Here is a 72089-nt window from a genome sequence, read left to right on the forward strand (position 1 = left end):
GTGTTTAGTAAGGCCATGTCACGAGAAAGAAGGTGAATGATGAGATGTTTTACTTGTGAGCAAGACAGCATGGCACACACCAGCTGCTCCACAGGGGAAACAGGAACGCTGGCTTAGATGAGAAAATTTAGAGAAGTGGAGAAATCACCTGGGGAAAATTATGTGCAATGGAGTCATGTTGAAATTTTTCACTGGAGCAATTGACCATGTCCATCCAACTGTGCAAAACCTTGCACAGTGACTAGGTGAAGATCTGTAGTTGTAAGTTTTGTGTGGCGGTTGGGATGGTGAAGCATATTTTATCAGCATGTAAGGTTGGTTTGTCACAAAGATAATATACATGGATACATAATCAGGTGCTTAGCATCTTTATTTGATAATAAATGCATAGAAGTTAACTTGAAGTTCAGTAGTGAAAAGAACAGAATTATTAGGTTTGCACGTGAGGGGCATAAACCACATAGTCGTAGACGGAATAAAGCGAGAGATTGTAAATTGGTAGTGGGTGTAGGTACAAATCTACAGATCCCATGGTGGAATGCTTTAATTATGCTGAGGCTGACAGGGTATTATAAAAGTCAGTGCATAGTTTATTTTTTACAGTTAACAGTTCCATTTGAGGATACAATGGGTGAAGGTTTTAAAAGGGAGAAGCTGAAACATACAGACTTGGTGGAGCTGAGAGAACATGGGTGGCCTTTAGGGGAGTGGACTGATGTGTCATGCCATTTTCATCTCTAGAATGGTAGGTCCTGCTGGAACTGGTGGCCCTGAGCATGTCAGTGGGGCTCGGTGTGACCTTATTTATCAGAGAGGCCAGTAGAGATCTTATGTATAGGGGGATGCCTAGTGGCATAGCAGGTAAAATCCATGTGGAACTGTTGGCACTGTATTCGGAGTCACAGTACCAGTGAGGCTGGATACTGCCTTAGTCACTGGAGAGGCCAGTGTGGATTTTAAAGTTGAAGAAATTATTGACTGCACATGGGAAGGGCAGTAGGTAAACACAATAAGATTAACTCAGCATGTGCTGTTGGTATAGTGTGTATATGTATGGGTCTATAGTAACCGGCGGCACTGAGCATGCACTAACCATGTCAGTGGGGCTGGATACAGCCTTCATCACCAGGGACACCAATGTAGTTTTGTGTCTAAAGAGGTTTTGCATGGCGTTGGTGAGTTTGGAAGGATGTGGGTCTGGGACGCCAGACCTCAGTTCTGAGTCTTCTGGAGGTGTTGTGGATTTCAGTGAAACCCTGACATAGTGAGGTGCCTACATAATGATCCCTGGTAAGAGCTTTCAAGGTAGTGGTAAACATTATGAATAAATGGATTGGGCTTTTTTGAGTCTCTAATAGTTTGGCCAGAGGAAGGTGGAGTAGTCAAAATTTGTACTCAAGGAAAAGTACTGTTTAAAATAATAATTGCCTAAGTAGAAGTAAAAGTAGTAATTTCAATTATTACATAAGTAAAAGTAAGAAATTATGTTAAAAAAATAAATCAAGTACCAAATTACTTCATCGTTACTCATTTCCTAACACCAGGCGACAAATTTTGGACTGGTTTGGTTGGAACCGGTAGACAGACTCCAGAGTTCCAGAGCGATCCGCAGGGCTAGGAGCGAGGACGGAAACAGGGGTGGGTATCCGGGAATAGCAACGGGAATAGCAACAGGGGAATGGAACGTTCAGTATACATCTGAGGAAAGCAATAATTTGCCAGGTAGACTGAGGAAATGGAAGGCTATAAAGGAAACAGATGAGATAAACAGGTTTTGCCTGTCAGTATTCAGGAGAGGGCGAACTAGGGGTGTGGTAAGACCCGGGCTGGGTGGAATCCGTCACAGTCAACATAAAGGGAGACTTCTCAGCATACAACAAGGTTAGCTATGGTGTCCCACAAGGATCTATTCTAGGGACTTTGCTTTTTTCTTTATATATGCTAACTCTAGGTGACATTCCACTGCTACGCTGATAATATTCAGCTATAAGTCTCAGCCAAACCAGAGTACATATATCAGCTTAGTGTTATTGATGAATGCATAAAGGACATCAGAGACTGGATGTTGAGGAACTTTCGCTCACTGAATCCTGACAAAACAGAGGTGCTTCTATTAGGCACATAGACAGCTAGGTCCTCAATCTTTAATTACTCAGTGAACCTCAATGGTCTCCCAATCACATCTTCTCTAACAGTTAAAGATCTTGGAGTAATTATGGGTTCCAGTCTCTCGTTCTAAGCTCATGTAAATAATACTTCTAGGACCACCTTTCTCCACCTCAGGAACATTGCAAAGATTAGGAACACACTCTCCTTACATGATGCAGAAAAGTTAGTTCATGCATTTTTCACTTCAAGATTAGACTACTGTAATGCATTACAACCCACCACATCTGCTTAGCTCAAAAGGTGTAGGTGCTTTACTACTATCAAGAGTAGGAAAATCTACCACAGGGGGAACAGCCTTTTCCTATAAATCTCCCACACTACAGAATAACCTTTCTGTAAATGTTTGAGACTCAGACACCATCTCAATATTTCAGGCTAGGCTGAAAACCTGTACAGTGAGACATTTTGTACATCTGTACAGTGAGACATTTTATTAACTACTTCCCATCTTAGGTAAGGGGGGTAGATCTGGGGGTCCATGGGCATTAAGAGTTATGGTAAACTGGGATGTTATGATGCTGTCACTTCACCTATCTTTTGTCCCTGAAGTTTGTTGACTGAGAGCAGTTAAGTTGACGCTGACTGTTACGGAATGCTCTCCGTGCATTCTCTGTGCAACGAGAGGGTCTTGATTATTTGTCGTGTTTGTATCCACGCCTGCACACACCTGCACCTGGTTAAGTCTCGTTATGTCTATGTATTTAAAGCCAGGCTGGTGTGTGCAGTATTGTCGGTCATTGTCCATGTTTGCCTTTGTTCAGGTTTGTGTTGCTAGTCCTACGTGTATTCATGTTAACTGTTTATGTTATGTGTGAGTGCCATCGTGGTAAGCATTATATGTTAACGAACGTCTGTCAAAGTGGAAGGAGTCTGTGTGCCCTGGCCCGCGCCCAGCAGCACCCAGGCCGTTACATGACAACTGTCAACTAAGCTGACATGTTGACACTGTGTCTGTTCCCCGAGCTAAGCAGAAATACAGAAAGCAAAGGAAAACATGCCTTAATAGCAAAATTAGTACTAAAGTAACTGATTCACAGAACACTACCTGCACCTTCCATCTAAAGGTGGGTTTACTAAATGTTAGATCCCTAACATCTAAAGCACTCATGATAAATGAACTCCTAACAGATCATAGATTTAATGTACTTTGTCTAACAGAAACCTGGATCAAGCCAAATGAGTACATAGCTTTAAGTGAAGCATGTCCTTCTGGCTACAGCTATGTATACCGCCCTCATATAACTGGCCATGGAGGCGACATTGCAGTTATTTATACTGATGCATTAGGTATAAACCAGAAAGCTGGTTATGATTTCAAGTACATTCAAGTAAATTATTTTTACTAGCATAAATAATGTAGTCAGCAATAAGGAGCCCACCCAAAACATAGACATGTTTTTCTTTGTTTTCTGCTTAGCTCGGGGAACAGACACAGTGTCAATATTATGAACCTTGGGTGACATCACGTAGCGACCAGCAGGTGGATGGTTTAGCTTCTTCTGCTGGCCTCCGCTCTGTATTGTCAAAGATTAACTAGGTCTGTCATAAGATTATGGCTTATGTTACAGGAAGGGAGAGCAGCGTCCTCCCTGGTAGGATGGATACCATCCCGCCCTAAAAGGCCAGGTGGGATAGAGTAGCCTTCGATGTCTAGTGGAAACAGTGGGGCTGTCATGGTGTTGTCATGAAACACAATTATTAATTAGACTCACCTGTTGACTATTCTTTCCCTTACTACCCTCCTATTTAAGATCCCCTCCCTCGTACTCTCTTCGCGAAATATTGCCACTCTCATGTTGTATGCCAAGCCTTCCTTTTGTGCGTTTGTCCTCCTGGTTGCCGAACTCTGCCTGTTTTATATAAGCCTTGTCTTCTGCCTGCCCACTGGTCTCCTTCCAGACTCTTGTCTCTTGTCTTTGACCTTGGACAGATCACCAGTCAAACCCTCTTACTCCACTTGTAATCCTCAAGGGGCTTAAACCTCGCTCTTTAGTTTTCACCTACACCGTAAACTAAATAAAACCTCTTGCAATTGGATCCTCTCCCTCGTGAGTCATTGCAAGTTTCCATTGTCGTTCAGAGGAAGATATGCCACCCAGCCCTTTGAGTTTTGTTTCCTCTCAAGGTTTCTTGCTCATGCTCTTGAGAGTTTTTTCTTACCACTGTCGTCCTTGGCTTGCTCACTGGGGGCTTGGACTCGGGCAATTGTAAAGCTGCTTTGTGACAACAGTTGTTGTAAAAAGCTGCCACAGTTGGCCCCTCCTAGTGTCGCTGTCATGTGTCTTTGTTTTGCTTCACTTCCTTGTTGTGGTTCTGTTCCTTAGTTCCATTTTCTCCACTCCTCATGGGTTGCATCTATGTCTTGTTAAATCTTATGAGTACATGTATTTAAAACCTGCCTTGTTGCCTGTGTGTTTACTGGTCATCGTGTTAAAGCCTAGCCTCATTGTGTTATTCCAGGCCTCTGTGTTATTCCTGGATGTTCGTATTCCAAGCCTTGTGTTTTCTTTGCCTGTTTGTATTTGTTTAGTGTTAGTTCTTATCATTGCTTGTGTGATTGTTATAGCCTGCATGACGTTTTTGTCAGTGTGTGTTTTGTTTCTTTTTGCTTATTATGTATTCCCGGACTCTACACATTGGCTCACTGACCCTGGACTGTACCAACTACTCTTATTCTAAATTTGCCCTTAATAAATTTTGCTCTTCTCAGCATATGCAGCCGCCTCGTGATTGCTCCACATTACAAAAGTGCTATATAAATAAATTTGACTTTGACTTGTCTTACTTCATGTCCTGCTCCTTGTTCTGTACCTGTTGCTTCTCCTGATTTAGTTCCTAGTTCTGTGTTCCTAGCTCTGTTTTTCCCTCTATCACTTTGTCTTCCAATCTCCAATAAAACTGTTTTAAGACAATTGTCAGAGGTTTTGTTTGAAAACTGGGTTTTCCCAAATAATGACCATCTGGGTGGCCATTCTCATTATATCAAATGTTGGGCTGATGTACCTCTAAAATGAGTTGCAAACAGATACAGAACACCGCCCCCCACACGCGCACACACACACACACACACACACACACACACACACACACACACACACACACACACACACACACACACACACACAGTGCTGACACACTCTACTGTCTTGTTCTGAAAATGAGGATGGATAAAGTGAGGGATGAGTAGATGATGGAAAGCAATTGTATTGAGTAGAGGTGGGGGTCCAGTTCAGGAAATCATTTACACCATTGTACATATTCTGTATTTCTGAGTAAATACTTCTCACACATACTCAGGAGCACAGAGTGAACATCTCTAGAAGGTCATACTTAAATGAGTGAATACTCGCCAGCACAGAGTGAACATCTCTAGAAGGTCATACTTAAATGAGTGAATACTCACCAGCACAGAGTGAACATCTCTAGAAGGTCATACTTAAATGAGTGAATACTCGCCAGCACAGAGTGAACATCTCTAGAAGGTCATACTTAAATGAGTGAATACTCGCCAGCACAGAGTGAACATTCCTAGAAGAGGAATGAGTGGTTCCTATGTAAAGCATAAATGGTGCCTGGTTTTGAATCTCATTTTAGTTGCCACTTTCCTATTTAAATGTTATATTTTAATACTATTCATATTATATTAATTACTAATTTACCAATTATTAACATATACTTATTTAAGCATTATTACAATATTATATTAGAGCAGTGAAACTTTGGAGACTATCACTAATAAACCTTTTTATAATAAATATCTATCTGTAAATCTTTATAATAAATACTTTAGAACAATCTTGGAAACTAAGACCACACTCATGCACACTGGCCCACTCCTACCCAATCCCACAAACCCTTTCTAACTACATCCTCCTTTCATGCAACCACACCATCTGACACCCCTACTAGTAAGGAAACCCTCGCAGTCCCCTTATGCCCGCACACAAAAAGCTCTCTCACAGAGTCATTCTCCTCTCTCAGGAAGCTGTGTCTCCTTTTCTTTACATCCCTCTGTTTTTTAATCACTGCAAACTGGGTTGGGAAGTAGAGATGGGAACAGAGTGGGAAGAAGGAGAAAGAGGAGAGAGGGGAGCGAGAGGAGAGAGGGGAGCACTTTTCCCTTTGTCATCAGGACTCCAGTGAAGGGGAGGGGGAGAAAGGAAGAAGAGGAGCGTTCACATATGAATCAGAGCAGAGCAGAGAGACACAGAGATACCCTGAACACCATCTACTTCTCTTCATCCCTTCTGTTTCTCTGACAGGAGTCAAGGTTCTCACTGAGGTAAGGATAAGTGTGTGTGCGTGTGTGTGTGTGTGTGTGTGTGTGTGTGTGTGTGTGTGTGTGTGTGTGTGTGTGCACGCACACACACGCACATGTTTGTGTTTGTGCCGGCAGAGCTGTATCATTGGCAAGTGTCAACACTGCTATGGTCGCTGTGGGCGTTATGTAAGCATGCTTGTTTTATTGTGATTTTCATCTTAGTTGAGCTGCTTCAAGAATGATAATCACACACTGCACATACACGCTCACTTACGCATAGACATACTCAGATACATTCGGAGACACAGAGGCTTCTAAATACTTCATAGTATGTGTGCCAAGGGGCAATGCTAAAGTACCAAAGACGAGAACAGAAAAGGAACAAATTTTGAGTATGTGAGATCAAGTGTAAATAAAGAGAGCAAGATAAAGAGAGAGAGAGAGAGAGAGAGAGAGAGAGAGAGAGAGAGAGAGAGAGAGAGAGAGAGAGAGAAGAAGGAGGGGAAGATTGGCAAAACGTAGAAAAGATATGAAGATTTAAGCTCATGTTCAGGCCACGATGCTCTGCAAGACCCAAAACATAATATGTACCAGCAGGAGCTTTTTTACCCTTCTTTCTTTCATTTCATTTTGCTTTTGCTTTTTTACATTTTACTTTTTTATTTCTCTAAAGAAAAACAAGGTCCCAGACTCTTATGGGGCATCTCAATTTCCATTATATACCATTTCCTTTTTCAGTCGTTTTCTTTCATTTTTCTCCTTTTCATCTCCAGCTCTGCTGTTCTCATGGGATCAGTCAGGACCCCTGCACTGTGGGTGTATCACATGACACCACAGCGAACAATTCCATCTACAAGCCCTCTGTACTCGTTCTTTAGGGTCGGGTAGAGAAAGACTGATAAAGAGAGGAGAGTGAGAGAGCAAGAAGAGAAAAAGACAAAGTGAGAGAGTCAGAGAGAAAGAATAAGACAGACAAAGCACACAACAACAACATCTATAGGAAGAGGCTCAGCGAACTAAATTAAACTAAACAAGCTGATAGAGATATAGAAGAGAACACAGCCAGGGTGAGAATCAAGCAAAGCAAAAGGATCATAACCTTCAAACTGTCAAGAAAAAAAGGACAGAATTAAATTACCCATAAACAGAAAGGGCATAAAATGTGAAAGTAAAGCCGGAGTCTGAGTTATTTATGCAGTGCTCTTAACTAGAAAATTAATTGCTGAAGAGATGTATGCATGACATATCCATGACTCCATGTCACAGAAACGTTTCCTTCCCCTTAACTGTACTCTCACTCATTCACTTTTCTGTTTCTTTTAAAAATAACACTAAAAGAAGAATAAGCAGAAATTCCAGCTTTGCTTAGTTAAAATAACTTTCTTCAATCCTATTTAACTCAGTAAGGCCGTAATGATGTCATAAATAACACTGTTGCCAAAAACAAACATGAGCATAAAAAGAACAATTTTATTATTTTTCTTGGTTGCCAAGACATTTATTCAAATTATTTCCCAAAATTATTTCTCCACTCAAAACCAAGTACTATCACGTCTATACCAAACTGAACTCTCCAATCAAATCCATATCTCACGTCTATACCAAACTAAACTCTCCAATCAAAACCATAATTTTACACCAAACTTTGTCTTCAGACCAACACCATTAAATACACATATACTACAAAATAGCAGTTATACACTGGTGAGATCAATTTACAATTCTGTCATAAAAATCTATTACTGCAATGAGAAATGGCATGTATGTATTCCCATCAACAACCTCTTTAAATGATGAACACAAAATAAAGACACAAAACACAGTTTAACATTTTTTATTTTTCACTGCACTTAAATAAACTGAAACTAAGTAAATACATAAATGGACCGTAAAAACGTATAATACAGTAAAAACATAGAATACAGTAAAATAATTTCCATGTATTTACCAACATAAAACCAATGACAAACAAAGTTTATATATAAAAAAAATAAATTGCATTTGTTCTGCCTCAGCATCCTAGGCAACACAAGCCCTGGCCAGAGAACACCAGCCCTGACCAGACAACATTAGCCCTGGCCAGAGAACACCAGCCCTGAGCAGACAACATTAGCCCTGGCCAGAGAACACCAGCCCTGAGCAGACAACATTAGCCCTGGCCAGAGAACACCAGCCCTGACCAGACAACATTAGCCCTGGCCAGAGAACATCAGCTCTGAGTAGACAACATTAGCCCTGGCCAGAGAACACCAGCCCTGAGCAGACAACATTAACCCTGTCCAGATAACACCAGCCCTGACCAGACAACATTAGCCCTGGCCAGAGAACACCAGCCCTGACCAGACAACATTAGCCCTGTCCAGAGAACATCAGCTCTGAGTAGACAACATTAGCCCTGGCCAGAGAACACCAGCCCTGAGCAGACAACATTAGCCCTGTCCAGAGAACACCAGCCCTGACCAGACAACATTAACCCTGTCCAGATAACACCAGCCCTGACCAGACAACATTAGCCCTGGCCAGAGAACACCAGCCCTGACCAGACAACATTAGCCCTGGCCAGAGAACACCAGCCCTGAGCAGACAACATTAGCCCTGGCCAGACAACATCAGCCCTGGCCAGAGAACATCAGCTCTGAGTAGACAACATTAGCCCTGTCCAGGCAGTGAGGGAAAACCCTTGTATGCCATATCCACTCCTGGCAGTCCTCAACCGTAATATCTAAACTAGCCTCCCCCATGGTCTGGAGGAGGTGAACATAGATCCAGGGGTTTTGGTCATAGACCTTCCACCGCCACCTCAAGGAAAACTTCTATATGGGGTTTAAAAAGGGAGAGAATGCAAATAGAAAGATATTATTAAATCTTGAGTTGTTCATGAACCAGCCACAAGCTAGAGAAGCCTGGTGGAAACTGACATTATCCCAAATGCCATTATATAGATTGTAGCACAGTATTGCTGTAACACACTTTTGTATTTAAATACTTGATATAGTATGACAAACGATACTTGCGCATATTCTAATCACTGATATCTGACTCTATCAGAGTTCTGCTCAAAGGGAACATGGTGGGCCTATCCCGTTACTCACATCTTATGTGGACATTATATGCAGGGATGTAAAAGGATGAGAAGACCATTGGGTGGCCATTTGAGTATATGCAGTGCCTTCAAAAGAAAAGGCGCAATGAGAGAGGCAGTCATAGTTCAAAACCAGCTACAAAAGCCTTATATCAGAGAGGAGGTGGGCGCCACATATTTATGGGAGTCGCATCAGCATCTGGGGTATCAAGAACACCTGGTGAAGAAATGTTAGCAATGGGCATATAACACTTGGGTCTAGCTTTATGGCCCCAAGAGGAAAAATTATCTTGGTTTTTTGTTGGCCCCTTGGGGGCTGTTTCTGTGTTACCGTTCCTATATTGCATAGCATCAACCCAATGGTGAATAATTTGCATACTTTCCTTCAGCTTTATGGTGTTGCTGTTTACAAGCGTTTGCCATTCTGTGCCATTAGGTCTTTGTACCAAATTGAGATGAAGGGGAAACCATTCAAATGTTAGGGTATACTTCTGTTCTGTTTTACAAATAGGCCTTTTAGTGTGGAAGCTTAAAATATGATATGTTATCCAGCAATTCAGTCAAACTTCTAAAAACATTTTGCACAAGAGCATGGTAGGATACTGCATAAAACATTAAGTATTGTACTGAGTAGAAAATGGACTTCACAGATTGCAGTTTAAACCTATTTCCCTGTGTTTGAATCAAATTTATTCTTTCCACTAAGTAATCTTTCCCTCATCCTATATGGATGGATATTTTTAATGCCCTTTACATCTCAAAACGTTTAAAAATTCATCCATACTTTCAGACAGTCATTAAAAAAAATAAAAAAATTAAAAAAATTAAATAAATAAATAAAACCAGCTGCCAGATAATCTACAAAGAATCTCCAGTTTTGGTTTTGGTTTTAATTACTTTCTTCTTGCAGTTTCAGAAGCTCCTTTGAAATCTGCAGTTATAAATAGAGGCACATATATTCAAAGCAAATCTCCTGTCTCTTTAGAGAGCTACTTCAGTCTCTTAGCCTCTCGCTCTCAGACAGCTTTAGAACAGACTGTCAAAGCCAAAAAATCATTAGATCCCACAATGAAATTGGATGGCTTTTTTGTGTGAATATTTCTTTCTGAACAAAAGCAAATATTTCTTCCTATCAGCGGATCATCGGTTAGGAAGTGTCTGGTGTTGGTTCTTTTCCCTGTCTCCATCTCCACACATCTTTCTCTCTGTTTTCATTCTATTTCCTCCAGCTTATCTATTCTGCTCGTTTTCATTCCATCCCCCATTTGACTCATCCTGCCCTCTCAGCAGATGGTCTGTTAGAACGTCTTGAAATACTGTTTCTCTGCTCTGTAGTGCCATCTGCTGGTTTGGACTTGTTGCCAAGAGCACTTGAACATTGTTTCGATTTCCAACAAATAGATTTGACTTAAAAGAGTTTTCAATGGTGATGTACCACCAGTGCTGTAATGTAGCCTAAGATCCACGTCCAGCTGTTTGTATTAGTGTTCTTGAGAAAATGTGATCTTTAGAGTTAGAGTCGCTTAGATGCCTCAATTTATCAACCCACTGCTCTTTCAATCAAGCTCATCTGTCTCCATCACTGCTCTTAATTAATTATGAGATACAAATCAAAATACTGCAGGCATTTCCCAGGATTTCAAGTTTTAAAAGATCTGAAGAAAACGTTCGTTTGATCTTTTTTTGTGAATGAGAAACTGCAAAATTGAACATGACATCAGTGTAAAACAAATAGACCAAATTACAGTTCACAAAATCTGCCTGATAGAAGGAAAAATATGTACCTCACAGTGGAGTTGCAGAAATCACACAATGAAAATAAATATGAACACAGTAATGAGACTAAAGGTGACTTTGATAAAATATTCAATCATCAACCCTTCCTTAATGATTTAGCCTGCATCACTTCTTTTTTTTGCAGCCAGAGGATCACTATTCTACTACTTACAGAGTCAAGATGAATCTCTCCTGGAGCCTTTACCTGGCAGTGACCCTCATCTCCAGTCCTCATTCATTCTCTGACCTGGCACCTGAAAACGAGGTGCCACTGCACCCCACAACTTGGATGGGGGAGGGAAAAATCACACCTGTTCATCTGGCCAAAGGGCGGACTCGCAGGTACTAGATTAAGAATATACATTCAAAACAGCGATAGTGCCTATCTTTGGGTGCTGAGAGGAGAAACACTACAAACACTACAAACATTCTCTACTGCACATCCAAGGCAGATGAAAGTACTGAATGTGAAGTGTACCTTGGTCATTGTAAGAAGTGCACAACTACCCAGACCACACTGAGCTCTGATGTAAAAGAAAACCTCACTATTGTGTCTTTATTAATCCAATGATGAACAGCACATTTTCAAGAATTAACCATTTTCAGTAACTCTTTATGTTCAAAAATCCAGTAAAACATTTTTAGAGGTGCTAAAAAGCACATCTTGAACTATAAAGAAACAGTGAGAGAACGTCATTGTACATTCTTATGAAATTAAGTGTGTGCTTAGTTCACTCATTTGACAGCTGGTTAGGAGTTCTTGCCGTTTTAGGAGTTATGATTCATATTAACTTATCCATTAAGAGACAATTTTCTTCTCTACTTAATTTTTTTCCCGGTGAAGTCAAAAATTGCCAGGTAATTAAACTGTTGAACAGGATCATATTCACCAGACAGAGACAAAATCACAGAGCAGAGAGAGACAGCAGGTGTTGTGACAGTAATAGCTGATTGTAAAATTACCCAGCCTCATCTGTAGGTTCAAGGTGAGGGACAATGTTAAGCATTACACTGCTGAGGGTTTTGCAGACTACACACAGCCCCCTTCCTAAGTATGCCAGTGACAACCAGATTTACATCAGTGTTATGAAAATAGACTTTCCTAAGCAATATGAAAAATATACACAAGTTTTAGTAATTGTGCCAGTATAAAAAGAGAAGGTTAAATAGGCATTCTCTGAAGTTGGCCTCAATTTACAGCACTTGAGATATTCTGGTTATTACATTATGTAGACATGAAAGTGGCTGTTGTACAAATCGCTGTTGTACATTTGCAAACCTTGAAGATGCATATATTTGATCAGCACTTTTCTAACAACAGCCATTCAAAAACCTTTTTTTTCAGTATTTCATAAGAAAATTAACACTGATAAAATACAATGCTCAAACACTGCAAATGTTTAGAGTATACACTGTGTTTAGACTTTGTTTAGACTGTGACTTGCTTAAACTATGTGACTTCACTGCAGCCAAAGGAACCTCAGGAAATAAAGGAATAATTTATGATCCACAGACATATAATAGCATAATTTATACATTATAAATATTCTGTACCACACGAAAAACATCATATAAAAGCATCAAGATATGCCTGTACAGACACCTATTTTGGTGAGATCACTCCTGTTCAAGGGAGTTCCTTACTGTTCCTTAACATCATAACACCTTCCCACCACAAAGTAGCAATGACACAAGAAAAGCTTTTCTGATTTTTTTTTACCTGAATGTTTGTGTATGACTATAACTGTACTTCAGTTGTCATCTGCGTTACAGAGACAATAAATCAGGCACTAATATGGATGGCATTAAATCATATATATATTAATTCTGTATTCTACATTCATTCTCTATGTGTAATCCTTTGGTGGAATTACAAGTCCTAATATTTCAAATGTTTTTCAGGCTGTATTTCACATTACAGAAGAAGACTCTGACAGTTAGTGTTAGCCCCTGTTCTGTCACTATAGAATGGAGCCTGAGTGCACGTGCTCTGAAGGACAAACCACCAAAGAATCCTCACTGTGAGTGAGTGAACGTGTGTGTGTGTGTGTGTGTGTGTGTGTGTGTGTGTGTGTGTGTGTGTGTGTGTGTGTGTGTGTGTGTGTGTGTTAATATCTAATCATATCAGATTTGAAAATATATTTAAAATTGGTTAATTTGTTCAAAATCCAGTATTATCTTTAATATTCTGTTTGAAAATTTTCATTTTTGTTTAGAATTTACACTTTTACATTTTTACATAATACACATGTTGCGAAAGTAAAGTAGACTGCTGTCAAATGCAATAGACACAGAGAAAAAGAGAGGGGGGGAGAGAGAGAGAGAGAGAGAGAGAGAGAGAGAGAGAGAGAGAGAGAAAGATGGGGACTGCTTAATATAGCACATAATACCACACAGCATAAGTCATCTCTTTACATTCTCATGATGTGATTTGATGTTTTATCCTTTCCACACTTCTCCTCTCATCAGTCAGTCAAAACAGTATTATGAAGTCATAAAGATACATAAAAATAAATAATTTAGTCTGTGAAATCAAGGGTCCTCATCTGCTGCTTTAAATTAATCATTTGCTCTCAAAATTCCCAACAAAAGTAATGAATGTTTTGGAAAATTCTATCTTTTTGGAAATTGTTTTGCTTATTCTGTTCTTAATTAGTGTTTAATATTAATCTGGCATATTCCTCTGATCTGCAGTGAGCTCCAGGAAGAGCATGCCTGAAATGTGGTGGAAAGGCCTTGGAATGGAGACAATAATTCACACTTACACAGGCAAAGCTGTGGACACCTATTCAGGCCCGGCCTATGAAGCATCCTCCTTGTACATAGTGAGCCTGAGGTCAACAGAGCAGGACACACAAGTGACTGTTTACCTGCAGGAAGGACCCAGACCCTCAGGAGCTTTTCCAGAGCTACCATCTGACTCTCAAGTGCACATTCTGGGGGTGGGGTTGACGAGCGTCACCGTGAGCTGGGCCCCAAGCCCATCCATCATCAGAACATCACTCCACAGCAAAAAAGTGCCCTACGGGTACTGCGTTTTAGTCAACCTCAATCACAACTACAGAAACCTATGTGCTGCCCATGAGGAGATCAGAAAAGAGCTAGAGAGTGACAAAAAAAGAGAAAAAAAAGACAAGCAAGGAAAAGATTTGGTACTGCCGATTCTTAATGCATGGCGGTGGCAGCATTGGGACACTCTTGAGGACCGTGATTCCTCAGCTGTGGCAAGGTCAGATAGTTTTAAAGGTTGTGTGTGTAGGGAGGCTGAGAGTGTATGCACTATCTCTGGTTTGCTTCCAGACACACGGTACTATGTTGATGTTTTTCTGATAGACCGCATAAATGGCACAAATGTAGCATACACTGGAACTTTGGCACACACTCATGAAGAGGCTTGGCAGGCTGTGACCCCCTTACAGGAAGGGCAAATGCAGAGGGTGAGTGTGAGAGCAGGCTCAAAGAATTCCCGCCACTTCCGTTTTCGACCACGCGGGTGGCATCGGAATGGTATTCTCACTCTGCAATGCTGCAATGCCAGACACAAAGCCAAAGTTGACGTCTTTAGTAGAGGAAAACGTCTCTTTTCTAAAGAGGTGGATAACCAGTTGGCTCAAATATGGTTGGAGGGAGGCCCTTCTTATCTAATTCGGCTGCAGGCCTTGGGGGGCAACCCTAAACGCAAGCTAGACCTGGAAACTTCGAGGGTCTTTCTCAAACTGCAAGTGTCATCAGCATATCATTGCAGGGCACCACCAATACTCCCACCAACTCTGCATCTGAAGTCTTTTAATAAGCTGCGCAGCTGCAGCTCCGTCACATTGGCTTGGATGGGAACCGAGGAACGTAGCCTGTACTGTCTTTACCAGAGACGCATTACAGACCAGAACAAAGAGAACAGCACAGATCACTGCCTGGGGCCTGAGTCTCGCCCTGCCACTGAGCAAGTACTCTGCAAGTACTTCCAGGATCTTGACCCACGTCGGGCAGTCACAACTGCAGTGATCAGGGGGCTGGATCCAGGTGTTTTGTATGTATTTGATGTCTATCTTATGAGACGCTGGGGCCTGCCAGTTAAGTATCACAGTAAGACAGTGAGGACCAGAAAAGAATGCTGAGAGATGAAAATGAAGGCATCTAAAACAATCCACTGCCAGTCAAGGAGCAGATCACATTGACTGCTGGAATTGCACAGAAGTCATGATGAAGTAATTGTGCATGGGAATAAACTGATAAACTCTGAGATATGGCACTGTGTGACCACACAAACATACACACACACAGGTTAGACACACCAGCAAAATCTAACTTACTGTACATTGTTGTTTTAATGTGTCATTATGCAATAATGATGTGTTGTTTATTTCAGGCTATTTAATTTCAGGAGGGCAGTAAAATGTTTCTCACCTTCCTTGCAATAAAAGACTGCCATCCATGCAGTCTGTGGGCTACAAACAAGAACCAATAGCACAAATCAATATATACTACAGAATGGGGAATTAAGGAAAACAAGCGTGAGAGCAAGAGAGGAAATGAGAAGAGCTTGCATAGTGTGTCAGTCATGATCTGCTAAGGCATGCAGCAGAGAATTAAACGGTATGATACATTGTGTTTGATGTGGTTACTGTGTATGACACGATTGCATGAAACATTAAAACATGGCTATCAAATATAAAACATTGGGATGTGCTGAGTTTACTTTTTTTAATGAAGATGATGACAGAAAAGGACTATACCACACATTTATCTAAAATAATGAGGTAATGGCTCTGTAACAGACTACTACAGAATTCTGACTACCATGGGAAGGTATTGCTTTGTATTAACTAAACATTCCATCAGCTGTCTTTAGGAAAGGTAGAAAAGGTTCAAGAAGCACGTGATCCCTAAGTAGCTGCAACTGCCAATGATAAATAGTTTTTTTAGGTGCTAGCTCCTGACTGTAAAACTAAAGAATTATACACTGATATGGTTCTGACCCAAATCCTGTGTTGAAACTAGTCCTTGAATGATTTCCTATGAACATACAGGCAAATGGACATTATCAGACGTGATTTTTTTTTTTGCTTTTGCCTTCCACAAGAATTTGTACTCCATGGATACGTTTATGAATACACAGAGTTTAACTTGGGAGACAGTGACAGCACCATCTCAGTATGAAATTTCCCTGTGAACTGCATAAAATAATGATACAATTATAAAGTTTGGTATAGGAAAACAATATGAATTTTAAAAAAAGCAAAACAGCATATGAACTTAACGTACCAGCACACCATGTCACGGGATGCTCCGGGTCCACTCCGGAGGAGGAGGGAAACACCCCCAGGAATTTCTTGGGGGGGGCCTAAGAACCTGGTCCGAGGAAGACCGATGTGCCCCGCAACAACCAGGAAGAGGGCGGTTGCGTGGAGCCAGCAGGACCCTCGGAGGGCAGAGCTGCAGCCTGAGATCTTTCTCATCAGCAGACTCTGCCCAAAGCCTCGGAGGCAAATCGCCTCTGGGGCGCTCCTGAAGCAGGGGAGAAAGGAGGACCGTTCAGGTAAGGAGCACGGTCGGAACCGGGGTGGACCTGCACTCCTGGTACACATTAAACAATGCCTGCGCAGGTTGCAGGCACTGCAGCACCATGAGATGTTTGCACTTCTGTGTTTTTTGAGCGCTTCATAGCACGGGGAAGACGAAGGACTGATCCGAGAGAGGCAGACACTCTGCCTCTCTCCCTGTCTGGTGAGGGTCTCCCAGGGAGGAGGTTTCTAGCCCGTCTAGCCGGGCGTGGTTGTATTGTGCTTTTGTGTTTGCGCAGCAGCCCGGAGTTTGCTATCCGGGAGAGGGAAGCATCGGGAACCTCACACCCTGGGAGGGGTCGTCGTCAGGGAATGTCTCCCCCTGCTTGTCATGAGGAGCTTACCAGACTGCCCTGAGGGAAGCAGAGATCCCACCTCCCTCTCTCCTGTTGAGGGGTCTCCCGCGCCGTCGGTTCCTGGGCCACCTTGTGTTGGGTGGGCACCAGGCATTGCCATAGCGTGTGTGTGTGTTTGCACACGGCAGCTCGGGGTTCACAGTCCTGGGAAGGACGCGCCGGGAGCCGCGCCCCTTGGGAGGGGGTTCTGTCACGGGACGCTCCCCCCCCACCACGCCCCACAAGTCACGTGGTACGGTCTGCCGCGTACAGGAGGTTTCACCTTGTTTGTAACCATGCCCTTTGTAAGTGCACACACCTGTACGGGGATTAATGTTTTGTGTCTTTTGTCTATTTAAATCTCTGACAGTGTGTGTACTGTGTTGATCATTGTTAGTCTGCTGTTAAATGTAAAACGCGTATGTAATCGTCGTTCAGTTTTATTAGAGTGTATGAGTCATGTCTTTCGTTCATGTTGTATATGAGTGCCACTGTTGTTGTTTGTGTTTTTTATTAATAAATGTGTCACTTCATCGAGGGAGTCTGTGCGTCCTGCTCCACGCCCATCAGAACTCGGGCCAGCAGATTCGTTCCACACCAACACTCAAAATCTTTCGAGACTGATCTGGAAGTTCTATTAATTACTGTCACGGAATGCTTGCCTCCCGTGAGCCACGTGGTTTGGCCAGCCATGTGTAATGGGAGGATCTGTCTGTGGCCACACCTGCACCTTGTTTGTTTATATGTATTTAAACCCGTGTCGAAGTGTGCAGACTGTTGGTCATTGTTGATGTGACATGTTAATGTGAAATGGTGAAGTAAAATTTTTTGTTCTCGTTATTGTTAACTGTAATTGTTTATCATGTTTGTTTAATGTTAACCGTTTTACGTTCATGTCTCTTGTTTGTAACACACGTGTGCCGTTCTCGTCGTATGTTAACAAATGTTCGTCCACGTCGCTGGAGCCTGTGCATCCTGCCCCTTGCTTTTCGGCATTCGGGCCACTCCGCGTTACAAAATGACCAACCACCTCAGGACGCCTACTCCCTCGACGAAAAACGGACTTCCTAGCGGGAGGTGTGTAGGCACCCCCCGCACTGCTGCCTGGATCCCAGGACATTGGGGAGAGGACCGCGACTGCTGTCCGTGTCTTCTCCGGAAACCGAGGGGAACACCCCCAGGAATTTCTTAGGAGGGGTGAGGCTGTTGAGCCCTTTCCGAGGAGGACCGAGGGGCACCACGATGACTAAAAAGAAGGTGGTCGGGTGGATGGAACCAGCAAGATCTCTTGAGTCTCTTCCCTTCAGCAGACTCGCCAGCGAGACTGGAAGAGTCTGCCTAAAGCCTCGGAGGCAAACCGCCTCTGGGATGCTCTTAGAGCGGCAGGAGAGAGGAGGACCGTTAGGGGAGGTAGCACGTTTGGAACCTGGGCGGAAGTGCACCGCTGCATGTCTGTTGAGGCCAAGGACACGTCAAGGCACCTGTGAGGACGGCGGGCACCACGTCACAGCGCCTTATGTTTGTGTGGGCGCTATTGTTTGTTTGTCTATGCGCCTTTTATATGTTTACAGGCGCAAAGTCGTCAAGAGCGTATCGGACCGCTCTGAGAGAGGCAGGGAAGCTGCCTTTCTCCCTCTCACTGCGAGGTCTCCCTTGCTGGTGGCACCTGGCCCGCCTAGTACTGGGTGGGTGCTGGGCATTGCCGTGCTGTGTGTTCTGTGTTTACGTGTACACGGCGCCCGGAGGTTCGAGTTCATTGGACGGACGAGACCGGAGCCACGCCCGTGGGGAGGGGGTTCTGCCACAGAACGCTCAGCTCCCGCGAGCTACGTGGTTTGGCCAGCCACGTGTAGTGAGAGTATCTGTTTGTGGCCACACCTGCACACCTGCACCTTGTTTGTTTATATGTATTTAAACCTGTGTCGAAGTGTGCAGACTGTCGGTCATTGTTGATGTGACATGTTAATGTTAAATGGTGATGTTAAATGTTTTCGTTCTCGTGATTGTTAACTGTATTCGTGTTTGTTTAATGTCTCTTGTTCGTAACACATGTGAGTGCCGCTGTCCTCATATGTTAATAAATGTTCGTCCACGTCGCTGGAGCCTGTGCATCCTGCCCTCTGCCCTTTGGCACTTGCGCCACTCCGTGTTACAATTACATAATACCTGAACTGATCTCTTACCTTTCTATGGCCTTTCAATTAATGGATTGATTCTGACATCTGCAAATACACCAATGGCTTATACTCCTGCTTCCAAAAGATCTTCTGAAGCATTATTTAGAAGAACATCATCAACCACTCTGAAGAATCTCTGGATGCTCCCTAATGAGAGGTCTTAATTATATTCAATAAAATGGTTTTATGACTTAGCAAGTGTAGTGGGAGCTGTGTAGTGGGAGCTGCAGACCCCGCTCCAGCAATGAACCCTAAGGTAACCCAACACCCCTTAAAGAAGGTCTCCTTATCAAGATGCTTTAGAACACCAGACTCTGCCCTAATACCCAACCAGACCTTCACCCCTCGGACAACTCATAACACACACTCTGAGAGGCCTCCTTGACAAATGTCAGAACTCTTGGTTCTACAAAAAAGGGCATTCTCTTATCAGGTCTTCAAAGCTACTCTGTAAGCAAGGTTTATTACCCTGCAAGGACACATGGCCCAAAACTTTATGACCCAAGATCTGGGTTGAGGAATTAACAGACCATAAATACTCCGCTTGGAATTTGAGGGTGACTTCACAATCCAGAAAACATAGATCAGGAAAAAACGTATAAATGGGTGTATTCTTGAAGGTTTACTGGAATTTGACAGTTCCCAAAGGAAAGGCCTTCTCGCAAGCATCACAACAAGACCAGATTCATATACAGGATATAAGTTCATCGAACTTTCATGAGTGCAACAACATTTTATAGTCCATACTAATTGTACAGATGATGGATCCATAGCACCCCTCAGTGACTATAACAGCCTCCCCAATCTGCACTTATTGACCATGTATGGCCAACAAAGCATTGTGATATACATAACAGTCTCAGTACGCTCAATTCTGAGTGAGATCTAACTAGCCAGCACCACTGAACTGTTATGAAACTCGCTCTCTACAATTATGTTAACTTTTCTTATGCCTTGCTAGTTCAGTCATTCACAAATTTATTATATCCATGCCTTAACCCCATTACCCTAGTGCATATTAACTTTTATATGTGTATGACTTCATACAAAGTATAATATACAGAGGAAGATTTGAATTATTAATACTAGGACAGCGCAATATGTGTGTAATAATTATGCTCTTTCTTTATCTATTTCTCTCTTCTATCTCTCTAAGTAACTTGCCCTGTCTCTAAGTAGTGTATTTCTTGATGAAAATGTAACTGCTTTCTTATATATAATTGTGCGCTTTATATTGCTTATAAAAATGTCAGCACTCTATAAATATTTGGATCAAAGTGCTCAGGTGAATAGGGGTAACTGAACCCACCTGTTAAACTTTAAAAGACATATATCTCATAACCAAATATCACTACCTAGTTGTTTTATTCCTCTCTCATTTTTGTTAAATTTGTTTAATCAAACCCAGAGATGAGACAAAGGAGCATGAATATGTATAAGCAAATCTATATATAATATCTCTTCCCAGGATTATACAAATTGAGGCTCTGAAACAAAGAGTTAAATAAGGTGGTAAAAGTTTGAGTAAAACTTGAGTTAAAGTTGGATCCAGGAAAGATGAAGTTGGAACCTCTTGCGAGAATTAAGTACTTATAATAGTGTCTTATTTTATGTCTGTCTTGTATTTCATATGTTAGTCTGTCATATCCTGTTTAATCTGCTTTCCACTACTCCATCAACGTAGTTGAATTTTAGTTTTTGCATTATTGTTAAAATTAGAATTAATCCTGTTTGGCCAACAGTAATTAGTGCTAATTAGTCAACCTTAGATTTCTACAAAGCTACGTCCAGGATATGCTCTCTCATTGACACCTGCAAAGTCCAGGCACCTTTTCCATATCAGCTCTATACCCCCTGTGAAGCTCAGGCTTGTCAGTTCTGGACAACTAATGGCAGAGAGATGGTTCGGGATCAGGAATTAATTCCAGCCGACCCCGTTCACAGCTAAACTCCACTGAATCCCTTTGCAGGGGGACCAACCATTCTGTCTCTCGAACTGGAAGTAAGAGCTATATTTTCCATTCGAATACTATCTCGAGTTGCTGGTTGTTCTTTTTGGTTTTGAAAGTATCATTCTTATGGTTTTGGTTGGTTTGTGTGCAACCATGATTCCATGTTGATATTGATCCATGTTGATAACCATACTGAATCTCTGAAATGTTTTGTACATATGGCAGGGTTATCCTTTTGCTGGTTGTTTGTTTAGATTGCATGTTAGAAATGTTACTTTGGAAGGATCTCCTGATGAAGCTGCATCAGAATCTGTTTTTTCACCTCTTGTGTAGTTCACCGTTTGTTGACTTTGTGACAAGGATGTACAAAAATGTGAGATTTTTCTCTTTCTGGGCTTTTTCTGGGTGAATTGGACTTCAGCAAATGTGTTAATAAGTAGTTCATGTGTTCATTGGCCTTCTTCGCATTTCTTGATCATGAAGCCGTCATCTACATAGCGTACCCATAGTTTCGGATTGATTTGTGGACTAACTTTCTGTCCCAGTTTCTGCATTGTGATTTCTGCAAGAAATCCTGATATAAGGGATCCTATCGGTGTTAGGACAAGGGAGGTTACTAAGAAAACCAGTGAGCTGCAGAGATAACTCATCGTTACAACATGGATGACCTGATTGCCCAGTGGAATAATCAACATCTCGTTAAATTATTGTGTCACTAATGTGTTGGTGCCCCGTGGTGTCTTGGTTAGTAGTCATGTGTGCCACGGTAGACGCAGCTCTGAGTTTGTAATATCACTCTCAGATGTAGATACGAGCTGTCCTAAATAGGTATAGTCATGTATGTTACTCACCCATAGACAGATTCCTTATCTGCTCCATTGCTTCCAAATCGATGCATATGAGCTGTTCAGTGGATTCAACCTCAGCTTCAGTAACATCCATGTGGTTAGCTATGTCATGAATGTGTTGCCTGTGAATACTATGAAATTTTAAATACATTCATATTACATTCTTCTTTCATTAGGAAGGTTTTGAGACTTCGTTTAAATTAATTTGTGGGAAACACAGGATTAAAACTAACATTTGGTACCAGCTGTTCTAAGTAGCCATAGACATCTCCGTTATTGACCCAGAGGTGGATTGCTGGTCAGCTATATTGCTTCCAGATCGATGTACATGAGCTGTTTAATGGCTTCATCTTCATGATCGATAGCAACCATTACATGGTTTGCTATAAAGAGGGAAAAAGAAAACATTTGGTGTCATATATAAGGGATTTTTGGGTGGTAAATATGCTTTCAGATGTTCTTTGGAGTGCAATGTGTTCTTAATAATTACTGCTTTAAGATGTGTTAGTAGGTAATTTCATTACTCACCCAGAGGCTGGACATTTGGTGTTTCCATCTTCTGCAGGTGGATGTTCATGAGCTCTCTAATGGCTTCAGCCAGAGTCTCAACATGCACAACAGTCATCACTGGGTTTCCTGATCATGTATTAATGAAGGCAGGTTAGTATTTATACTGAGTTCTGTTCATGTTTTAACATGAACCATTAGCAGAATTTTTCCAGTTCTGTTACTTTCACCATGACATAAGTTAATTTCCTTCATTTAGCAAATGTCTGGTGGGTGGAGTCTCCTCCAAGAGGAAGTTTATGACCTCGTGAAGGGCTTCAGCTTCAGTATTGCCATCCATCATCACCTTCAAAGTCTTATATTCTGCTTTGACATTAATATATATTGTCAGTTTTGTAGAGGTTTCACTTTCCTAATAGTAGTTGTTTTTTTCTCACCCAGAGGAGTGAAATTAAAATTTCCAACATTTCTCTAATTGTGACATCCTCCAGTTCAATAATAATTCAATTATATATATATATATATATATATATATATATATATATATATATATATATATATATATATATATATATATATAATGTGAATAATTATATGGTATTTGTGAACAGTGATGTCAGGTAATTTCTGCCAAGCTATTTAAGCTTTATCAAAATTTTCAGCAGTTGCTTGAGGTGTGGCCTTTTCTTCAGATATGAAACTCCACTACTCACCCAGATGTTGCTTGTTTCTCCTCTTAGTCCCATCAGTAGAACATGCATGAGCTCCAGAATGGCTTCAGTCTCAGCTTTTCCATGCATTAAGCCACACTTCAGCATGTGGCTTCCTGTTTTTAATATTTAGCAATATCACATTTCAGTGTTTCTGTCTGCTGTTATCCCCGCAACAGTGATTATGTGGTCAGAACCTTCAGAGGTGGAGGATAGCCAACACGAACCGTAGATGGAAACAGACAAGCTATAGTATCTAGTAGTGTGAGTATGAAGTTACTCACTCTGAAAGGGGTGTGCATTGGTATTAGTGGTAGCTCAGTGGTTAAGGTACTTGACTTGTAATTGGAAGTTTGCTGGTTCAATCTGTTCGGAATTTAACCTTATTCCTTGGATGAAAATCAAACATTCGTTTGTGCAAATGTATCAAGCAGATATGTTAATTGCCGTTCGCTTTAAATAGATTATATAACGTTCACAAGCCACTTTTGAACGATGGCGATGACCAAGCGAGATAAAAATCTTTTCCAACGGTAAATTCGGATTCGTAATCAAGATAAAATTATTGATATAAACAAATTAGGCAGTATACGAAGCCTATTATTCCGCTCGTGTATGTTTTCAGATATAGGTGTGCATTTATAACAACGGCTTATAATTGTGTGAACACTGATAAAGACCTCATCCACTGTCTCCGAAAGCTTCTTTTCTGGAACATTTGACAGAATATGTCAATTCACGTATCTGGGCGCGGAAATGCGCAGTCCATACAAAAACTCTGACAAGACAGATTGGGCTAAACTAAACTCAAAACAATTAGCCTCCATCACTCCGCTTAACTATGTGGAAGGAATCCCGTCCGAATAGTGTTACGTGCCAATAGCGCTCACTTGAGGCAAATCTTCAGTTTGCTAAATGTGTTTGAGTGAACCATGTTGCACTTAAAACGGAGAAGCAAAAGGAAATAACACAGGACAGCATGACAAGTTTTTTGTTGTTTTTGCTGTATTTTTTGCACATCTAGACTACAGCCAATTTACCAGAGAAAATCATTTCATAGTTTATATACATCACTGACTGTATGTAAGAAAACTGTACAATAGTGTCAGAATTAAAAAAGCAAGCTCATTGATTTCTACTTAAATAAAAAAAGGTTACATTATACAATTTCAGTATGTACTAGACAAATCACATCATTATCTGACCGTACAGAAGCGCGGTGCCTAATCTGAATCGCGAAAGTGCAAACAAAAAGATGGTGTTTGGGTCACTTGTTGGGTGTACTTGTGTCAGGTTGGTGCTTTAATACGGTGCAGTGTGACCAAAACACCAGAGGGCATTCCAGAACCTGAGGGCTATTTCTGAGAGGCAGGTCAGTGGTCTAACCACTGGGCTCAGTGTAAAGGAGCCTTCACGTGACACCCCCCCAAAACAAAAAAATACAACTGCTCAACTCACCACGTGAGTTTAGGATTATGGTTGCACCTGTCACTTATAACTGTTTGCTTATGTAACAGTAGCACCCAGTATAACAAAAGAATATCACCACATCTTAGACCGCATTTAGAATTGTAGAATGGAACACAAAATATATTCTCCCCTGAAAGGTTGGCAAAGTCAGCTTGCCAACTTATGACACTAATTTGCTAACTCTTGACTAAATACACCTACCTATTATTTCATGGCTACAAAGATTAGTTCCAAAATGAATACAGTTGGAGACAAAGCAGATAGCATATGTGGGCAGATTTGGTATGAGCTGATGAAAGGCTACAGTAGGCTCTAAAGCATGTGTGCGCTTGTGTGTTTTTGAGTACTAAATGGCTTGGCACCAGTTTATAACAGCTGGCTGCTGGTGGCAGTTCTACTTGTGCAGAACTGCACCATGAGTTTTGCAGTAGTGCAAGTAAGCCATCCCTGTTACAAACACGAATACTCTAGTCAACGCTGCTCAGTTCTGTGGAGTGTAGAATCAGGGAATTGACCAATCTCAGACACTGGCAGGAGGTATTCTTCAAGGAGGAATGCAAATCACAGGCCAACCACAAGAAGGCACTGTGACTAGAGATAAAAAAAAAAAAAATTAAAAACTTGATGAAAATGATCTCAGTTAAGGATAATCTTAATTGTGTTGCCCTACAGACGCCTTGGAGTGTGTGCACTTGTGTAGGTTTGTGTGCAGTATCGTATGTACGATTGTGCCTGTTCTCTGTATGTCAGAATAATTTGTTTGCATACAGTCACATGACCAAGGCTTAACAATGAAAGGATGAGACATGATACAGCAACATGACACAACCTGACAAGTTTCACATGTGCGTGCTCACACACATGCTTTCATGTAGGTTGCAACTTCTGGTGCAGCCAATCCAGATGCACAGATCCCCTCAGTGGTTTCACTGCCACATCCATGGCAACTGCCTCCTTAATACTGCACACAACAGTCCACAGAACATCCAGAGGGTAGCAGTTAGCTTCTCAATGCAGGACTGCCCACTTTGTCTGCTTCTTTAGGTCCATCTTTCATCAGAGCAGAGAACACCTGGGGTGGAGGAGGGGTGGAGGAGGGGTGGAGGAGGGAGGGAGCAAAGGGAGATTCACTCAAACCACCACAATGAGCCAAAATAGAAAGAGGAGAAACTCAGGCATTAGCAGTAATTAGGTTCTTTAATAGCACCAAGACCATTATTCTTGCTTCATGGTTCTGCCCCAAGCCAATGTAATTAAAACACTGGAACTTCTTAGTACACTGAAACTTGAGTAATTTGCCTCATATGAATACAGAGTGTCTTTCCTGTAGTACTTAGTAAACAAACCAACCAACAATTAAAAGCATAGCATTAACATGTGCCCTTTTCTGTAGAAAACATGCCTACTCATACACATCTTTTACACACTTTCCACAACTTTTCAGTAATTTTCAATGCCCATATCTGGCCTGCAAACGTGGAAATAGTTTTTGTGTGTGCTGCACTCACTTGGTTCCACCTGCGATTGCTGCTGATCATGTGTGTGTTGTTGATGCAGCTGAAGAGAGTGTGCGCCGGTGTGTTTTCTGGGAGGCGGGACAGGAATTGTGCACTGTGTATAAAATCCATCTGGAGGAGCACGTCCTGGTAGAGGCGCAGAATTCCCAGCCCAGTCCGGAATAGTGCCTCCTCACCATCCCGGCAAAACAGATCCCACACACGGCACGCCACATCCAGGGGCAACGACTTACTGTACAGCGTGAAGATCCTGCATATTCATGCACACCCAGCACTGTATTACTACACTTGTAAGGAGTTACATTGTCTCCCATTTATCTATTCTATTCTATTCTAACTCTAGCCACTATGTCAGCAGAGTTGTTTTAAAAACCTCTTATGCATCAAACTGATCAAACCTAATAAAAAAGACCTTTGATAAAAAAAAATAAAAAAAACCTCTTATGAGCAGCTTAAAGACCTTGCAATTTCATTGTTTTATTTGTAGACATTTGGTTCTCAAGCATTTAATGAATTTACAAAGTACACATGTAAACACACATACATGCACTTTTGTATTTTGTACTGACAAGTGTTTTATTAACCACCAACCACTAAAAGCAACACCAGGTTCCAACTCTTCCACCTTTAACATGCATAATATATTTGTATTAAAATACACAAGTAAGGATAAAAAGGAACACAAGTTCCAATAGGGAGGGGCCACCAATGATCCATTCTTTATTCCATGCTACTACTTTACACATTGTACAGTATTTAAAGGGAAGTAAGTAAAGGGAGTTGGTGCCTGAGTCTAGTCTTAAACTCTATTGAAACAAGTCTGGACTCACCAATCTATGAGGTAAAAGTCTGGAGTCAGACTGTTGGTCTGGAAGTGCTGGAATAATTTAGGTAAATTCTCTTCAAAGAAAACCTCAAATGCTGCAAAGTACTTCAGCATCTAGAGGTAAAAACACAAATGCAGTGACAAATCCTCGCTGGAAAAATGTCTACATTTTACACTTAACTGGGCTTTAGATGGATGAATTAAATGCTGACAGCACATATGTATAACAAATTGGTTGCGTGTGCGTGCGGGTGTGCATGCGCGTGTGTGAAAGTGCGAGTGTGCGTGCAAGTGCGAATGTGCGTGCGTGTGTGTGAGAGTGTGTGTGCACATGTGCATGCGTGTGCATGTGCGTGCGTGTGTGAGTCAGTGTGCATGTGTGTGTGAGTGTGTGTGTAGGCACATGTGCATGCGTGAGTGTGTGTGTGTGCATGAGTGTGAGTCAATGTGCGCATGTGTGTGCGAGTCAGTGTGTGTGTGTGTGTGTGTGAGAGAGTGTTTGTGCACGTGTGCATGCATGCGTGTGAGTGTGTGTGCACGTGTGTGTATGCCTGTGAGAGAGAGTCTGTCTGTGTGTGTGTGTGAGAGAGTGTGAGAGTGTGTGTGCATGCGTGCGTGTGTGTGCGTGAGAGTCAGTGTGTGTGTGTGAGAGTCAGTGTGTATGTGTGCGTGAGTCAGTGTGTATGTGTGCGTGAGAGTCAGTGTGTGTGAGAGTGTGTGTGTGTGCGCGAGCGTACGTGTGTGTCAGTGAGTGTGTGTGTGTGTGTGTGTGTGTGTGTGTACCAGATCATGGTCAACCCTGAAGAAGGCCATCTGGCAGGGTTTGTTGAGGAGGTTGGCAAAGGCAATAAAGGCATCTGCTTCTTCCAGGTTCAGAATAAGAACAGCTGCAATGAACGACATTCCCTGCACCTACACACGCACACACATGCACACCGGAGATCAATACCTCATCATCTCCAACTTCACATTAAAAAAAAGAAAAGCGCAGTCAGAACCACATTAGCTCTTTGTTTGTCTGTGAATCTGGCATAAGGTATGAAGGATACTCACATAGCCTACATCTGGTCTGTAACAGGTGTATGCCCCCAAAACACTGTGCAGGAGATCATGATAGGGTCCACCCTTCAGAAAGACAACTAAAGGTTATACAATAACTTTCACCATGTTCACAGTGACTTTAAGCCATGTTAAAGTTATCCACATATTCATTTTAATATTAACACAATTCCTTCCAGCCAATCAGGCTGTCACTATAAGAGGAGAACGAGGAAACATCATGACTAGTGGGAGGAGCCAATCCAGGGAAGGCTGGACAGAAGACAAGCATGTGGACACGTGATAACTGGCATATTTTCTCTTGTTCGTTATCTCTCGAACTCTGGTTCTCACCCTCTGGAATATGTAAAGTGATGGAAAGGTCCTGAAGATGTCCAGCTTGATCAGGTCTAAACTGGACTCCCTGTCTGCCAGCGACGTACCACAGTCTCGAGTGGGAGAAGACACACAATTCAAAGGCATGGAAAGAAACGAACTGAGCTCCACAGCTCCCATGCTGCACACTACTGTTTAAGACTTACTTATAGACTACATGAGAGCTGTCAGTGTGTGTGTGTGTGTGTGTTTAACGCTGACAGTGCTGAATAAAACACTTACAGTTTAACAGTTACACATATGCGAGTGCTGTTAGTTTTGAATAAAATAAATAACACTAAATAACACTACCGTGCATTGTTTTATGTCTTTGTAAAGTACTTTGAATTGCCACAAGAAAAGAACAACTAAACTTGCCTTGTCTTACTGTTTAACACCTATACATACACGAGCACTGTCAGTCAATAAAACACGTTTAAAATAAAACACTTCTATTGTGTACAAGTATACAAGTATATGTACCGTGTACAAGTATATTTCCATTGTTCCTCAAAATGTAGCAAAGCTACAAAGCTTTTTTAAATAAATCATTACACGCATGCCACTAAAAATTAATACCTACCTTCATTCTCACTAAGCGAGTTTGTTTCGTTAAAACTGCGCCACTTCTCTTTGGCTCTCGACAGGAAAATGTCATACAGTTCTGTAAATGTAGCACACGCACACACACACACACACACACACACACCCTGGTTTGTTGCTAAACCTACCTCTGCAGATCTGCAGCGGCCGTTACAGAGTGAATGTAATTAGGGCAGAGGTTAAGAGGTCGTGCTGCTGCGCTGTAGGGGCAGTGGTAGCTCAGTGGTACTCAACTAGTAATCGGAAGGTTGCCAGTTCCAGCCCCACCACCAAGTTGCCACTGTTGGGCCCCCTTAACCCTCAATTGCTCAAGTTGTATTTAGTCACAATTGTAAGTCGCTTTGGATAAAAGAGTCAGCTGAAGGCCATAACATTACCAGGGGTGATGTTCAGCTCATTGCCTATGGCCAGGCTCCACACTCTGCCACGGACACTGGGGGGCAGACCCTGCCACCAGAGCTCCCGCACACGTCGTGTGTTCCTCCTACCATAGGAAAGGCCAAAGGTCGTGCACGTAACACCAGACAACACATCCAACAGCCAAGCATTCAGTCAGATTTCAACCCAACCCAAAATGGCCCAGCAGCATGGGGCATGCACAAGCATCTCTCTGCTGTGTAATATTAGCACCCTATTTATGTATAACATCACCCTGGAATGGGAGGGGATAGAAGGATAGAGAGATGGAAGAATAGATGGATGGAGGTATAGAGGGGAGGAGTTGCTCACATGCTCTCCCAGTTGGGCAGGACCTCCGTGTTCCAGATAAGCATAGCACGGGCAATGTTCTCTTCCTGCTTGAGTCGCTCCTTCATCTGCCGTTTCTTACGCTGTGCATCCTTCAGCTCTAACAACCCAACACAGACAGAAAATGGGGAAAGGGAGAAAGAGAGAGAAAGAGAGAGCGAGAGAGAAAGAAAGAGAGGGAGAGAGGAAAATGATAATGATCTGGTTCTTATATCCCTGATAGAAGAGGGTACATAGCAGAACATGGACACACTAAACCTGTTCTCTCAGACCTGAGCCCTGACTATTAACCCTCAAATAACCCAGATACTGACATTTCAGGAAAAAACTTAGAGTCAGGGAAATCAATCTAAATTCACCACTGGAACAACGACAATGCAGCTGTCTAAGTATTTCAAAAATCAGTTTATCGGATAATTTCAACTTGGCCATGAGTGATTTAAAAGAGAAAGAGAGCAGAGATTTCTGGGCTAATAAAAGAACCATTCAATTTAAATTACCAATTAGAACCTGGCTCAAATTTTTCCAATCAATTTAAGAAACCATTGCATTTTGTGGCAGCGAAATTTGAGGTCCACTACCCAATAATGAATTCAAAAAATAGCACAAACACCCCCATGAAACCCTTCATACAGAGTTCTGCAAGAGTATCCTTTGAGTCCAGAGGTGCTCTCCAAAGAAAATGTGCAGGGCAGAATTAGGCTGACTATTATTCTGCATTGAAAAAAGAACAATCAAAGAACCATTTTGGAATCACTCAGCTTCTGCTTTTACAAAGTGAAGAGATCCTCTCGTCCAGCTAGTCCTGAAGCGCCACACACGCTCTCACACACATTTACACAGACAACCACAGAACTCAGACACCCTTTTTCTAAGATTTCAGCCCACACTAATCAACACACAAAAAGAAAACTACCGGAATCATTGGGCTGAATCAATCAAAAGCTAGAGCAAGTTCAGTGCTGTCTGTCCATCCACAAAGAACACATAGTGGCAGATTACCTGAGCACTGTGACTAATAACAAACAGAGAAGAACTCTGAGCAGGTACAGACTGAATAACCACAGCCTGGCAGTAGAGACCGGCAGACACAGACACACCTGGCTCTTCAAGCCGCAACGCCCGTGCCCACAATAGTCAAGCTGCAGAACTACATTTCCTCACCACCTATAGCCAACACACACAACTACATGAGACATTATACACCAGATTCCACAATATACCTGGCTTCATCCAGAATTGAAAACACTCATCACTTACTCTCTGATCTCACTCGGACAAAGCAGAACGGAACAGTTCATCATCTGTGTTTAACAATCTGTATGCGTTATGTATGTATGTTGTCAAAAGATGATTTGGTCATGCCAATAAAGCTCATTTAAACTGAAACTGAACCGAGAGATAGATAACCATAGTGTGATAGAAAGAAAGAACGATGCATCATCGAGTGCACATGCGTTAGTTCCTGCTAATGAATGAACACGCACAGTCACACAGACAAGCAGACACTGATACAAACACACAGACATGCAGGCACGCACGCACACGCATGCACGCAGGCATGCAACACGTGCGCTGGCGCATGCACAGGCACGCAGGCATGCAACACGTGCGCTGGCGCATGCACAGGCACGCAGGCATGCAACACGTGCGCTGGCGCATGCACAGGCACGCAGGCATGTAACACGTGCGCTGGCGCATGCACAGGCACGCAGGCATGTAACACGTGCGCTGGCGCATGCACAGGCACACAGGCATGTAACACGTGCGCTGGCGCATGCACAGGCACGCAGGCATGTAACACGTGCGCTGGCGCATGCACAGGCACGCAGGCATGTAACACGTGCGCTGGCGCATGCACAGGCACGCAGGCATGCAACACGTGCGCTGGCGCATGCACAGGCACGCAGGCATGTAACACGTGTGCTGGCACATGCACAGCTCACCCCTCCGCTTGGCCTCGGCCACCATCTCATTGTACTCCTGTCTGTGTCTCTGAGCTTCCTCTTCTGACTTGGCTGGCAGGCTCCTGAGACACACACAAAAAAAAAAAACAAGAAAATATAGCTGTTTGCTGCAATATACACATCCACTATACATATCCAAAAGAAACAGCATTGCATAAAACAATTGCATAATTGTTTTACATAGCTGGGGGGAGGTATGCTTTTCATTGTGCAACACAGCAACTTGGAAGACAAGTACTGATCCAAAATGTGTTACTAAAGTTCTCCGTTTATGGATGGTGGTAGAGGTGTCTAGTCTCATCTGTGAGGCACTGTGAGGGAAATGATCATCTCCAGAAAATGCTGTCTAGTGCAGCCTAGATGAAGGGCTCAGCCAAATACCTTTAGCGGCATCCCAGGGAGTTAGGCTGCACATATGGAATGTTGATCCTAACTGACTGACTGGTCACAGCCATGACCATGTGTAAGGGTTAACAGTGAAGGTGAAACAGCACCAATCCTCCTCAACAGGTTTGGAAAAGAAGGCTGTGATCCACTGGACGAGCCAAATAAGCCGTAATGTGACAAAACTTAACACGCACACAATCACACACACATACGCACACGTACATGGCCTACTATAAATTAAATGCCTTTTTTTTTCCCTTTTTCAGTCTTTCTTGTTTAAGTAAGTCTGCTAGGTCTTAGCAGTAATACACAGAGAATGTGTGTAAATATTTGGCTCTGTGGAGACAGTATGAATATGTGGCACCATACAGTCACATAACACTGCCATGTGGAAGCAATGCATCATGGGAGCCGTAGTTCAGATGTGAAAGAAAAAACAACCCAAAAAAAAAAAAAAAAAAAAAAAAAAAGAACACTTACGCAGGTCTGTCCTCTAGAATGAGCCCGGTGGTAGACAAAGGCTCAAACTCCAGATTCTTCCGTCTCGTTGGCTGAAGCCGGGGGTGGGGCCCAGTTGTTGGTCCCACCCTTGTCTCGTGCTCCTTGAGAGAGAGAGAGAGAGAGAGAGAGAGAGAGAGAGAGAGAAGGGGGGGAATGAAACAGAACAGCTTTTTTGCCTACAAAAGGATCCACGTATACAGGGCCAATATGCAGTGTGTGCTGTATAAGGAAACACGAGAAGACTTAGCTCAGCTGTCTGAACGTTCAGAGTGCCAGATACAATTTTCCCCCTACATCTGCACAACTGACATGTACATGTTTATTTCATTTAAGTCTAAACTTGTGACAACCATTACATGCACTCTCATTGCGAGGACATCATGAAAAGGTCTCATAGAGGATTTCTAAACACAAAGGCAAACAAGAAAAAGCCAAATGCAAATCTGGATGCACTGTCTCACTTTACTGTCTATATACATACTGCCGGTGGGTGACGGAGGATGTTGTTTCAAATTTCATCTATAGATCATCACGCTTTGACAAAAAGACAGAATTACTTCAAAATCGCTGAAGGTCTTAAATATGACCTTATTCTCAAAATAATTTCATAACTGGATCATGATCATTATAATTCAATTACACAAAACCCAGAAGGCATGTAAAGGGGAGAGGCAGGGTCAATGGGACACTCCCTCTACAGTCGGCTCTACAGAGTTCAGTGGGTGTGCTGGACACTGTCCAAAAAGAGAGTGGACTTTCCATCATTCCTGCCATGCATGTTCTCTGATGTCACCACAACACGAGTAGTCATGTCCAAGCACAGGTGGACCGGACGACACAACATATACCTGAGGGCAGGCTGGTGATTTTAAAGCTCAACACTGCAAAGTCTGACCAAGAAAACAGACACACCCACAGCAAACAAATGTCTTCATCTGTTTAAGCATATGTGCATGTATACAAAAGATATCTAGACTATTTCTGGCTCTAACACAGTTAAACCGAGCCAGAGAAGGTGATATAGGATACTTAATGGCATGAGAAAGACCAGTAAACTAAGGAGATAGGGAACACACTGAAATCATTGTCACGCCACATGCATGCACCCAGCTGAAGTGCAGACTTAATGATCTCTGCACTGTATCTGAGGCACTAAAAACGTGATGTATTGGCATGTCTCTCCAAGGTGATAGTGTGAAGACTGATGCATGGAGTTACACGAGTCACCGGTTTAATTCAATGACAAAGTGATAGAAAATGTATCTGTGTGCTTAAAATTCAAGAAATATGTATAATTCATGGATTCTGTTTAGTTAAAAATGGAATCCCTCATGTAATAAATCTATTTTTCTGTTCCTCATGGTTTATCAAACAGAACCTTTCAAGAGTATCCCCTTTAATCCCTGAAGAAAACACATATCATTTTTGTCTAATAGAAAGTTTTTCAGCCAGACCTCAATCCTGCCTTATGTAATAACTCATAGATAACACACAGAGGAGAGCATGTAGTGAGGCGTGGCATCATGTGCTGTACAACTGGAGGTCATGAGAGTGGGAGTACATGAATCATCTTCAAGACACCGGCATGAGGAAGATGAAGGGAGCACACATACACCCCATAACCCCCACCATAGCCCCCACCATAACCAAACCACAGCCTTCACCCAAGTAAATCCTCCAGCAGTGTGCAGGAGACTAAGGGCTGGACTACAGGACATCTCGTTATCTTCCTAATGAAATCAACTGAAACAGATTGGAAAATGATGTGTTTTTATTCTGCCTTCGGGGGGCTGTGCACATGAAAGAGTAGTCATTGGCTTCAGCCAAGAGTTCTAACTCTATTCTGTTTCTGTGCTCCACCTTTTATGAGAGAGGCTGTCTACATGAACTTCAGACGGCAATCATCAGATTGGCTTATGCCAGAAACAGACTACACAATATTTTCTTGTCTTTCACGATAGTCACTATGTTAGATTAGGTGATCACAATGCCGTAAATTCTTGCCTACTCGGGTGACTGGCACCACTACATGTTTGCCGGCAAACAAAACATTGTTCATGTCCTTGCTGAGTTCGTAGGTTGTCAGGGCCTATGTGTGAAGCTGCCAGTTTTATGCTTGGAAAAGAAAAAGAAAAAAAAAAAAGAACAAACAATTGTGGACCCATTCCCGGGGGTCACGAAGAGGACAGTATGGGCTGTCTGTCGTTCAAGAAAAATTTGAGGTAATGAATGTGATAAACATGTCCAGAACATTATATAAATGCAGACAGCTACCAGGCTTGGCAGATGTAAACAGAAGGTCTCATGGAGGAAAACATTTTGGGGTTTTGGCAAGTATACAATCTGATATCATTATAGTAATTTATGTTTTAATATCGGGTTGTTCCACAATCACTATAACTGAAATCGCCAACAGCAGCAGCATCCTTCTCGTTCACATCGCCGCTGTTACATATGTGTGCCAGAGAGCGCTCTCTGTCATCCTATTGGTCAAAGTCAACGCACACATCATAGGAGTCGTCAGACTAGGCTGGAAAATGCCAACGATTCTGACATGGTGGGCTTTTCACTGGATCCTTCACTGAAAGGGCTCACCAGTTAGCTGAGGAGATGAATCAGTAGAGTTGAATCAGGTGAATCAAGTGAGCAGAATTAGGAGAATCACGTAAGTTCAATCATGGGATTGGGGGGAACTGAATCAAGGGAATAGCATATACAACATGGCATGGAGAAGCTTATTCAAAACATCAACAAAGTAACTCTATTCCACCTCACTGAACAGTTATCCAGCATGTAAAGTTAAACAGAAGTGATTTGTTCCCAATTGAGATGCCAGACTTGAGATACCATGGCTGAATGTTGATTGAGTCACATGACCATTCATGAAAAAAGGCTGACTTGAAATAAGGATGAGCACAGAGCTGATCTTTATTTGTCAAGAGTTCAGTGCCGCGCATGTGTGGACTCCATCACAGGAACACACAGGACCACCTGCGGATTGCGTGGAGCGCATCCCAAACAGTACAGAGCTGCCTAAAACTGTCCCTCAGACTACACCCACTTACCAGGGGGGTGGGTCAGACAACTGATGAGACAGCTGTAGAGCCTGTGCACGCACGCACAGGCAAACACACATTTAGCACCCCCGCATATCCCACACGCCTATCTATCCTGGCTACCACAGCCAGTGACACACACTTTCCAGTGTTTTCAATCCATCTGCCTCTCTCGTTCTTCTGTGTTCCAAACGCCTATCAGCTCTGAAAGGTTTTCAGAATTACTTTCTGATGCTGTTTTTAGGCCAACTCCAGCAACGGATGTTCAGTTCGTTCAGTTTTTAAAGATCCAAAGTGTTTTGCAGTGTTCTGGCCCATTCTATGATTCTTGAGTCTTCAAAAAGGTCCCAAACTGAATGATTCTAGGAGTTTGAGACCTTTTAATGTATCTGATTGAAGGTTTTTGAGAACTGTATGGTTCAGGAGTCTACAGTAGAGATTTACCTGTTGTATGGTTTTGGCATTTTCTAATGTGCAGCACTGTTCTGGAGTCTTTGAGGGTTCTCATTTGTTTTTATGATCCTGAAGACTTTGAGAGGGTTCTAACCTGCTGTACGGTTCCGGAGTCGTTGCCATTTTTCTCTTTCAGGGTTTTTTTTCCAAACAGCTTCCATCCTGGAGCACTCTGGATGACTTTTGACTCTCTGGGCTTCCAGGAAAACAGACTTCTACAGAGACCAAGAAAAGAAAGAAAGACAGGACTAAATAAACAGAATGAGGAACAGAAAGCTCCTACTCCATCCATATAACTCTGTGCAGAAAAAGAAACACCCCAGTTGCTAATCTGCAAATCAGAGAAAAGGGAAAAAAACAAACTTAATTTCATTGTGCAAGGGATATAAAAGCCCTACAGCAGCATGCTGCAGGTACTTAAGCATCAAGCAGGCTTAAGTTAATAGTTTGCTGCTGGACTGATAAATGATTGGCAACCTCTAGGATATTAGTCCATCTGACAGCTTCGGACCTGCTTTCTGCTCATCATTAAAACCAGTCAATAGGTGCACTCAATACCGGATATCATCCTGGGAGTCCTGTTTCAATATAATAACCAGCAACTGTTGATTATCCTTTAAGTCTCTGAACTAGTGAAAAAAATAACAGGGGCTGGAGCAATACTACAAAAAGCTGAAAGCAGCAGAAGACTGTGACAGCCAACTCATAAAAGCAGACATTAAAAATCCTAAATGGTTTCAAACCAATTTAATTGATTTAAATAAATTAATACATGTATATAAATATTAGAGTACAAATATTGCTCAAGCCATGTCTGGCCATGGGCAGACTTGTCAGCAGAAGGAGTTTTAAATTATCTATGCTCTAGGTTATTAATCAATTATTAAATATGTAAGTAAATATTTGTACACAAATACGAGTGCCCTTTAATGGCTGTAATGGTGCCTATAGGCTGTTCACTGCAAAATAAAGTAATATCAGGTGCAACAGAGAAATGCTGTAGCTCTTTAGGTAAGGTTGGAAGGGTTAAATCTCTTTCTCGCTCACTCACACACACACTCACAGAACGAGAGAGAGAGAGAGAGAGAGAGAGAGCGCTTGGTCTAGTGCAGTGATCTGTGATGAGTACATCTACGCAGAATAGCAGAAAACCAGTTTAGCACAAACTTTCACAGAGTTCCGCAGGCATCTTCGCAACCCATCAAAGGCTTGCATTTTAAACTCTGCCATGAGACGTGTGCATATCGCACTGCCAGCTCGACAAATAAGGAACTGGATGGGAGTTCCTGACAAAGTGTACAGGAAGCGGTGAGGGTCAAAATTAGTTAAACTGCTTGCTCAATACAATCTAAGAGGAACATGGAAATGGCTGCCTCAGGACCTTGACAGACCAAAAAAAAAACAAAAAAAAACTGGTCTAGGCCCCGTTTCCCAAAAACATCGTAGTGTTAAGATAATCTTAAACCAGAGAGAGAACAAGAGAGAGAGAGAGAGAGAAAGAGATCCATGTAATACTAACTCTATAATTTTAAGATGATCCTTGTTTCACAATGCTGCTGAGAAAGGCAGTAATGGATCGAAACTCTAACAAACCCCCTAGCTGCTGCTTTAAATCAAAGATTCAGTGTGGGAACATGAGACTACACAGCTGCAGGGAACTTGCATTCCCAAAACACATCTGCCCTGCTCTAGCAGTGCACCTGCATGACTGTGTGACTCTCAGTACCAGAAGCAGCCAAAGGTGTGCAGGGAAGGAGGAAACAGCACGATCACAGGCACAGTGGCACTTGGGTAGTAAATGACCAGAAACCTTTTAAATGTGCCATGGACTGTGTTCAATATTCCATTCATGGTGAGTGATGTTAAAGAATAAGCCAGACACTTTGAGTGACATTAAAAGAAAAGAAAGTGTGCCTGTGTTTGTGCGTTTATGAATATCTTCAGACAGCCGTGTCAGTGACTTATCTATTAGTACTAAGGCAAAGCGTTAGGATACTTAATCTTAATAAAATCATTTACTGCACGTTTGTCATTTCCAGTCTTTGAGAGCCACATCACTAATCTGTCATACCTGAGTGAGCTTATAAAGGCTTGGTGAACTCAATAGGGCACATTACAAGCGTGGAAACACAAATAAACAGTGCAATGTGATAATGATGGATAATGATACCGTTGAAAAGCGGTCACCCCTTTTACTAAACAAAGGACAACTCTATCACAAACAGTACAACGTCAGTGATTCTGCCAATTGGAAAGATATTTTGGTGTGTATTTAGGCCTACCTAGTCAGGAACTCAGCGATACCATGCGTTTTGGTCAGCGTCTGGTCCGATGAGTCGGGATCAACACAAACGCTCTCTGGCAGCGCGTCAGGAGCGCTCTGTCGACGGCTAAGCTGGAAAGTGTTCCTGGAGCTCAGACCGTCGTCCGCGTCGCCATCATCTCCAAAGATCCCCGCGTCGTCCTCAGGACTGAGAGGCGTCGCGTCGCAGCTACGCGACACTGTGTACCCAGGGTAGGTCCTGAGAAACTGTGGTCTGACTGAAAAGCAAGCGTCGCTCAAGTCCTCTGGGCGAGGTTCGGTGCCACTACGGTGTCCCGTGTTTTCGGGGCAGGAGGATATCGACAGCTTGGTATTGAGATCTGACAGTGTATCTTGTTCAGAGTCTGGGTCGTGGATTGCCGCTTGCCGCGTTTCGTTCGCACCTGAGGCCCCTTCCTCCCTAGCGTGACTTCTGTCTCGGCTTGAGTTTTCACACGAATCGGGAGACGAGCGGATGTTTGCGGGTGGATGAATATGGACGCGGCTGTCTAAAGCAGGAAGACCCCCTGCTGATCCGTCGCATAAAGATCTGCTGTTTACGACCAGCAACCCGCAATTTCCCACCCTCACGCCTCTGTCTACAATAGCCTTCTGAAAGAAAAAATCCTCTTTGATAAATGTTTGTTTGTTCCCATGGTGTGCGGAGGGTTTGTGCATCTGTAAGTCATCCATACCGACACAGTTCATATCCCCATTAAGTATTTTCATTTCTGAAGAGGTTTGTAAGTCCGTACAAGAGAAATTAAACTGATGCTTACCGACACAAGACAACGGCGGAGTAAATTGAACACTCTTTGAATGTACACCATCCTCGATTGCAGTTTCCTCGGCCTTCTCCGCAACACTCCCCAGTAGGGAAGTCCATGTAATTCGATCCAACGGCAACATTCCGTCCCCCTGTCTCGGTCCGTCTGTGCTCGCAGCTGCGGTTGGGCTGAAGTGGGTTTCCCCGTTACCCCCTCCTCCATTAGGCGAGTCCGCACTCAGCACAGCGACAACGGATGGCTCGGAAAAGCCATTAAACATGCGGTCCTTACACTCCTCAGAAGTGACACAGTTGTCGCCAGACAGCGTGGAGCATTGTGCAACTAAATCTAGCATAATGCTGCGTTCCTTCTGCGGTGTGATCTCTGCCGGCAGCCCCACACCAACCGAGTTTACATTCTTGCTATTACTGGTAATATAAACACATCCCCGGGCAGGCTGAGTGCACCCGGTCGGGTGGAGCTGCAGGCAGGCGTCATTCAACAGGCGTGTCGATGGACCTGACGTTTTACGATCTGTTAAGCGTGTGTATGTTTTATATACCTCCTGGTTTTCATTGACATCGACAGGAAAAGAGAGAACCGACTCACCAGTTTCCTCTCTTTCCATTGCACTCACAACCCACGATCCGCAGCGCAAATAAAATCCCGTAGCGCTGCCTCGGTGGTTGTGAGGCTAAACGGCGTTACTCCGCTGTTCGCAGAACGGGATCTCATCTTACGTGTGTATCGTTTCAGCTGCAGCAATATTTTAATAACACAGTCCATCGGATGTTTGCTTCATATAGCAACAAGTCAGTTAATCGACGTAATATAAAGCCATTGTTTATTGTTACACTAGACCCAATTTTACCTCGGCCCACCGCAAGGACGAATTGAAACCATTTTGAATTTAATGACGTCGTGCCTTTCACAATGCTTTCCCAGAGAATGTCCAAAAGTGGATTTCGCAGGAGTTAAAGCGACATCCTCCGCCTAGAAGGAGTAACTACGCATGTGACAACAAATACGTCTTACCGGTATTTAATCAATATTAGGCCTACACATTCACCATGCCGTTAAGTAGAAATATTTATTGATTATAAACACCTCGTTGGTATCAAGTTGGAGATATAGCCCATATTATGCCATGCACAATTTGTGTTCGTTGTGCGTAGCTAAATGCCCTGGGCTCTCTCTTTATTAATATTTTAGTACGCATCTTCTCTCCTTTATCAGTTACAGTTCTTAAGTCCTTGAGCACGGCCACGCCACTATCGTGTCACTGCTGTGTTGAGAATGCACCGCCACCCGATAATATCTGGTCACCAGTCGCCAGAAACTGACAAGTGACGGCAGGGGTGACATTATTTCAGTAGCATGTACATACTATAGATGCACATCGATACTTTGTCAGTCTGGACACTAGGGTGCGCAGCACCATTACGCGTGAGCCATAAGCATACAGCCTTGATATTCGGTTGCCAAAATTGATTGGCCCGCTCAGATCTACATAGCAAAAGGTAAAGTTAAACGCTCCCCAAAAGTCATTGTTGCAATTGTTTAGAATTGTCTAATTAAAACAGCCCTAGTAAAGTCAAAATCTATTTTCAATGGGACCCCACACATCTTCAGCACGAACAGACCTAACAGAGCTACCACACATTAGAAAGAAAAAGTAACTTTATTCAAACTATGGATTACGATAAATCAGTGTTATCTATTATCATAAAGACCAGTTTCACTGTACTATATATATTGTCGCTCAAGTAGTCCTTTAACATTTCCCTTTGTTGCAAATGCTTACAGAACCCTGTGTGAGAAACAGTATTATCTTTCTCTCATTGCATGTAAGATGCATTTTCTGTGTTTAAAAAGTGATTTTCTTTAAAACATGATGACACCCAATTGATAATCTGGAACTGCATTAGAATGAGCGGCATTTTCAGGGTTTTTGTTTGTTTGTTTGTTTGTTTTTTGGCATGTCTATTGTTTTTGTCTCTTCTGTATGTCTGATTTTTGCCTTGGTTATGAGGAAGCCACTTTAAAGTGACATTTTATTCTACTTAAGATTATGCTTTTGTTTACATAGTGGAGTCATGTACAAGTTGTTTAACTATTATTCAAATTGCAATGAAAGCATAAAACTGAAGCATAAAATGTTACACCAAACTCACATTTATAGAGTGAAATTAAAGAAGAAATTTCAGTGATATTTTTATTCAATGTGTTAAAATAATGTGTTCTTCTGTATACATGCAAGCATACAGTAAGACTAATCACACATGATAAATTATCATTGCACACATGAAAACATAACAAATGTATTTGTCCTTTTATCTCAATATAAGCGAGATCTTTGCTCACTATGGTATGCTTAAATTGTACTCAGTTACTCTGTGCATTGACCTTGAACTTGGTATATGACTTAATAAGACAGGGTTGCAGTTAAAAATATGAAGTGGGACAACAGGATACTTTAAACCTTTGAAGACAGTTCAGGTCAAACCTGACAACTGAAGTACATTTTTAGAACTTCTCCTTGATCGAGAAGTTAAGGTAATTTGTTTTCACTCTGAATAATATTTTGCCTCTGATTATTCTCATTTTGGAGAGAATATTCCTCCCAGACTGATGTCTATGAACAGGATGGCCATCTCCTTCGAACAATGTACATGGCAACAGTCGGGTCCCCATCCCAGGAAAGAAGACGCTGCTCTACGAAATTTCAGTCTACAAATTCTAGATCTGAGCCCACACAATGGGACCACAGGATATGCCCTTCATGACCTAAATTTAAGGGAGGAATTGTTCATATATTTGAAGCAGTGAACCTGTGTTGTGGTTGGGGCCCATGATTTGACTCTAGAGGAACTTGAGATTGACAGGAGAAGGACTCGTGGTTTGACTCCGTAAGGACTGACTCAAAGGAAAGTTCAGACCTGTGGACAGAAGCATGTGTGCGCACATGCTTGGACAAACATTGTGATCCAGTGTAAATGGATGTGTTGACATAGATAAACATTAAATTAGATAAACAGATATTTAAATATTATATATTAATTTTAGATATTACAATAATATATATTTTAATTCATGTTAATGTATTAGGTTGATTATTTGAATGTGTGTCTGTTCCCCCTGCTTAATAACCATTGGCAGTGCAGGTTATTCCTGCAGCACCACACTGACTCAATCCCTAGCAGAGGTCTAGACAAATGGCTGAGACAGACCAACACCACGGCCCAGCCAGCCCCCACACCGGCTGAGCAGAGATGACAACAGTATCTGCAAGAGTGGGATAGCACAAATGCAAAGAGAAGATGCTCACTGAAAGAAGAACCGAACACTACTCCTGAATCCAGACGCCTCTCACTTCCAACAATAACCAGACCCAGAGAAGGAGCGTCCTGTGGTCAGCAGTCACAAACTCAAATGCCAGTGATCACTTTCCCCAACCACAAGGATTGATGGTGATGATACGTGAATCCATGGGAGCTGTCAGAGATGAGAAACATGGCCTGAGAAATGACCAACCTGTAGCAAAATGTCAACAGGTTTGGTTTTTTTTGTCAGAACTGGACTCTATTGTTAATAAGAACATACCAACAAGGAAAGGTCTTTAAACTATTCTGAGAGATGTTTTAACGTTCAGACGGGACAACGCGAAAGGGTCTATTGACGAGAATAAATGGATTGGTCATAAGCATATAACGGACCAAAGAAACTTGTAAAGTAAGCATATCCTCAGTCCAACTGGAAGGAAAAACCGCTGCCAAACATGATGACAAGGAGTCTATTACAGCCTTCCGAGAGGGGTACTGAAAATGACCAATTGCGCAAGCAAGTTCTGAAACACTGGAGAGGCACCACAACAAGAGGATACTCATGCAATGGAATGAAAAGGTTGACAAAAACTGAAGCAAGTTCAGCTATTCTATTTTCCAGGTGCACTGGGAAAAAGCCAGTGACAGCCACCAAGGGACTGGCAAAGGATCCCAGAAGGGGACGCTTTCAGCCATGCCCTCGATAGCAGTGAACACATTTCCCCGTAATGTCTAGTGGCAATTACTCAATTACCAAATGGCAATGAATAATTACCAAAAATACTAATCACTTACATCACACTCTTTGATTAGGTTTACCTATCACACAACTGATTTTCTTCACAGTGCCCAAAGGTATGAACAAAAATCTGAGAACATTGTGTAGACCTGTTTGTTCATGAAAGCCATTAGCTATTGATCACACCAGTTAGATTACAAACAAAGCCTAGGTGATAACATGTGAATATGGATTAACCATATTACAAAATAAATTAGCAAAAGCATTTCACAAATATTCTTGTTTCCCACATACATAGGACTAATGTGTATGTACTTATATTTCTCTTCCACAAGTGTAGTCTCATAAAAGCAAATCATAACTCTACGGCAATTAAAGCAATACGATTTATTTGGGGGGAAAATCATATGCCTATAAAATTAATAGTTTTGTATAGTTTAAATGAAAGTGCCTTACCATTTAGTTTACATGAACACGTGTTCTTAAAATCCCGCTCAACTATGACCTGGTTTACTTATGGCTGGTGTAATTGGAATAAAGACTGGTGTAGCAGATCGTAAAGTCAATTGCACGTCCCGCCGGTATACCTCTATCCCTAGTGAAAAGAGTTCAGAGGCGCTCGGTACCGCTCACGCAAGAGAGCAATCCAGCATTCAGAGCACACAAACCAATCACAAAGCATTCGCAGTTCAGGGCAGAGATTTGGCACTTCACTTTGGTTCATTCCTTGGGCTCTCCACCGCGATCAGACGTTATTACTAACTTGCAGGAACGAAAAAAAAGCGGCTCATCCAACAACACAGAAAGGACTGGACAGAAATTACCATGAAAGCGACTATACTAAAATTAGTAAATGATGAAGTGGCCAGGTGAGTTGAATGGGTTAGCGCAGCTCGTAAAGCGAGGAGTGCACACCGATCAACTGATATTTCGATAGAGGTGAAGTTCAGATGGATATCGCGTAATATTAAAACGGAAACATTTGCGCACAAATGGAAATGGAAAACTTTATTAATGAAACGGTAGTGCGGGCGGATGGCTCGTACGAGGAGGTTGACGCAGACGGAGGCAACAGCGCTCGCGCGCTGCTTGCCTTCGTTCTCTTCCTCCTCATCATCTCGACGCTCCTGGGGAACACGCTCGTGTGCGCTGCCGTGGTCAAATTCAGGCACCTGCGTTCCAAAGTCACCAACTTCTTCGTCATTTCTTTGGCAGTGTCTGACCTCTTCGTGGCGGTGCTCGTGATGCCGTGGGAGGCGATTTCTGCCGTGGCAGGTACGTGGCTCTTCGGGCGTTTTTGTGGCATCTGGATCGCCTTTGACATCATGTGCTCGACCGCGTCTATTCTAAACCTGTGCATTATTAGCGTTGACCGCTACTGGGCCATCGCGAGCCCGTTCCGTTATGAGCGAAAGATGACCCACCGGGTGGCCTTCATGATGATCGGGGTCGCGTGGACGCTCTCCATTCTCATATCCTTTATCCCCGTGCAGCTGAACTGGCATGAGGCGGAGGAGGAGAACACAGCCGCCAACATCAGCAACTACACTGACAACTGCAAGGCCAACCTGAACCGCACGTATGCCATTTCCTCTTCTCTGATAAGTTTCTATATCCCAGTTGTCATCATGATCGCCACGTACACGAGGATATTTCGTATTGCGCAAACCCAAATACGGCGGATATCCTCACTGGAGAGAGCGGTGGAGCAAGCGCAGAACAACCACCACGCAAACGACTGCGCAAACGAGAACTCACTCAAAACGACTTTCAAGAAGGAAACCAAAGTTTTAAAGACCCTTTCTATTATCATGGGGGTGTTTGTATTTTGCTGGCTGCCTTTTTTCGTTTTGAACTGCATGGTGCCCTTCTGCCAGTGCGTAAGTGACACCACGTTCACTATTTTCGTTTGGTTTGGATGGGCAAATTCTTCTCTCAATCCGGTAATTTACGCATTTAACGCAGACTTCAGAAAAGCCTTCTCCTCTATTTTGGGATGCAATAGGATATTTCCAAGCACGACCGTAGAGCCTGTTAATTTCAGTAATGAGCTGGTGTCATATCACCACGACACAACACTGCAAAAAGATACACAACCCTTAGCCGTCCAGATGCCGCACGCTGTGTCCGACTCGCGCGATGATCCTAGTTTGCAGTTCGACAAAACTTCAGTTACCTCCAACACGTCTCGGAATCACAAGCACATACTGCTGCCAAATATGAGCCAGTTTGAGTACGACGGGGAGATCTCACTGGACACCATCACTCCGTTCACGTCCACTGGGCTTCTGGAGTGCGACGGAATCCCTGGACAACTTATCAATGAGTAATTGGACCATGACGAGCCCGTTTTTATGACCTGGTGAAAGCAAATAATATATAAATGTCTCACAAATAATGTAGGTAGGTTATTTATTAAATACAATAAAGGTCTGGGTCTTACTGTGTGATCTCCACGCGCAAATGTATAGGCTACTCCAAGAAATCTACGAGTTAATAGGAATGTATTGTAAACCTGTCACTGAATCATGTGCTAAACTCAGAAATATGACACAGAATACGTCGCGACATTTGTTAAGATGTAAGTTAAACAACGTTAAACAAATAACCGCCAGATTTGTAGACTGTTTCTAGCGACTGTGACGTTCAGAGAAGCGAAGGTTTATTGCGCATGGGATTTAGAGCTTTGAACTGAGTTGGATCGTTTAGACTATTGACTGATTGTCTACAGTCAGAACAACTTCTTTACATGATGAAAACAATGTACTCTAGTAAAATAAACTGAAACTGAGAGAAAACGTAAATGTACTGTAAATCTGCAACTGACAATGAACATAGAATACAGTCAATTGATTGACATTATTTACCAATATTATTTATCAATTATTAAAAAACAGTTTATATATAAATTGTATGCCTTACACCACCAAGCCTCAACCAGCTCCCTCCTTGACCTGGAGGAGGTGAGCATGGATGTAGGGGTCTCAGTCATAGACTATCCACTGCCACACTGGGGGAAAAAAATCATCTGTGTGGATTAGGAAGGGAAAACATACAGGGTTGTTCTGTAAACCAGTCACAAAGTAGCCAAGCCTAGTGGAAACTGATATCGTCCCAAATGACCCCATAGCCTGACTGCTCTGACTGAGCTGGTTCTCACTGGCCTAGTCTATATACGTGATCTGGCAGACCATCTCACTGGCCTAGTCTATATACGTGATCTGGCAGACCATCTCACTGGCCTAGTCTATATACGTGATCTGGCAGACCATCTCACTGGCCTAGTCTATATACGTGATCTGGCAGACCATCTCACTGGCCTAGTCTATATACGTGATCTGGCAGACCATCTCACTGGCCTAGTCTATATACGTGATCTGGCAGACCATCTCACTGGCCTAGTCTATATACGTGATCTGGCAGACCATTGAAAACAGCTAACAGAAGTATGGTGTTGTAATCTAGCAGACCACAGTGGGCAGGGACATTCACAATGGCATAGCAGCCAGTTATATTTTTCCCCTTTCTCCTTTCAATAGGACTCAGGACTATCTACAAGGATTAAGGATGATCACCTACAAAGATGAGTTCATGAGGAGTGTCAATTTTAAAGATCCTCTACAAAAGAGATGAAACACAGTACAGTGAATGACTATTCTGAAACACATTGCCATAGTGCCTGTTACTACAGTACATAATGATGTGATGCATAACTGTACTCAAATATTTGATACAGTATGAAAAATCAAACTTGCACATATTCCTGCATTGGTCTTTAACTTTATTGGAGTTCCTTTCAAAAGGAACACAATGGGCCTGTTTCATCCTCAACATGTTATGTCGAATAATCTGGTCAGTGGTTGATCTTGAGTGCCTTGAAATATTCCCTGATCCTCAATAACTCTCCTTTGTATGTCACGCAAGTGAATGATATTGTTGGCTATGACCATATTGATGACTTCCGTTTCTCGTGCTTCTGAAAATAGCCATCTTCGGCTTCAGGTGGTTGTCTCTCAGATCTGCAAAAACAGGCATCCTGATACGATTACTTTGTAAACTTTACAAAAAAAGACCATACTGTAATCCAAATGAAACTGCATGTGATATGTATTTCAGACAGTATACAGTACTATAGAGCAAACAGCTACAGTGCTTGTATGTGCTGTAACAGCACAGAATACAGCGATCTAAAACTTGCAGTAGAGAGTGGTACGGAAATTACTTACCTATTTCTTCTCCAAAGGTCCGGATTCTAGAGGCTACTGTGAAGCGGCTTGGATTCGGCAGCACTATTTGCCCAGATTCCCTCAGTGACATCCCATGGACAAAGGTGTGGTCAACTATAGCCGCACAAATCTCATCAGAAACTATTTATTTTCTTGCCTTTGCCCTTCCTCTTTCCTCTTCCTCTTCCTCCCTGTGTCAAAATCACCCTTTTATCTGTCTATCCTGAGATTCTAATTTGTGTGTGAGCAATGTTGCCTGTTTCCACCTGGGTTACTGTGTTTTAACTGGGTATGAGCTGTGGTGATTTGAGTTGATGTTATTGAATGCCCGTGCTTTCTAAATGAGCACATTGTTCAGTCAGTGATATATATATGTTTCTAGTTTTGGGAAATATGTCCGTCTTTTGTGAGATAGCATCGTGGTTTGAGACTTTTAGTTAATAGGCCGTTACAGAATGTAAATGATTGAGAAAAACTCTATGTATGTTAGTTCAGTATGAGGTAATGCCTTTAAGAATGTGTTGCAGAAATCATTTTTTTAATATCAATATCATATTTCAATTGAATTTGTTCTATTTCTATGGGCCTCTCTCTGAGTCACTTCAATTTACTAAGAAGATCCCATTGTGAAATGAAGAAAAATTGTTATAAGAAAAATTGATGGAGAAATAATGACTACATAAAGAAGGGTGTAGGTGCATGGTTCTGAAGTCCACCTGGCTCTACAGAGCTTTTCATCCTGACAGAACAAAGCCTTTCTGCAGCTCTGCTGTCTCACCCGGGGGGCCCAGAGCAACCTCTCAACCCCACCAGAGCCCTGTTTCAACAGGTGTGTGTATAAACATGCATTTGTGTGTGTCCCCGTGTGTGTGTGTGTGTGTGTGTGTGTGAGAGAGGAGAGAGAGAGAGAGAGAGAGAAGCAGAGTAAAAGAGAAAGTGCAAAACTGTGTGTGTGTGTGTGCGTGTGCGTGTGTGTGTGTGTGTGTGTGTGTGTGTGTGTGTGTGTGTGTGTGTGTGTGTGTTTGGAAGTGGGAGAGAGAGGGGGAGAGAGAGAGAGAGAGAGAGAGAGAGAGAGAGAGAGAGAGAGAGAGGATCTCTGCATCCATGTTCATCCAGCTGTGCCCATCCATGTCAGCAGGAAGATCACACATCTGCTTTGGCTGGATGCACTATAGAAACACTGCTGTTTTTTAAAGAAATGTACTGCTATCTATGAAATAATTGCAGTGATATTTTAGTGATCTGACATTATCCTCTCATGACCTCTTCATGCAGCTGTAGACAAGGGCTTCACATGCTGCAATTAACTCAGCCTCTCTGTTCCTCTCTGTTTATAGAAAATGGCATTGAATTTGAGGATTAAAAAGAAATAGAGGCAGACAGATAAATAACAATACATTGTAGATAAAATTGTGGTTCTCAATTTCTTATCATAAACATATATATTTAGAAGCCAGACTTTATAGGAAGGGTGAACAAATATAGTTATATATGCTGTTAACATAACACTGAATATACTGGAATATCTCACGAGCATTTGCCAGTGTACAAATGTAGAATTTGAGATTTGCTTGTAAGCTGCATATTACTTGGTCACATGACCGGCTCCCCAGATTGTCATGATGACCCACTGTTAGCTTATGATAGCTATACTGATCCACATCGAATGATGGTATAGAGACATATTAGAGGTATATTTAATACTTAGGGGAACACCTTTAAACTGGAGTTTCAGTAATTATCACTGAAAGTGAAGCGAATGTAATCATTCTGTGAGACTCAGTACGCTAGAATCAGAGAGGAGTGCAGAGAATTGGGTTTCTTAGGCGTCAGCCACTAAAAGAAACAAACAAACAAACAAAGAAGTCTCTCGCAAAACATTGCTAACAATTAACAACACTGTTAGCTATCTTTAATGTTCACTAATAATCAAATATTCCAGAATCATACTGTACAATACTAGTATAATACTTATTATAATATGAATTCTGAGAGCTTTTCCAAACAGTCTTTGCTATAAGACATCTCACATCAAACAGAACACTGGAGATTGTATTAATAATGAAATTGAGCGCACTTACCCTACACTGAAGGTTTTGATCTATGAAATACGCTGGATAAAAAAGGAGGCAGTTGAGACAGATTAAGAGAATGTTAAATGCAATGCATATGTGTGTGAATGCAATGTATATTTTATTCTGTACTCATTAAAGTATTGTTTAAAAACACCCTATACAGTTCAATTTAAATAATAATGTAGCTTAGATCATTTTTGCTATAAATCATATACGTCATAAGTCATTCCCATGGCAATAGATTGACCATGCTAGAATGTTCTTTCAAAAGCTTATCTGGAGCTGAGTGAGTGGTTATCAGCATATAGCCCTGGTTACAGGGCGCCTGTCTCTAACACACAGGACACTGAGTGGTTGAGATTCAGTATTAACATGCCTGGCCAGTCTAAAAGCTCTTCTTCTCCTTGAGAGATCCTCAGTCGCTGCAATCACCACTCTGATGGCTTCTGTCACTGCAAGGTGAAAAGAGAAGCATAACAAGTCATTAGAATGCAGTTTTTGTGTGTGTGTGTGTGTGTGTGTGTGTGTGTGTGTGTGTGTGTGTGTGTGTGTGTGTGTGTGTGTGTGTGCATACAAACCCTCTGTCTATCTCTTTAGTCTACTTTCTATGTAATTTTGAGCCTCAGCTTTTTCCTCTGTATGGATGTCCATTTGCTGTTATTGCCACTAACTACATCCATAACCATCTGTCATTAACTACTGCAATGAACACCCACTGACCCAAACTGCTTCTCAGCGTGTCTAACACGGAAGAGTTCAAATACAGAATAATTTAGCATGCATGTGCTGAGAAGTTCTGTTCGTGTATGTGCATTTCTACATGGAATTCCAAGCTACAGAGCAGACCTTGAAACTTTCTTGGAATAGTCTCCGCATGAATCTCCCTGAACACCAGTGCCTAAGATCCCTGCATGACGTCAGCAACTTTTCAGAAAAGTCTTATAATTAATAGCGACGAGCCGACGCAGCATGCATGCGCGAGTCGGGAACAAAAAAAGACGTCTTGCTTGAACAAAAAGACGTTTAATGAAACTGAGAGTAAATGTCGCGAACACGACACGCAGGTACACCGCAAGGCACGACGTGAACACAGTAGTTTCGAAAACGTCGAAAACGTCTACGGACACACAACGAGGTAACAAAAACGGACGAGGATTGAAACCAACATTGGGTTAGTTATGCACACACTGATTGCGCGAAGGTCGGTAAGAAGAGGGCCGTGGCAACTTGTGGAAAAGGGAGTAAACAAAGAGCACGTGGGGACACGCTGACAGAAAAGAAACATAAATAAGAGCCACGTGGAACGTTGCATCACGTGGGAGGGGGAGTTGAGGAGGAGAGCGTGACGACGACGATGATGATGATGATGATGATAATAATAATAATTATTATTATTATTATTATTATTATTATTCTTTCATTACATTAATGTGCTTTTATTAAATCTAAACCTCTACAAACCGACCCGACAATAAATAAATAAATAATCAAACATCAATAACGGCCAGTCTAAAAAGATGAATTTTAAGTAACTTTCAAAGTTGGATCATTTTTAATTCTGTCCGGTAGAGCATTCCATAATTGAGATACTTTGCAAGAAACAGCTTTCATCCATGGATTCAAGTTTGCAAAGGGGCCGATGTAGCGTGAGAGTGCTTACAGAGCATAAAGAGTAAGGAGTGTAAGACTAATACAAAGCTTGCTGTGTAAACCCGAGTTCCATACTCCCTCGATCGCATTAGCAATACTTTCATGTAAGAACTAGCTAATTCGATTTATTTATTTATAAGAGAACAGATGTTTATTAAACTCTATTAAAGACAAAAAATAATACTCACAGATATTATCCCACAGTTAATTTCACATAGGGTTGGTCTGACGGTATTTGTAGTCATTTGCAAGTCCCCCATTTTTTGAAAGGGACCAATCCAAGTAAGAAGTGCTATGCTTTAGTAGAGTGCAGTGCACACAGGAAGATGTTAGTAACATCCACCCAGTACATACATGAATACTAGGAACTGGAATCACTGGGAGGATTCAGGGTACCTGTCAAACAGTATTGTTTCTATTCAAGTCCAGGTCATTGAGGATGCCTGCACTGCACATTATAGCACTTTCCCTGATCTCACACACTTCATAAATAACAAGCTCTATAGAATTATAAAATAGAAGTGTTAGACGGACAAAAAACATTCAAATGCATCAATATTCTGGGAACAGGACAGAGAGTGACTAGTCTATGTAGATACTTTCTGGTACATTTTTTTTTCTCCATAATTTAGTAAAAACAATATTTAGTGTGACACGAAACTACACTAAATGTAGATACTACATAAATGTACTACATAAGTAAAGCCAATAGCCATTCGAAGTCTTTTTTTTTTTTCAAATAAAACAATTGGCATGTTGTGAAAGTAAAATGCAGAAGTAGATTAAGAACAGGGGAGCAGAGATCTTTCACCATATCTTTACCTTTAAATAAAGTCTAACAAAAAACCTACTCCTACTGTTCAATCAATAACTACAAAATCAAGGACTGGATTTGGACTCAAGTTTCAGACAGTATTGCTCACTGCAGTATAAACTGGCAAGTGTAGATTAAGAGTTTATCTTCTAATTCCATCTGGCATGGCAGACAGAGAATGAATTCAAGTCTATGCTTTAGATGGGCAAAACATTCAAGGGCTTTTAGTGAGTCTAACAGAATTCTGTAGATTCTGATTTTGCTAAACAGACACAATAAAAGAGTGGTGCAAACTGACTGACAGAGAGTGTACAAGCCTGGGCTATTGTGCGTAACATATACACAGACATCCTACACAAGGGGGAAGGGTTTGTGGTTCAATTACAGAGATTCGAGTAAAACAACAGGCCCAGCCATACTTCATGGGATCATATTCTTCTAGTTGATAAGCAAGCAGTGTGGTTGAACAGTCAGGCCTCCTGTTGGTTAATGTGTGCACTAGTCTACTGTAGGGCTGATCTATCATATAGTCAATCCGTTCATGCATTCAGAATAAGAACCAATTGGTTTATGAGCATGAGAAACACATGACATAACATGAACAAAACACAAGGCATAGCATAAATAAAAGCTAACATAGGTTTATTCACAAAGGTTGCATTATTGTCGAAATCCTTATCCTCGTATCCCCTGGACAGAGTAACCAATAGTTCCTTAGCCACTAATTAGACACCTAATAGTGACAATGGGGCTGTTACTCCTGGAGTCATATTGCTGACATAGTGGAGTAAGGTATACTAACAGTAGACTAAGGCATAGTCATAGTGGAGTAAGGCATAGTAACAGTGGAGTAAAGCATAATAACAGTGGAGTAAGGCATAATAACAGTGGAGTAAGGCGTGGTAATAGTGGAGTAAAGCATAGTAGCAGTGGAGTAAGACATTAGCAGTGGAGTAAGGCATAGTAACAGTGGAGTTATGAATAGTAAAAGTGGATTAACACATAGTAACAGTGGAGTAAAGCATAATAACAGTGGAGTAAGGTGTGGTAATAGTAGAGTAAGGCATAGTAGCAGTGGAGTAAGACATTAGCAGTGGAGTAAGGCATAGTAACAGTGGAGTTATGAATAGTAAAAGTGGATTAACACATAGTAACAGTGGAGTAAAGCATAATAACAGTGGAGTAAGGCATGGTAATAGTGGAGTAAAGCATAATAACAGTGGAGTAAGGCGTGGTAATAGTGGAGTAAGGCATAGTAGCAGTGGAGTAAGACATTAGCAGTGGAGTAAGGCATAGTAACAGTGGAGTAAAGCATAATAACAGTGGAGTAAGGCATAGTAACAGTGGAGTAAAGCATAATAACAGTGGAGTAAGGCGTGGTAATAGTGGAGTAAGGCATAGTAGCAGTGGAGTAAGACATTAGCAGTGGAGTAAGGCATAGTAACAGTGGAGTTATGAATAGTAAAAGTGGATTAACACATAGTAACAGTGGAGTTAAGCATAATAACAGTGGAGTAAGGCGTGGTAATAGTGGAGTAAGGCATAGTAGTAGTGGAGTAAGACATTAGCAGTGGAGTAAGGCATATTGACAATGGAGTAAGGAATAGTAATAGTGAAGTAAGGCATAGAAACTAGATTAAGGCAGGGTAACAGTGGAGTAAAGCTTATTAACAATGAAGTAAAGAGCTGAGTTGTTCTGTTCACAGCACTGTGTCATAATTTGTTCACAGGCAAAAAAGGCAGTCAGAGCTTTATCAGATGTTTTGGATCTGAAATGACTTCAATTTACCCACGGAGGTGGGGGTGGAGTAAAGAGGATGTTAATTATTGGAAATGTTTAATGTGGAGAACATGGAAGCTCAGGAAGGGACTGGCAGGAAAGATCACGAAAGTGCTTCATCAAGTACAGGAAATGGAGCAGTAATCAGCATAACCAGATGCAAAGCACAGCTACCCATTCACTTCCTAGGAAGACAACAACGATGGCATTCAGCAGAGAGAAGAATTTCCTAATCATCACAACTGCAGCCAAGCTTAGCCCTTTTAATTCCTGCTTTAAATGAAATATGGATTTTGGTTTTGCTGACCTTTTTGGTCAAGTTAAAGCTCTGAAAACAAGAGAAGGCTTTCTGATGCAAATCAATTGGCGTAGAGTGCCAATTAATGCCTATTTACCACAGAGAACAGAGACCCTTGAACGCCACTAGTGTATGATTCCTGAACCTTCTGAGGGGGAAAAATCCAGTTTCTTTCTGTTCTTCTTTCTTATTTGACTCAGACGCACGCTCTAACACCTGCACTGTAATACAGTCCCCCAGAACCTTAGGATCACAAATGTCTAGACCACTCACGAACATGATTCTGATTCTGTCCATTATTCCACCAAACAACCCGCCAGGAGCCGTAACATTTTCACAGTTAACAAACCAGTCGTGCCCTTGAGACAGGGAAAGGTCATGTGAGGTCATCCAACCTTTTGAGGATTAAAATGACTTAACCCAGGATTTTTATACATGAAACCAAAAATCCTGCTTCCATATGCATTGTATTTCAGACTTACTTAAGTGTTTCCATTATTAGGACACTTACCTGTGTCCTTTACCTTAAAACAGACCATCAAAGCTTTTAACCAGCAAATGTCACTGATTAGAATCAAGTTTCAACAAAATGCAGTGTTAGCCTTGGCCATGCTAACATGCTTCTTAAAATTGCATTTTAAAACTTTCCTACTTTAAGTAGATACCTAACAAAACATCAAAACATTTTTCTCAGATCAAGTTCATCTTCAAGTTAATCTTTAATATATAGATTCTGTACATCAGCTTTTTATTTACAAGGGCATTTACAAGAATGTTTCCTTGTCCAGAACATTCAATTTAGGGTTTAAATAGATTGCAAGCATGTAGAAAATCACAAATACAAATCTACACAATGAAACTAATTCTCTGGTTCAATGTGTTAGGGGGCAATTTAAAATGGTTTTGGCATCCATCTGGAAACCTAAGCCAACAATGACAAATTTGTTCACACTACAAATCCTTGCTCGAGATGCCTCTCTTCATGTATCAGGACTCATCTGTGATTGTGATGAAGACAGCCTTTTAAATCTGCCTTTATATGCAGACAGATTTTTTATTTTTTTTGTATGCGAGTACTTCACAATTTACAATTCAGAGTTTTCTGGTACAGTGGAGTAGTCTTGGCAACATGCTGTAGTTTGCCCTTGACAAAGACACTCTCAGAGCCAAACCAGACAATGATGAAAGGCTATGCTTCCTTTGAGACAGAGACAATACCTCTGTCAGAGAGTGAGTGGTTTTAGTATGAGATGTGAAATGTTCTTTTATACCGGTCAATGTAACAGCAGGTGTTGGTGGACTGAGTGTGTGCAGGCAAGGAGAAAACACAAAACTGATCCTGAATCAGAATCCAATCCAGTGGTGGTAGCACTACAGTGAGCCTCTTGAGCTTCTGATCATTCTATCTAGTACAAGTTTAATACAAACAGAAATATAATTCTAGGAATTTGGAATCCATGAATTTAAAGAACAGTCTGCAAGTGTGGGATTTAACTGATTGTAGCTTGAAAATTGAATGCAAAACTATAGATGTGGGAAACTTGGAATTCTTGGTCTGGGCTTCTGGATGGCTTTGTGATAGAAAGCCATTTACCACTGGAGTTCAGATATTATTTTATACATGGCAAAGCAGCAACAGAAACTGTGTTAATGTAAATGCATATCTCCAGAATCATAGTGCAGAACTGCGATAGCTTTATTTCTTTTTGCTTTTTGTTTGGAAGTGTTTTCCATCTTTGACCAGTAGTAGCATACAACTGGAAAGAAAGGGGGTTTGTTGACATGTCCCTGAAATTTACTGCACATAGAATGTGACAGATGGATAGGACAGCACAACCATTTCTCCAGTGTAATTTCTCTAGTGCCACAAATCACAGCCTACGCACATACCATGAAGCCGTCACGCACTTCATATAGCAGCTATTTGGAGAGAGGAAAGGAGAAATATTGCTATTAATAAAAATCATAGTAAAACTGCTTGCTATAACTTCGTAATATATATATATATATATATATATATATATATATATATATATATATATATATATATATATATATATATATATATATATATATATATATATATATAATATTATATTATATTATATGCCCTGTTCTATATGTGGTTGTATTTTTTGGTTTGTTTGTTTGTTTGTTTGCATCTTTTTTAAAAATGATCATCAATAATCATTATTTATGCTGACTTGTTTTAACCTTTCCAGGACATGGATGCACTGATGACTACAATCTCACCTGGTTGAACCTTCCTCTTAGCACCGAAAGGGAAAAAATGCCAAGTCGTCATGGCGACTGTTTGGCAGGCCCCTCTTCTGGGTTGAATTTGCATACAGAGCACTGGGTAGGCTGACAGCCGTCCTGCCTCCACCTCCATCTGATTCACAATTACACTCTCCCCCATCATTAGCTGCTCACGAGGTCGTGGCTGGCGCGTCTCGCGCTCACCGTAATCACTGTTGATGGGGCTGGACTGCCACTGCACTCGCTGATTGCGGTAAAATCTCAAAAGACAAACTGAGACTTAGTGTTTGAGAAATGTCCTGCCTTGTCAAGGACTCACTTGTAGTGTCATTCGTCCGCGCCGAGGAAGATGAGCACCCTCTGAGAGAAAGGAAGAGATCACATCAATTCACATGCAAAACAACAAGGAAAGACTGTGGTGATACGATAAATAGGAAAGATGGCTGTGGTCTTAATGAGACCAATCATGTTATTGTTTCTGCCTACCGCTCCTTTCTGATACCTAGAAAAAAGAATTACAAATTGAGCGAGTCTGTCATGTAGAGTTAGGGTCAGAGCTTGCCATAAAAACTGGTGGTTTGCCCAATGCAGGTCTCAAGGAATACTACAGAACATAAAGTAATACTTATTGTCTTTACTGAGACATGTTTGGCTTGATATCATGCGTGATCTTTGCATTTAAAACACACACCACTACCACCACTAGAGGGGAGTGTTTCCACTATTCTGAATCCCATTTAGTTGGAATCACAGAATTCCACATTCACTGTCTTGCTGCCAGTTAAAGAAAAATATATAAAACAACATCAATGAAAAAAACTGCCTGTGCAGGTTCTTTACTAAAAGGCAGGAACATTTTATCATGGACAGGTGCAGAGTGGGAAGGAAGAGACAAGCAGGTCTGCTAGCATCATTAGATGCTAGCATCATTAGACCAGTCACACTGGTATAGAGGTAGTCCAGACCCATACAGGCACACAAACTCATGCTTACACTCACACTTCTCCTTTCTTATTGTGAGTCTCTCTCTCTCTCTCTCTCTCTCTCTCTCTCTCTCTCTCTCTCTCCTCTCTCTCTCTCTCTCTCTCTCGCTCTCTCTCTCTCTCACACACACACACACACACACACACACACACACACACACACACACACACACACACACACACACACACACACACACATAAAGACATTTCACCTCTTACCCCTGCCAAATCTTTCAGAGTGACTTTTTCAAACAGGGAGGGCGTCCACAGGGCACAGAGCGTCTTCTGCTTGAAAGCTGCCCAAAAGGACAAAAACAAACATACCACTCATTTTTGAAAAGTGATGATCTATCGATATTGTTTCTTTATTAAATAAACTGTTTATGTTGTAGTAACAATAGTTTAGCTTTAGTATCTACTGATTATATCCAGGGTGGGCAACTGTAATCTACTGCGAATCCTGTAAATTGCTCCAGTTGGCTAATGCATTGATTACTGGTAAATTGGATAAATACTGACTAATTTCTTTGTAGATATTGTGGGGGTTTTTTCTATGACAACTTATTGCATCTTCAGCTACATTTTCACTATCAATTGTTCACATAAAAACAAACTTAACGTAGAAAATCTGTCAACAAATATATTTTGGTTTAGCACAGATCTGAGCAAATATTTGCCCAGAGGGGATTTTAGAAGTCGGAGCCCCGTTACTAGAGAGGAAGGGTGTGAGGAGGAGGAGGAGAGTCTGTTTGTTTTCAGAGTTGGAGGGAGGGGCCCAGATCAGGGAGGTTTTAGCCTGTGCCATTGATACTCTCCTCCCCTCCTCCTCTCCTCCTCTCCTCCTCTCCCTTCTTTCTTTATCCCTGGCACCCCCTCCCTTCTTTAGGTCTTGCCCCCTGTTTCTAACTCTTCTCTTCAGACCCCTTTGCTCTCGCAGTCCTGAAGCAACTTCTCTTCTCGGTAAGTAAAATACACGGAGGTAAACAATAGATCTACGTTAAACTTCATTGAGATTTAATTCTATTTCTGTTGGATGGAGCCATTATAAGAAACTGGTGATAGGGAAAAAAAAAGTTGAAACATCTATGCCTTGAGTAGGCTGTTTTTGCTGCTATAAGATGAGGTTCAGGGAGACTTTGTTTTGTGGTATTCATGTCTCCAACCTCTGTGGAAGATGAATCTTTTTATACCAGTCCCCCTACATTTTCAGTTTTACTTATTTTTTTCGCATTCAGTAAACAGCATTGTTACGCATTCAGTAAACAGCATTGTTACGCATTCAGTAAACAGCATTGTTCAGCTTTATTTCTCTACATTAATTTAGTATCCTTGTTGTGGTTTATAATCATGCCCTAATCCTAGATCCACCCCCCGCAGGTTCTTTCTTTTCCTGTCCTGCTTGGTGGTTTTCTGTACGGATGCTATTCTTCCCTTAACAAAGCTTTATCTCCTCCTTGTGTACTTCTCATCGCAGACATGCGGCATCGGTCAAGCCCACTCTTCATCCCCTTGCTCCTCTTCCTCGTCTCGCTGCCCTGTGCCGAGGCCAAAAAGAAGACTAGGCCGAAGTCAGAGGCCGGCAGCGGCAATGCCGGCCCTACGAGCCAGCCCGCCCTGAGCTCCGGAGAGCTGAGCACCAAAGATGGCCACCGGTGCACCTGGGCAGTGCACGAGGGTGGGAACAGCATGCTGCTCCAGGTGAGATGCTCCACCCCCGCGGGGGAGGCCTATACCTGCCAGTTCTCAGGCAAACCACAGGAGTGCTCTGCCTATGGTGTCCAGCCAGCCCAGTACTGGAAGCAGGTGGTGGGGAAGCTGAAGAAGAGGAGCAGCGCATGTGAGGGGGAGAAGGTGTTGAAGACACGTCTGTGCAAGAAAGGGCCGGCTGCTGCCCACATGAAGCTGACCGAAACCAAACCGGGGGGCGCAGGTGGCCGTGCTGAGGGTGGCAGCAAAGGGGAGCTGATGGGCAAGAAAACGGGCAGTAAGGAAGGAGCCAGGGAGAAGAGGAAGCAGGCCAAGGCAGAAGATCTGGAGGAGGAGCCCATGCAGAGCGATAGGGAGGCAGATTTCGGGGACGGCGGCGAGGCCGCGGCAGATACAGAGACAGGAGAGAGCTACTGCAGCGAGGGCTGGCACTCCGTCTGCAGTTTCTTTATCAAGCTGCTCGATGGCTGAAGCCACTGGTTCTGAAGTTCAGAATTCAAAGTTGCTTCTGGCCAGTGTGTGACAAAGAATGTTGGATGGACCAGATTCCACACACGCGCACACACACATGCACACATACACACGCGCACACGCGCACACATTAGAGATAATGATGTGAAATCCTATCAAAGACAACAAATTATGCATGCTAATTCATCCTATGTTAATATGCATTTTCTAAATAATGTGGGTTTTAACAAATTATAGATGGTGAGACATTTGGGAAATATTTAGAAAGTTAGACAGTTGTTTCTTTGGATATTTAGTGATGACTAAATCTTTGTAAATGTTTTGTAGACTAAATAAACTAACAATTTGTATTTAAGAGATGTTTGATCCTTTTATGTGTAAGATGGACAATATCTGCTATGTAATTTCACTAAATATTTTGTTAACTTGTATTCTACAAATGTATGAATAGAGAGAGCACATTTGTTGAATTTTTGTGTGTGAAGTTTTAAAGGTTTTTTTAAAGTTTTGCAAGTTTTAAAAATGCTACTGCCTTTCTTCTCCATGAAATCTGAGGAGTTTTGAGCTTTTAACTGTGTCTTGATGCACAGGGGCAGTTATCTAATCTTGAACGTCTATGGAAACAGAATCAAAGCTTAGACATGAGCTGAGCTAAGAGGCACTTGTCCTTTTACAGCAAATCCTCATGTGACATCAAAATGTCTTTTTACTCCAAAAAAAAAAAAAAAAAGTGGAACAGTTAACTTAACAATGTGGTGAGCTAAGAAACAAAAAAATGGCTAAATATATGAACAATGCAAAAAAGAAAAGAGAAAATGTGTGGTAAGTTCTTCTGACCTTCATGTACAGTTTTAAGAAGTGATAGCTGATACAGTATGGAATGGGCACCATGGTAACAGGAAGCCTCAGCTATACCGAGATCAAAGGGACATTTATCCTTAAGAAGTCAGAATGGTAGGTAAACAAATGTGCATGTGTGTGTGTGTGTGTGTGTGTGTGTGTGTGTGTGTGTGTGTGTGTGTGTGTAAGGAGCAGGTGTATTGATGCAGAGGTAACAGCTTCCTTGTACCAACATCATCATGGCCTGCTACAGATGTGATTTCTGTGCATTTTCAAAATAATTGGTTTTTTTATTGAATTCATAGTTACAGATAATAGGAGTTCTCCCTCTCTCTCTCTCTCTCTCTCTCTCTCTCTCTCTCTCTCTCTCTCTCTCTCTCTCTCTCTCTCCCTCTCTCTCTCTCTCACACACACACACACACACACACACACACACACACAAACAAATACAATTGCAATTACAGAGAACATAGCTCCAATCGATGTTCTCTGTTATTTGAGAAATGAACATCCTTACCTTTTTGAAAGAAGCACTTATAATTAAATGAAAAAGGAATAGGCTCCTTAACCTGGAGAATGAAAGTGGTGAAATTTTAATTAATTTCATATTTAAAAAATTTATTTCTTTATTAATTTCCATAAACTGCACAGAATCTTTTAGGAACTATAGAAGATTAGACTCTATACATGGCCTGGTATGATTTTTTATATGACCTAAGAGACTGAGTAGAGCGGGGAAAATATGTGTAAAATATATTGTTTGAATAGACAGAACAGATATGTTGAATTTTCATAACAAAACACCAAAACTGTGCCTCTACTTTCAGTCAACCTACATCAGTACAAACACAAAATATCATGAAGCAGGGGGCAGAAAGGGACAGGCCAAAGGAAGGAGCCAGAGAGCGAGGGCTTGTGCTCCCGGATTACTATTCCCCAAACACAGTCTGTTGTCTGGCTGATGCAGAGCGTTAATCGGAGAGACTAATCACCCTTTTGTATCGTAGCAGACCTTGGAGACAGCTGAAGATTTAACTGAGGAATGATCTCACTTGCTCTTAGAGTCTCAGAGCCGGGGGTGTTGTGTCTTGTGGACGTTAAATTTGTGTGTGTGTGAGAGGGGGGGTTATGTCGGGATAGCTCCCCACACACACACACACACACACACACACACTCACACACACACACACACACACACACATTGAACAATGAACATTTACATTTTCATGGAGGGAAAACAGAAACTTTGTTGTACTTTTTAAAACAGCTATGGTAAGATAAGAGTGAGGGAGAGAGAGAGAGAGAGAGAGAGAGAGAGAGAGAGAGAGAGAGAGAGAGAGAGAGAGTGAGAGAGAATGAGAGAGACAGAGAGAGAGAGAGAGAGATTGAATAATTGATGCTATTGGGAAAATCACCCCAGTGCTAGACAGCATAGTTTTCATTCTAATTCTTAATCAACCCAGCAGGGATGGTGCCATGATGATCACATGATGGTGACATGATGATAACGTGATGATGACAAGATGGTGCTGCGATGATGACGTGATGATGACATGATGGTGACGTGATGATAACGTGATGATGACGTGATGATGACGTGTGGTGACGTGATGATGACCAGATGGTGCTGCGATGATGACGTGATGATGACCAGATGGTGCTGCGATGATGACGTGATGATGACGTGATGGTGACGTGATGATGACGTGATGATGACCAGATGGTGCTGCGATGATGACGTGATGATGACGTGATGGTGACGTGATGATAACGTGATGATGACCAGATGGTGCTGCGATGATGACGTGATGATGACGTGATGGTGACGTGATGATGACGTGATGGTGACGTGATGATGACCAGATGGTGCTGCAATGATGACGTGATGGTGACGTGATGATAACGTGATGATGACCAGATGGTGCTGCGATGATGACCTGATGATGACGTGATGGTGACGTGATGATGACGTGATGATGACCAGATGGTGCTGCGATGATGACGTGATGATGACGTGTGGTGACGTGATGATGACATGATGGTGACGTGATGATGACGTGTGGTGACGTGATGGTGACGTGATGATGACGTGTGGTGACGTGATGAAGACGTGTGGTGACGTGATGATGACGTGTGGTGACGTGATGATGACGTGTGGTGACGTGATGATGACGTGTGGTGACGTGATGGTGACGTGATGATGACGTGTGGTGACGTGATGGTGACGTGATGATGACGTGTGGTGACGTGATGGTGACGTGTGGTGACGTGATGGTGACGTGTGGTGACGTGATGTTAACGGTGATTTGATGCTGCAGTGTTGATGACCTGATGGTGCTGTGATGCTGCAGTGATTGTGACATGGCAGTGATGTGATGGTGGAAATTTGGTAGGATGTTCAATCATTAATTATTGATCATGCCCTACAGTCATTGCATCAGTGGTAGGGATTGGGGGAATATGGATTATATTTAATTTAAAATGCATGCAAGGATCCAAAGTAAATGACAAGAAAAATTGTCAATTGAATTGTTTGTGAATTTGGACATTTATTTATCTAGTATGTATGTATGTATGTATGTATGTATGTATGTATGTATGTATGATTATTATTATTATTATTATTATTACTATTATTATTATTATTATTATTATTATTATTTATCTTTCTTTTCACAGTAAGGCGTTGAATAATTTTTTTTGGAAAATAATGTATATAAAAAGTGTTTTAAGAATTAGCAGGCACTTTCCGTGAATGATGTAAATAACAACAACAAAAGCCTTTACAAATATTTGATTATAGATTAAGTTATAGAGTAGTTAATTCAGAATGAAACGCTAGTGTCCTCCATGTTTGGGTCTACATTCTATGACAATAGCATTCTTTGACACTAGCATGAGGGCAGTGGTATCTCAGTGGTTAAGGTATTTGACTCAATCAAATATTATCAAATGTTTGCCTGTTCAAGACCCTTAATCCTCAGTTGCTCAAGATGTGAAATGTCAGAATTGTAAGTTACATTGGATAAAAGTGTAAATGAAGGTTTTGAGCATAACATTTCATGCCTTGTGAGATTAGGAAGGCTTGTACTGTGATGGATCAACATTCACTGCTGAAAGTTGAGGGAATTGGGTAGGTTTGTACAGGGACAGTGAAATCACTGAAATGTCAAAAAGAAAGGAAGCTGCTTAGATATACAATACAAAGAAAAAGCAAGAGCCCATATATAGTATGTGTGCTTTGAATTATTCCAGCCGTACTTCCATACTTGCACATCACAGAGAATCACAAACCATTAACTGCAGCTCCCAGGGTTGGCCGGGGTATAACAGAATTCTGCTTATTGCACCTTTAAATATGACTTCAGGTGATTATGCACTGCATACTTCATTGTATTTTATGGCAGAATTAAAATATTTGGGTCTATGCAACATCAGCATGAGCTTTGTGTGTGTTTATGCGCGTTTTGAGTACAGTCCAGAATGCAGAACCACTCTTTACAGAACCAGAGTATTTTTATTAAATACAGAGTAGAAGCGTAGCCAGAATATCAAACACTTGTTTCTGTGCATACATTCACTCACTCACTCACACACTCACACACTCACACACACACACACACTCACACACACACACACACTCACACACTCACACACACACACACACACACACACACACACACACACACACACACACACACACACACAAACACACAAACACACACACACACACACAAACACACACACACACGTACTTTGTCCTCACATAAATCAAGTGTTTAAAACAGGCATCTTGCCAGACACCCCACTGAGGTCCTCCTTTCCCAGCCTACCACCAGGCATAGCAAAGACACATCTGACCCAGCACTCAAAACCCCACAGGACACCCTTCAACCACATAAAGAGATTCAAGCCTCTTCCCACATTGGAACAGGATGGTACAAAATGGGGTGGGGGTGAACTCTTTCGGACACCCCTCCTATAGTGTCTTTTCTAAAATGGCATCTACCATCCCTCCCTGCCCCCTTCTACCACTGTCCCATCACTTTAGGCCCATAGCTTCACGTTCAGGCCAATTAGAGAATAAGAAAAGAGTTTAGAGGCTCAGAAAGGAGTAGATTACTCGCTCCTAACAGAACAGCAGCGGGAACCATAGCTGCATGGAACCACGTAGCACAGGGACAGTTCATGCACTCACAAAATTGTGTGTTACACCAGTAAGTAAACAGTATAAGGTTACTCAACAAGACTGTAGCGCATTAATGTCCTACATTAGTTTGCTCTATGTATATAAGGATTTGCACTCCCTGTAGCTTACTTCTAACATATAGGATATAAGAAGAAAAGAAGAAGAAGAAGACAAAAAATAGTGTCTCTGTGCTTCTAAACCCTTTCCCAGTTGCTTATGGCAACTACTCGTTTACATAATGTTTTATGCTAACATTTATGTTTGCACATTCATGCCAGCTTGATAATGATTTTGAAATACTAATATGAGACTACGGTGTTTGCAACCGAATGTGTTATTTATTAGCTATGCTATGATTTTTTTTACTCCTTCACTGTCCTAGTTGTTAAAACTTGCACAAAGGATAACACGAGCAAGAGGTCTAGCTTTCAAATGTTGGTTCATGTTATTAATGTATGTTTTTGTTAGTTCGGTCAATAATACGGAGTTAAGGGATGTAGTGCAATACAAATTACAGAAGAGTATCTCAGAAATCTGGATGCTTGTCTGAAATAAGTGTCAGAAGTGAGACTAAATATCTAAAATTACATGGTGATTTATGTGCATTAGACACTTACGGAAAGTGCTGGATTGTTCACAGATTATAGCAGAAGACATTCCTATATGAGGCACATTACAAGATCTTAAATATTCCAGATAATTACTAATATGAAATCATTATGCACACTTTAACCCCTATTTTGGATAAGATGCAGAAGATAGAACAGAAAGACTCTTTGAGTCTTTGGGGTTGGTCAAGATAACATAACAAATGCCAAAATACCTACAGAATCAGTGATTCGACTGACGTTTACTGCCTGACACAGTATCCGAAGCTTCTGGGATATAACAAACAGTGTCGTTCATGTCGTTCAAGCCTCTCCCTCGCTGTTATGCAAATTCTAAAGTCATTTCCCTTTAAAAACAAACATCAGTTTAATAAATCCACAAGCGTTTGCTTACTGAATCTCAGTATCCTATTTATATTCATACCTCAGCAAACACTGCAGTGCTGAATTACCACGAAGAGAGTTGGATTTACTCTTACAATGTTTATCATATAAATAAATACATACATTTAGAGACACTCCAGGTGCGTTTTTGTTTGTCTTAGATAATCTTGTTTTTAAGACCCACACTACACCCACCTTTGTGAAGTTGTCTGTACTGTCTAGTCTATTGTTATTATTTAGAGCTGTCACATTTCATCTCACAGCACCTTTGTATGAGCTACACATATGTGCATTTGGCAAATAAGACCTTGAACTGAATCCAATTGAATTTTGTCCAGCTGATGTCCATAAACCACTACGCCTAATTTAGCGTTGGAGGGGTTTTTTGTGCAGCTGGTTTTTAGATTACTTGATGGTAACATTTGTGTAAATTCAAGTTCAAGTTCAAGTTCAAGTTCAAGTAAATCTCCAGAAAGAGAACATTTGTTGCAGAAAACATTTGAAATTGATTGGTTTTGTATTTGTCTTTGACCACGACTGCTTCACTTGTTGCAGGATTGTCTCACTTGAAAATCATTTTGTGTTTGTGATGATACTGTCGTCAGGTTTAACTGTTATTCTGCCCTATAGTTTGTATCTGTTTTAAAGTGAAGGTGTACATTGGTTTACAAAGAAAGGTTCATGTTCACTTAGGGGCATGTGATAGCTGAGTCTTCACAGTCCTCGTGGTGATGGAAAGATTCATTTACATTCACATTTACAGCCTTTAGCTTACACTTCAAAGCAACTTACAATTATGACTGAATACAACTTCAGTAATTGAGGGTTAAGGGCCTTGCTCAGGAGCCCAACAGTACCTAATTATAAGGAAACTGGAAAAGAAAAATGTAATCTTTTTTTCCTTTATCTACATTGGATTGTAGGATGTAATTAATTTGATTACAACAATTACAACACTTGAAGTATGGGATTATTTTAATCACAACGCACTTAGTTTATTCAAGGATTTGTTTTGTGTTCATGTGTTCACGTGAGCGAGACTTTTAAGTGGGTAACGACAAGACGCTTGACTTCACTTTGTTAACTTGCAGTCACTGTTTTTAAATAATAAAGTTTAGAGGCTGAGTCTCTACGATCTTACAGCACCTGTCGCCAGAGTGAAAGGCTAAAAATCATATAGGACTCACGTTGAGAATTAGATTTCTACCACAGCCTAGACAGAAGTGGCACCTACCGGTGAAAATATATCACTACATGTTAGCAGAAACGTGACTCCACTAGGTACCACAAGGGGGCGCATAGATAGTCAGAAGGAGAGACAGACAAAACCACCATGTAGCATTTACGATTATTTCTGTTAACAACACTATAACACCCAGGCACTATATTTAATTAATTAGGATATTATTTTATGCTAGCCCCAATATTAGACTAGATTCTATATATCCTCATTCCTAATGCAAATACCAATTGCAAATACTATTGTTTTCACTGAACACCTTTGGACCCTCACAGTTAAGGATTTGTCGTGTCCAGAGGAAAGGAATTTTTTAATGTTAATGGCCATTGCATTAATGACCTGTTTGCATTGCCAGTTTCTAAGCTTCTATAAATACTAGCAGCTTCTATAAATTCTAATTCCTAATGTAAATGGTAATTGCAAATACAAACTTCTTGTATTTATAGTTACACAAAGGAGGTTTCTCTTCTTTTTAGTGGGTAATTTGCTTGAGATATGCTTTTACCCCTGTGACCTGGATAGCAAGTGTCTAAGTATAAGCAGCTTTCTAGTCTTTCAGAGTGAGAGCCAGGGACCGATCAAATGTAAGAGAGCATATTCTCAGGAGAGGACGTGGGAGGTGCAGGTGGTGTGGGGGCTTGTTTTAGAGGTCACCATGCCCTGGGGGATCTCCCACCACACAAACATCTGCTTCAGTCCTGTCAACGTTAGCAGACTTGGCTCAAGTGTGTTGCCAGCTGAAACAGTACAAGGACGTTGGACTAATATCTGACCCTGAAAATGAGGGACCTTTGACCCAAACATACCAGATTCAATGAAAAAAAAATGTAATTTCTACATATGTACATTTCTACAACCAATATTATCTATTATTTTTTTAATTATCTTATTTTTATACAGGCAATAATAGCTCAGCAGTTAGGGTACTGGATTCACCAGTAATCAGAAGGTTACTAATTCAAACCCCACAACTGCCCAACTACTACTGTTGGGCCCCTGATCAAGGCCTTTAACCCTCTATTGCTCAATCTGTACTTGGACACAATTGTAAGTTGTTTTGGAGAAAAGTGTGAGGCAAATGCAAGTTTCTGTATTTATTTTGGGCCTCATTTTCCATGCCCACACTCAGGAGGTCTAGGTGAGTTCTTTTCAAGGTTGGTATTGTGTCCTCTGCCATGAAGCATAGTGCCAGGTTTGCAGTATGTGAACAATACTAACGATGCCAGCCACTAACTACAACCAGAGCTACTCTGAAATATTTAGGCCCTTCATCAGCTGTGAAAGCAAAGTGCTTCTCCATTCTAGGAGCTTGAACTAGTTTATGTAAGAAAAGATAGATGTAAAATGATAACATTAATTCAATAGAGATTGCTTGCACAGCTGATAAAGGACCTCTGATAAAAATGCACGGCTTCTCTGGAAACCTTCTGTACTTCACTGCAATTTTGACTACCTCTACATATTTTACTACAATACACCAGAGTTGCTCCCTGGAATCTTCTTCAGACAAAAACATCAAAGACATGTTTGTCAAGAGTGGGATAAATGACCAGTCAAATGGTAACCGTGGTACTGTAGCCTCAAAAGCCTGCAATTTCTTATGAATTTTTCAGAAGAAGATAGGAATGGCTATAGCGAGGTTCATCTCCAATAAGGTTCCATGCAGTACCTGAGAGGTGTCCTACTAAAATGGCATGAAATAACCCAAAACCAATGCCGAAGCACCACGTGGGGGCAGATAAATATTCAGAAAGAGAGATTACTCAATATGTAGTATTTAGGATTATTTCTGTGTAATAAAGCATCCAACATCCAAACACTATGTTTAATTAATTACTTTATTCAAGGTTCGTTGTTAAACTAGCTGCTATTAATCCTACTTCCTTATGCAAATACAAATTGCAAATGCTATTGTTTTCACTGAACACCTTTGAACTATTACAGTTAGGGATTTGTCATGTCCAGAGAAAAGGAAGTTTTTAATGCTAATGGTCAATGTATTAATAATATCTGTGTACATTGCCAGTTGTTTTTATGGTAGCAATGAAGTTAGGAAACAAGAACTCATCTGCACTTTTGGAACGTTAAATCACCATCAAATTATGGCATGATTTATAAATCTACTGTTTTGAACTGTTTCACCTCCTAGAAGTTTATAGAAGATTTTGAGAGAGAGATCTGTGTGAACGTGTGTGTGTGTGTGTGTGTGTGTGTGTGTGTGTGTGTGTGTGTGTTAGGAAGTAGAAATGAATTATAGTCACTGTATTATAACTGCTGAAAATAAAACAGTCTGCAGATAAATGCATGAAAATAAAATTAAAAACATTACCATATAATGTACTGCAATTTCCATATATTTTATATTCCATAAATCTCCCATATATTTAAACAGATTTATGTTCAGTAAATCCTTAGCAGAGCATTACTATACTGGATCAAAGCACAGCAAGCCTCTGTAAGCCTACTTTAATTTCATTTACATTTCAACACACTACAAGGGCAAAAAGATTTCATAACAGACCCTGGCTTCATACCAAATTAGATTCTTACCAAGCATGAGAGGTTTCAGAAAATCAGAGCGCTGTATTCTCTCTGAATCCCCACCCCTGTTTTTTCTATGTCTACGCCAACCACCAGTCTAAAAAAAGATTTGACACAGAGGTAAACTTGGTATGTCACAACTTTCTCTGATGCAAGACTTGCTGGACAGATAAGAAATGTCAGCTTAGTTAATGTGTGTATAACAGGGCTAATACTAATTCTATATATAGAATTTACACCATTTCAAGAATTTCTGTCCCTTCAAATTTTTAAGACATAACATGGATTAATTTATAAACTGGCTAAACTCAGACTGTCATGTCCAGTGGCTGTTAGTTCAGACATCACAAATTTTCCATATGACTAACTTTGATCACAACCTTCTAAAGGTTACGTTACAGTTTTTGTAACGTATAACTCGTAAGGGCTCCTAACCTGCTTAAGGTTTCACCCATCTGTCGGGACATCACTGATTTGAATTTCAACAAAGCCTCAGCCTTCAGTAACTGGGACTCAAAGGGAGCCGCACTGGCTCTGCTCTCTGGGGGGGAAAAGGAAGACCTCTCTGTCATTATCATGTAACAGTAGTAAGCTGAACTTACAATCTGCAGTTTTTCAGCCCACCAAAAGCAGGTTACTCTGTGGCATCCCAGAAGGCCAGGCCATAGGGACCATAGGGCATGATGTGAATGACCCGATACAAGCCACCACTTTTGATTACACGCGGCACCTGAAAACACTATCACAGAGCTGGAGCGCATGCACACTGATACAGGAGATTATAAGGGCAGCCCACAGAGGGGATTAACACCACATATTGATGAAGCCATCCACGTTAATCATTATGGTTTCCACAAATGTTTGCACACATTTCCAGAAATTACAGCTAGCTTTTTGAGAAAAACCATTCACCAGTCACCAAAGTTTTTTTTTAAATATATAATTTTGTGTAAAATAATTAAATAGAATTAAATGCTCTATTAGCTTTGTAGAATTCCTATTTGAGTGGTGAATATTTGCTGCCAATTGTGACAAACAGACAGTAATGGTATTGCACAGTAACCTGGAACAAATGTAACAGAACTGCATAGTAACCTGAAACAGCAGTTCAAGGAGGCTGGTGAGGTAGAGAAGCAGGCTCCGGGAGAGCTCCATGAAATCTTCAGGAGGAATTGCATGTCTCTCTCTAAGGAGAGAGGTAAGACAGCAGATCAGGTGTCATGTTCAGCCCCTGCTAGCATGTATGTTATCATGGTTACCCTGTCTTGTGTTTGGTTTTTTTTTTGCTTCTGTGTTTCATTATTACCCCTTTTTGTCATTGAGTGTTTCGTTTCATTATGTTCGCTATGTATTCTCATGCTCATATGCGTCCCCCTCCTAACCGCTCAACATTACATCAGGAGACATGCAACCTTGCTTTTAAACCCATTTGTGTTTACAAGGCAACTACTGGGACAGAAACACAGTGGTCACCTCACATCACCTGCTCCAAAGAAGACATAGACCACCATCTCTATAACACCAACAGTGATGCGGTAAGGTTGGAGGTCCTAGGGGAGTGCAGTACCTTGATTAATCTGCCTCAGGCCACCTTTAATTTTAAGAAGCCCAAGGTGGAAGAAGTGACATTTACAGCATTCATTATTATCCATTACACTGTACAGTATTAAACCCTGTTTAGAAAATAATCATGATTACCAATATGGTAATACCAATATAGGCGTTGACCAAGGTCTTCCCAGCAACGTGTTCTACCAGTTTCTATGGTAATGTACTTGGAATATATTCGCAGTGCAAGTGCTGGATTGTACTCCGTTCAATTCAGTAGATCATGTTTCACAGCTGCTTAATAGGTGCAGGTCTTTATGAGCAAGCCAAAGAGGTCAGTGACAAGGAAAATCCATAGACACATGGTCAGACAGCTTGCCCCATTCTAGCGCTCTGTTGAACATTTACAGAATATGCTGGTCTATCTGATTTATACCACATACTATAGAAGCTTCACATGCCATATGAACTTGTACAGTTTGACAGGCGACGACACATGCATGCACACAAAAATTAATTACATAGGGAAAAAGGGAGGATTTGGACATGAAGACAATGAATTATGGTTCATTTATAAAAGAGGTAATTCAGTAGAATACAGACAAGTCTTATAAAGGTCTTTTGCTCTGCGTAGGTTAAGGCACCCTACACAATACCACACTGGTGTAGCTGAGAGAGAACAGGCCTGCTTGCTAGGAACTGTGTACACCTACAAGCATCAATGTAAACAAATGCTCTTTGTGAGTAGGGCTAACTATTTAACCAACCATCAGCAGAAGAGTAAGTACACATGTGTAGTTGCTAGATTTATTATTTCCTTGTAATAAAACATGCCACACGAAATAAGAAGGTTTTTTATTTTTTATCTTTTGCATAAAAAGTAAAGAAAAACTTTTTTACAAGGAATACACCCCCTCCACTCACACATATTTTAAATAATACCTTCTCTGATAATTATAATGATATCTGTGAAAATATTGTCTGACACCATGCCTGGATAACATAAACATTGCTTTGATCAAACTGA

General features: G+C 41.5%; 5 protein-coding genes and 1 long non-coding RNA gene across 6 annotated transcripts; 3 read left to right on the forward strand and 3 right to left on the reverse strand.

Moving 5' to 3' along the window:
• The first annotated feature begins 6380 nt into the window (after positions 1–6380).
• On the forward strand, positions 6381–15942 carry ndnfl (neuron-derived neurotrophic factor, like). The gene is made up of 4 exons (XM_027029542.2): positions 6381–6451; positions 11434–11630; positions 13191–13309; positions 13983–15942. Exons 2-4 carry the CDS (start codon positions 11470–11472, stop codon positions 15401–15403), a joined length of 1701 nt encoding a protein of 566 aa, XP_026885343.2. The 5' UTR covers positions 6381–6451; positions 11434–11469; the 3' UTR covers positions 15404–15942.
• An 8423-nt stretch (positions 15943–24365) lies between these two features.
• tbc1d12a (TBC1 domain family, member 12a) lies at positions 24366–40443 on the reverse strand. Its single transcript, XM_027029536.2, has 13 exons — positions 38601–40443; positions 36413–36533; positions 32789–32910; positions 31901–31983; positions 29937–30054; positions 29585–29691; positions 29188–29268; positions 28584–28678; positions 28245–28316; positions 27975–28103; positions 27196–27305; positions 26357–26615; positions 24366–25920 (listed from the first exon to the last, which is right to left on the reverse strand). The coding sequence occupies exons 1-13, from the start codon at positions 40013–40015 to the stop codon at positions 25849–25851; spliced, it is 2784 nt and encodes a 927-aa protein (XP_026885337.2). The 5' UTR covers positions 40016–40443; the 3' UTR covers positions 24366–25848.
• A 3992-nt stretch (positions 40444–44435) lies between these two features.
• On the forward strand, positions 44436–45779 carry LOC113589748 (D(1C) dopamine receptor). The gene has a single exon (XM_035533003.1). The coding sequence runs from the start codon at positions 44442–44444 to the stop codon at positions 45777–45779; it is 1338 nt and encodes a 445-aa protein (XP_035388896.1). The 5' UTR covers positions 44436–44441.
• Positions 45780–50118: 4339 nt separating this feature from the next.
• LOC113589745 lies at positions 50119–57809 on the reverse strand. Its single transcript, XR_003412018.1, has 3 exons — positions 57754–57809; positions 56871–56911; positions 50119–50202 (listed from the first exon to the last, which is right to left on the reverse strand). It is a non-coding gene; the product is annotated as an uncharacterized LOC113589745 (long non-coding RNA).
• A 604-nt stretch (positions 57810–58413) lies between these two features.
• Positions 58414–60067, forward strand: fgfbp3 (fibroblast growth factor binding protein 3). Its single transcript, XM_027029538.2, has 2 exons — positions 58414–58494; positions 59009–60067. Exon 2 carries the CDS (start codon positions 59011–59013, stop codon positions 59710–59712), a length of 702 nt encoding a protein of 233 aa, XP_026885339.2. The 5' UTR covers positions 58414–58494; positions 59009–59010; the 3' UTR covers positions 59713–60067.
• A 1968-nt stretch (positions 60068–62035) lies between these two features.
• On the reverse strand, positions 62036–70196 carry LOC118242350 (histidine-rich glycoprotein-like). Its single transcript, XM_035532938.1, has 2 exons — positions 70153–70196; positions 62036–62897 (listed from the first exon to the last, which is right to left on the reverse strand). Exons 1-2 carry the CDS (start codon positions 70194–70196, stop codon positions 62036–62038), a joined length of 906 nt encoding a protein of 301 aa, XP_035388831.1.
• Positions 70197–72089: the final 1893 nt, after the last annotated feature.

Source organism: Electrophorus electricus, chromosome 13 (assembly GCF_013358815.1).
Source record: "Electrophorus electricus isolate fEleEle1 chromosome 13, fEleEle1.pri, whole genome shotgun sequence".
In the NCBI taxonomy this organism is placed as follows: domain Eukaryota; kingdom Metazoa; phylum Chordata; class Actinopteri; order Gymnotiformes; family Gymnotidae; genus Electrophorus; species Electrophorus electricus.

What these genes read in the sequence shown, in the direction of transcription:
- ndnfl (XM_027029542.2), top strand. Translation starts at nt 11,470, where the DNA reads ATGAATCTCTCCTGGAGCCTTTACCTGGCAGTGACCCTCATCTCCAGT. An exon ending in GCCAAAGGGCGGACTCGCAG is followed by an intron (nt 11,631 to 13,190) that starts GTACTAGATTAA and finishes AATGTTTTTCAG; the next exon opens with GCTGTATTTCACATTACAGA. An exon ending in ACCACCAAAGAATCCTCACT is followed by an intron (nt 13,310 to 13,982) that starts GTGAGTGAGTGA and finishes TCTGATCTGCAG; the next exon opens with TGAGCTCCAGGAAGAGCATG.
- tbc1d12a (XM_027029536.2), bottom strand. Translation starts at nt 40,015, where the DNA reads ATGGAAAGAGAGGAAACTGGTGAGTCGGTTCTCTCTTTTCCTGTCGAT. An exon ending in GGCCGAGGCCAAGCGGAGGG is followed by an intron (nt 30,055 to 31,900) that starts GTGAGCTGTGCA and finishes TTGGGTTGTTAG; the next exon opens with AGCTGAAGGATGCACAGCGT. An exon ending in CTCGCTTAGTGAGAATGAAG is followed by an intron (nt 28,679 to 29,187) that starts GTAGGTATTAAT and finishes CTCCCACTCGAG; the next exon opens with ACTGTGGTACGTCGCTGGCA.
- LOC113589748 (XM_035533003.1), top strand. Translation starts at nt 44,442, where the DNA reads ATGGAAATGGAAAACTTTATTAATGAAACGGTAGTGCGGGCGGATGGC.
- fgfbp3 (XM_027029538.2), top strand. Translation starts at nt 59,011, where the DNA reads ATGCGGCATCGGTCAAGCCCACTCTTCATCCCCTTGCTCCTCTTCCTC.
- LOC118242350 (XM_035532938.1), bottom strand. Translation starts at nt 70,196, where the DNA reads ATGCCCTATGGTCCCTATGGCCTGGCCTTCTGGGATGCCACAGA. An exon ending in GCCTTCTGGGATGCCACAGA is followed by an intron (nt 62,898 to 70,152) that starts GTAACCTGCTTT and finishes CAATCACTGCAG; the next exon opens with CATCACAGCACCATCAGGTC.